Below are 54,601 nucleotides of genomic sequence, written 5' to 3'. Positions count from 1 at the left end.
CAAAGGGAATGATAATGTCTATGATAGTGGCAGTCCAGTCTTTTTTATAAAAAATTACAAAATCTGATCTTAAACCCTCTTCTAGTGCTGAAACTATTTAATTTACCTGAATTTCAATTTTTTCTAGTACTTTGATCATTTTACTGACTCTATTTAAAATAGCAGCATGACAGAGGTAAATAGCTCCATTTAATTGAGGATCACAGTGACAGAGGATGAATAAGAATGTTTCACTCCTATTCCCATTCAATTACATATAGTCCAGTCTGTCTCTGTGAATATATCACCAGTTTACAAATTGGGTGACAAGCTTCTTCTCATTTAAAAATACTTTTTTTGAGGTCATGGTCATCAAGGTGATAGAATATACTTTATTCTGACAGAGTTTGCTGATTAACTGCTATTGAAAATAGTATCTTAGAACATTTTTCAAATTTCTCTTTTCTTCATCTAAACCAACAGATTGACATTCAGCCATAGTAGAAAGACACTTTTTTTTTTAACTCTTTACATATTTGAGCTTTTAGCTGACCATTGTCAAGAGGTTGCTCATAGTTGGGGACATTGGAAACTACTATGCTCTTATATCCAAATTTGTCTTTCACTGAGTCATTTAAATTAATGGCCAGATCTTCTGGTTTAGGGTAACATTAAATTCTGTTCCTTATGACATCACTAAGAGAATAGTGGGGGAATTAATCCAGATCAATTGATGCCAGAAGCCTTACTCCATGAACTACCTGAATGATGTCTCCTGTTACTGCTAGTGGTAGCAGGTTCATTTCCCTTTCCCTTCACCCCCCCCCCATTTCATAGCAAAGATATAGGGGCTTGATACTGATTCTTTGAGGGAAAATATAACCATATCTTGGCATTTTAAAAAATCATTCTGTCCAAGAGTTTAAAGACACTTTGGGGATCATAATATTTTAAAAATAGAATGAGATGCAGAATAAAATGAAAATTTTTACTATATATTTATTTTCTGCCAAAAATACAATTTAGATTTGTTCCCAAGGTCTGTCTGTATTCATATTAGTTACGGCATCTTTCACAAAATTTGTGGTATGGAACTCTATAGGGATTCCAAAATAAGACTAGCTTTTTTCTTCAGACATTTTTGAAATGCCCTGATTTTTGAATCTGGAACTGTATGAGAAGTATTGTATGAAACCATTAATCAATAAACACAACTCATTTAGTTCTATCAAAATGCAGTCCTATTCATCTGGCAGTATAACTTACATTATCCAGGATTTTAATCAGTAGCCAGGGGTGTCAGTGATAATGGTCAAATAATTCACAAGTGATAGGGGATTAATTTTTCTATTGTACAAATTATAACATAGTCCTATTCTTATCAAGGCATTATATTATCAATTCTGGGTTTAAATTAAAAATTATAGGACTAAGAGAATAGCCCTGACTTTCTCATTGTTTTAGTTCAATAGTGTCCAGCTCTTTGTATTCCCATTTGGGATTGTCTTGGCATGAGTACTGTGCTACTTTTTGCTCCAGCTCATCCTCCTCCATCATTTCTCCAGATGAGGAAACTGAGACAAACAGGGTTAAGTCACTAGTCCAGGGTCACTCAACTGATTTCTAAGAACAAATGTGGAGATGAGTATTCCTGATTCCAAGCTCTCATCACTTTATCCACTGTGTCATCTAGCTGTCCAATGCCTTCTCTGTGCTTAAGTATTATTGTCTACTGTAAGGTGGTTTCTGATGGGGTGTGGAACACCAATCACTTCTCTGTGTAAATTGACCTATTTTAGTACTTGCCTTGCTTAGATTGAGTCAGGCTGCTTTACATTTTTTTCCTTTTATGTTTGGCTTCATTCAATATGGATCATAATAAGTTATGCTTGCTGCAGCCATGTTAAGCATGAAATCCCTTTGATTCCTAATAATGAATTAGTATTTCATATTCTAAATGATAGGTCTTTTTGCATGAAGATAGCATAGATCTTAACTATGGTATTATTTAGGGAACTAGCTCTCCAGTTAGAGGGTAGATTCCTATTATCTTTTTTTTTCTTTTCTAAATTTTCTGTAGATGATTGCTACTCATCTCTGGAATACAACTCAACTTATATGATACATTAAAAACAATAGTTAAAACATTTCCCTCTGGATCTATCTTCTTAGAGATTAAATATTTAATGCCCTCTAGTCAACTGGCTGTATTTATACAGTATTTTAATTGGTTTCATGCTTTGACTAGAGTAATGGATCACAAAACGTGTTCCTTCAGTCAGCAAGAGGGTCATGATTTGGTATTAATGTGTGCATGGCAGTACGGACCAGATCCATCTTTTTCCAGGTATATATTTCAGCTCCCCCCCCCCACCTTCCTGGAACCTAGTCATCTTCCTTGGGATAAAGTGACAGTATTACAGAGGAAGATGACTGATGCTTAGACCAAAACTATCCCAATTGATATAGAAGAAGAGGCCAGATAACAGCAATAACTAACATTTATATAGCAATTACTGTGTGTTAGGTACTCAATCAATCGATATTTAGCAAGCATAAACTAGGTAAAAAGTAGTATGCTAAACACTTTACAACTACTGTCTCAGTTGGTCTTTATAACTACCCTAGAAGGTAGGTGCTATTATTATCCCCTTTTGCAGATGAAGAAACTGAGGCAATCAGAAATTAAATGATTTATTTAGGTTCACAGCTAGAAAATGCTCAAGGACCCTATAAGGTAGGTGCTGTTATTATCCCCTTTTGCAGATGAAGAAACTGAGGCAATCAGAAATTAAATGATTTATTTAGGCTCACAGCTAGAAAGTGCCTAATGCTAGATCTGAAATTCAGATCTTCCTGACTTACATCTTAGCACTTTGATTATCTACTGTACCACCAAATTGCCTCAACTCTAGAAATCCTGTGAAGATGTTTTGATAAATTGGGTGATAAAAGAAAGTTAAAAAAACTTAAAAAAACAAAACCAAAACCAAAAAAATGTTTCCCAAACTCAGAGTTTCTTGTTATCTGTTTATTTCTTAATTCATCATTTCTTAGTTTTGATGAGAATTTCCAGTTGACAAAGTTATCAACATTTTCACTTTTCATTTGCTTCCTTAATAATGAGGTAATCTGAGATTTCACTCTCAGATTTAATTTCTCAACTCATTACTCCTGTGAAGCAGCATGTTTTTCTTTTACCTCTGGGTCTTGAAACAATGCTGCACAGAAAGGGCTGTTGTTAATCGTGCATGCTGTTACCTGACACACCCTTGTATCCATACAAAGAATGAAGTTTTTGTTCCATAGAAACAATTTTTTAAAAAAATTTTCATTGGTTTATAAATACTTAACAATTTAAACCTTATTATTATTTGTTTTACATCTTTAAAAGGCCCAGTGTCGGTTTGTAAGAAATTTGAGATTTTTTGTGTTCCTCTTCTCTGATTTGTTTGTCCTCAAAGGAGATGGAAGAAAGAAGGAGGGAACCTTGGGAGGAGCTCAGAAGTATGCTGCCTCTCAACTCTAATGTCTACTTTGGGGCCCAATTACATTGCTGGAGAGACAACCTCCTCCTGTGTGGAGGAAGATTGAGAGAGACCAGAATAAACGGTAGGTAGACAGCTTTACTGTTCTGGTTCCCCCATAGGGCCTCTTGCTCTCGTTAGATCTCAACTCTTGTTTTTCCCCCCATCTACTATTCCAACCATGGTATTATAGAGATAGGAGAGAAAAGGTAGTAGAAGTTTCTTCCCCTGCTGCTTCAGGTTGTCAGAAGGGAACTACATAGGTGGCCGTTCCCTTCTCTAAATAATTTGTTATCTTTCATAAATTAATTTTATCAGTGTGGAATAAAGAGCTGAAATTAGTCAAGAAGATATGGATCCAGGTGCTGCCTCTGAGATGGTCTAGCTTGTGTTCATAGGAAGACATTTAATTGATCTGGACCTTAGTTTTCTCGTCATTAAAATGCGGTTATTTTCCATAATAATTCCTTTACAAGATTATTAAACAACTCAAATTAAAAAAAAAAAAAGTGTGCAAAGTTGCTTTGTAAACTTTAGAGCACTATATGAGGACCAATTAACAAAAAAGTAACTGGCATCAGAATGTACAAAGTATTCACTTAACATAGAACAGAATTTCCCAACTATACTATTGAGTTCTTTTAGGGTTTTTGGTATTAAATCACATTGAGTTGTACATTTCTCACAGGAGGGTGGGAACATTTGCGGTCTTTTAGCATAGCATTTTAAATATGCTAGGGAAATGGACTTGCCTGAACAGATAATAGCCTTTCTCAGAATGTTAAGGTGGATTAATTAGCTCATGAGGTCATGTGTTTAGGAGAATTTGCCTTTCAGCTTGGTATGAAAGTGTTTAGTCTAAAGGTATTATACACGTTTAAGAATATGAGCTTGTTCAAGAAAAATGTTATGTCCTTCTAATGTGGCACTGTGGTTACTAGACTGATCAAAATAATAGTTAACATTTAAGTAGTGCCTACTCTGTTCTGGACATTGTACTAGATGCTTTATAAAATTTCTGATTAAATCCTTGTATCTTGGAGGCAGGTGCTATTTTTATTATTATTTCCATTTTTATATTTGAGGAAACTGAGGCAGAAAGATGTTAAATGACTTATCCAAGATCACTATAAGTATCTGAGGTCTGATTCAGGTCTTCCTGATTCCAGGCACAGGGCTTTATACATTGTGGTCACATAGTTGTAATAACTTCTATTTTGACAGAGTAGAGGTCCAGAGTAGACTTTACATATTTAATATTTACATATTTACTTCTTGAGTGATGATTGACACACTCTTTATTGATAAATGATGTTTCCATTCTATTTCATTCCATTATTAAATCTTTGTTAAGTACCTTTGTTAGAAAAGCAGTGTGGTTCAGTGTAAAATATATTGGATTTGGGTTGAAGACTTGAGTTTAAATTATGCCTCTGATACTTATCCCTGAATGATCTTTGGCAAATTCCTATATGTTTTTCTATCTCATTTTTTTGTAGCTCTAATGAAGTGAAGGAGGAAGGAAGCAGATAAATAAGATATGATTCCTACCTATAGATATAGATATGTATATATATAGATAGATGAACACATACATATATATATGTACATATGTATAAAATATAAAATAAACTATCAATATGTATACATATATAAAATGAGAGCTTATAATTCCAGTTGGGTATTGATTGTTAGACCTTCATTGAACCAACATTGATGAGGCTTCATCTGGGTTCAGATGGTTATTTGATAAACTTCTGCTTGCCTGAAACTCATGCACCCCTTCTTTGGTTCCATGTGTATATTAACCCTATTAATATATTTGATATAATATATAATCAATAATTAGTAGTCAATATTTGAACAGAGGTAGCCAGGTTTCTGTTTCCTTCAAACTATTAACTGAATATATCTTGTGCTCACCAGCAGTTGCCTCCTAATTGAGCATCTGGCATTAATTTCAAGGACCTTGTCTATTTAAATATTTTTCATGGTATTTAGCAAAATTAGGTACCCATTTAAAATTTTTTTTTTCTAGATGTGAGGTTTTAGTTTATAGTGGTGTCAAACTCAAATAGAAACAAATCACTGCCAGGTATATATTGACTTGAAAACCTAATTAGTCTTATATAGGTTGTATTATATTTTCATTTCTTTTGTTAAACATTTTCCAATACCACTTCGATTTGGTTCAGTTGTGCTTTGGAATCTCATGGCTAGTTTAACAGCTCTGGGAGAAATTCACATTGAGGACAACTCACTCTACCATTGCAACATTTTCTACACAACTTAATGTCTTAGAGAGTTACCTACAAATAATAATAAGTTAAGTGACTTGCTTAAAGTCACACATCCAACATATGTCTAAGGCAGAACTTAAAAGCATGTCTTCCTGAGTTCCAAGCCAGGCACCTATCCAATATGTTTTTCCTAGTAAGTATTCTTTCTCTCCCAATTACACTCATTTTAAAAAAGTCAAGCCATAGGTTATACATGGGCAGTCATGCAAAATATATTTCCATATTAATCATGTTATGAAAGGAACCAAACCAAAAACATCCCCCCAAAAAATTTTAAAAATTAAAAGATATGGTTTGATTGCATTGAGACTCCATTAATTCTCTGTTTGAAGATGCATAGCATTTTTAAAAATCATATATCCTTTGGAATTGTCTTGGATGATTGTATTGCTGAGAATAGCTAAATCATTCATGGTTGTAAAAGTGCTTAGTCTAAAGTTATTATTATACATATTTAAGGTTACAAGCTTGTTCAAAGAATGATACATTTGATATAATTGATCAATTTTGGAATTTTCCATTTTGTCATTTTCTAATTTGTGTTTTGATTTTTTCGTCACCATTAGAACTTTCTATGGTTTATTTCTTTTTTCTTTTCTTTTTGGTTATTGTTTGCTCATTTTCCCTGCCTATTTCTAATTTTTAACTTTATGGTAAAGTTCCGGAGTGGAGAGGGCACAGCTCTAGCTTCAGGTTTTTTTGTACTTCAGAGATAGTTTGGGGGGTGGGTTGTAAGTTTTCAGTTCTTCTAAGGTGGTATGATCTAAGAAGAAGTGTGGTAATTGTTCTTCTGGTTTGTGCTATGTCTGTGAGCAACCACAAACATTCTTTTCTGTCTTGGAATGTAACCAGTGTCCCTGCTCCCCTGGGGCTGAACTCTCTAATGTGCTAATGTGCTTCCTCACCCTGGGACTGTGACAATTCAACAAAGACCTGCATCAAGAATCAATAAAGGGTTCCTTCTAATCTCCTTCTCACCCCCTTATCATCTATTTCTGATTCAATCATCCCCAAGGCCTGCTGCCACCTTGCTGGACAGAATCTGTGCTGGCTCAAACTGAACTGGACTCAGCTCTGCTCCATCCTAGTGACACATTTCTTTCCTGCTGACTTTTTAAGTTGTCTTGGGCTCAAAAATGGTTTCTTCCTGTCCTTTTATTGGTTCTGTCACTCTAGAATTCAATTTGAGGAATTATTTTAAAGTTATTTGGAGGAGAATTTGTGAGAGATCAGGAGAATTCCTGTCTTTACTCAAACATCTTGGCTTTGCTTAATATGGTGCCTATTCCATGAGTATATATTGGCTAAGAGGAGATCTAAATTTAGGTGGGATCTCTAATAACATAGTTGTGAAAGATGTTGTATAATCTACTTTAGTTGTCATGTATTTCTAAAAAAAATTTACATTCTTATTACTATCCCTCTGGATATATGATATTCTTTTTTTCTCTTTTTAAAAATTAAAGCTTTTTAATTTTCAAATGATATGCATGGATAATTTTTCAACATTAATGCTTGCAAAACTTTGTGTTCTAATTTTTCTCCCCTTTCCCCCCACCCCCTGTCCTAGGTAGCAAGTAATCCAATATATATTAAACATGGTGAAATTATATGTTAAATCCAATATATGCATACATATTTATACAATTATCTTGCTGCACAAGAAAAATCAGATCAAAAAGAAAAAAAAAAGAAAGAAAATAAAATGCAAACAAACAACAACAAAAAGAATGAAAATGCTATGTTGTGATCCATATTCAGTTTCCATAGTCCTCTCTCTGGGTGTAGATGGCTTTCTTCATCATAAGATCATTGGAACTGGTCTGAATTATCTCACTGTTGAAAAGTGAAATTTCTGAAATCTGTGAGACCCCCTGATCAGTTCTTGTTATATCTGCAGTCTTTTGGATACAGCTGGCACAATAGACCATTCAGACTTGCCATTTATATGAAATAATCAAAATCTGATGCTACAATATAGTATGATGCTTTATTTTCCTATAATTGTAATACATACATAGAAAGAGAAACCTGGGTCATTAAGTGTCCTGTTTAGCAATGGAAAATCAGTAGGGTGAGGAGTTCTTGTTTCTAATATATGCTTTGCTATTAACTTCCTATTCTAGATTTCTTTCTGTAGAAATGTTTAATATCATTTCTTTTATAGAAATTATCATGGAACTTTAAATAGGAAGGTAATATAGTGTTCATTCAAGAAAGCCATAATAGTTTTAAGTATTCAAAAGGACTTTTGAGTAGTTATGGTCTTAGATTTTGATTAAGCCAAGAGTTAAAAACAGAGATCCTATTAAAAGGAATACTTTTTAGATGATCTAGGAACATCATGGGCATAAGTGTTTTTGTTAAAACAAGTATTCTTTTATAACTAATGAAATAAAACAGTAAAATTTTTTAAATATAAAAATGGTTTCTAGTTAATTAAAAAAAGAAGAATGACATTAACAAATACATAATGAAGTTCCAGAATTCAGCTTCTCTAATTTTCAACAGCTATATGCATTTGAGATGATGAAATCCTCCTACTGTGGTGATCAAATTACACTTTAAAGTTGTTCAATTTTTAATGTCTGACTTTAGCCACTCATGTCAATGAAAAGATACCTATTACAGATGCAGGAGCAAGGTGATTCAGTGGATAGAATCCCAAATCTGGTGTCAGGAAGACTTATCTTTGTCAGTGCAAATACATCCTCAGACATTTGCAAGCTGTAGAATCCTGGGCAAGTCACTTTATTCTATTTGCCTCAGTTTCCTCATCTGTAAAATGAACTGGAGAAGGAAATGGGAAATCACTTCAATATCTTTGCCAAGAAAACCCCAAATGGGGTCATGAAGAGTTGGACATGACTAAAATGTGTAGTCAACAACAAAATTACAAATGATTGTGCTAAAGAAGGTTAAGATTCTGCATGTCACTGTTATTCCCCTGACTTCCTTACATCTGTTACATCACATTAACCTTTCTGAGCCTTAGTTTTTTGTATGAAATGGGTCTTATTGGATCATAGATCTTGGAGCCTGCTAGACCACATCAACCTGTCTTGGCTACTGGTTTTCCCATAAGTGTTACCTCCCCTTGTCAAAATATAAAGCTCTTGAGGACAAGTTTTATCTCACTTATATATCTATGTCATCAGTGCTTAGAACAATACCTGGAACAAATACTTTTTAAATTCATTCTAGAATGGGCCACCTAGGCTAATCATAGCATTTTATACATGGGATAATGATTCCAGTTTTGCCTCCTTCATAGTTTATTAAAAAGATCAAGTGAAATTATAGTGTAAAAGTGCTAACAGTATTAAACAAGTTAAAGGTCTTTTATTCTGAAGCAAAGTAGGGAATTCAGAGTTTACCTATATCTATTGTATTTAACAAGTTGAATTTCTAATATATAAACTGCCCTTTCTTAAATGTTTATTTTCTATATCTAGTGGTTTGTGACTCATTGATTCAAAAGTCCCTATATCATTCCCTAAACATGTTTAATATTTCCTTGTTAAAGGTACACTTGGTTCCTCTCACACTTAAAGAACAAAATCACACTAACCACAAAAGTATTTTTGGATTTCCAACCTATACCAACATCTTTCTCAAGATACATTTATTTCCTCTTTGTTAAGTGAACATAAATGAACATTTAGTACACCTAGTGCTGGCAACTACATGTAGGCTCAATTACACATTTGTTATTTCAATTTCCATGAGTAATTCGGTTAGAGTAGTTCCAAAGTCCTTAGGCAATTTTCACATCCATAGCACATAGTGTGGAAAGCTTTCATATCAGTTCCCACTTAGAGTGGGAAGCAGTTCTGCCCTCTGCTGGAAGGTAAAATGATTTTGTATTCTTGGTCCTTTTGGTTTATAGTCCTTTGACTATAAACATCACTGTTTTCAAAGACCAAGGAGATTTTTGTTTGTTTATTTATTTATTTACTTACTTATTCATTCATTCATTTATTTATTTATTTATTTATTTATTTATTTATTTATCTATCTATTTATTTATTTATTTATTTATTTATTTATTTATTTATTTTGTATTTTAATAGTTTTTATTTACCAGATATATGCATGGGTAATTTTACAACATTGATAATTGCCAAACCTTTTATTCTAATTTTTCCTCTCCTTCCCCCCACCCCTTCCCCCAGATGGCAGGTTGACCAATACATGTTAAATATGTTAAAATGTAAATTAAACACAATATATGTATACATGTCCAAACAATTGTCTTGCTGTACAAAAAGAATCGGACTTTGAAATAGTGTACAATTAGTCTGTGAAGGAAATGGTGGACAAAAATAGAGGGATTGGGAATTCTATGTAGTGGTTCATAGTCATCTCCCAGAGTTCTTTTGCTGGGTGTAGCTGGTTCAGTTCATTACTGCTCTACTGGAACTGATTTGGTTCATCTCATTGTTGAAGATGGCCACATCCATCAGAATTGATCATCATATAGTATTGTTGTTGAAGTGTTTGTTTATTTTAAAGGATTGTCCAGCTATAGGAAGGCAGCTAGGTGATCCAGTAGTCCTGTGCTTGGAGTTTTTAAGATTCATCTTCCTAAAAGATATTGATCAACTATCCTTTACCTCAACTATCACTTTTGTAACTTTCCTGATCAAATTACCCTGCGCTAAATTCTGGCTAACCCTATTAAAATGTATGCTCCTTGAACCAGGAGATCATTATACACTTCACCAACCATACTACATGATGATCAATTTTGATGGACATGATAATCATCTGATAGATGATTCTCTCTTCAACAATGAAAGTATCCAAATCAGTTCCAATTGATCTGTAATGAACAGAACCAGCCACACCCAGAGAAAGAACACTGGGAGATGAATATGGATCATAACATAATATTTCCACTCTTTCTGTTAATGTTTGCTTGCATTTTTGTTTTTTTCTTCTCAGGTTATTTTTACCTTCTTTCTAAATCTGATCTTTCCTGTGCAACAAGATAACCATATACATATATTGTATTTAACATATATGTTAACAAATTTAACATGTATGGGACTACTTGCCATCTAGGGGAGGGGGTGGGGGAAAGAGTGAAACAGAAGGTTTTGCAAGAGTCAATGTTGAAAAATTACCCATGCATATGTTTTGTATATAAAACGCTATAATAAAATACAACAATAATAAAAAAATATGCTCCTTGAGAGTAAGTATTGTCTCCCTTATATACTTAGATTACCAATGCTTATGAAGTTGCCTACACAAAATGATTTGTTCATTCATTTTAGGATTGTTTTTAGACATCTTCTGTCATCATTTTAATTCGAACAAATTTGTTTTTGTATGTTCCATTTTTATTAGTGTCTATTATCTAAGTATTCTGTCTTCTCAACTTTGATCGTTTTCAGTGTTTTTATTCCTTCACTTATTCAAGATATTAATAAAATTATTGTTTTTTAATATTGCCAATTTTTTCTTTTAAAAGATAGAATCATAAGGTTTAGAGTTAGAAAGGAACTTAGAAATCATTTAGTTCAATCTTCTAATAAATTAATGACATATCTTTTGCTTTCTTTACTCTTCAAATTTTTTTCAATGTAAAGTTTTAATTTTAATAAAGAACAACAGTCTCTTATGATGAGAGAAATTGTTATTAATCTCTTGTATTTAATAACTAATTATTGTTTGGGAACCACGGTTTTCCCCCTTTTTTACTTCCTTATCTGGAAATGAACTAATGTGAGAAATGTTGGGCCAAAACTAATCCAACTTCCTTATCTGGAGATGAACTAGTGTGGGAAATCTTGGGCTAAAACTCACCCAACTATCTGAATTCCTGTGTGTTTGATCAGATAGGTCTGGAGTGGAAGTGGATTCCTTCTTTGATATGTATGTTGATAAGTCTTTTTCACCAAAATTTGAGGCATTCAACAGCTACCTCACTGAAATATAGTCCAGTCCTTCATTGAATATTCATTCTCTCATTAACTGCTAAATAATCAGAGTTGATTTTCCATCCTCAAGAACATCTGCTCTTCCAATAGCATATAAAATGAATCTAACAACCATGAAGGGTCTTTGGTCTAAGAGAGACAGCTAGATTACCATCCTTTTATTAATAAACATATCGGCATCACTAATAAAATGAAATAATTAAATTACCTGGAAATTATGTCTCTTGAACTTTTTAAATGCCACTAATATCAGGACTCATCTTTCACTCAGTTTATACCCGTCTAGAATAGAGCAGAAATTAGAGATCCTCAATATGGAGCATAAAGGATCTCAGAAGTCATTTGGTCTTCTCCATTTTGGATGAGGAAACTGGCTGACTTGTCAAAGGTCACAAAGGCCACAAAGTTAGTAAATAAAAGAAGTGGGATTTAAATGCTGGTTTTCTGATTTCAGAGCAAGGAGGCTCTTTCACTGTACCATATTGGCCTAGATGATTTCTAAGACCCTTTCTGGTAATTTTTGTCATCCAATGGTTTATCACAAATTCAAAGCAGGAACTTGTAAATTACCAGTGATGAAAAGTCAGGATCAAAGAAGAAAACCAAGGTTAGAAGCTTTACTGGAGCTTCTGAAAGAAGTATTTTTGAATTGTTAGAACTAATGAACTTTCATTAAATTGGTAGAACTAATATGATTTCATTAAATTGAAGAATATAAATTAGGAAAGTACATTGATAGATGAAGTGCCAAATACACATAGAGAAGGCGAATTTTTCTTTCTTCTTATAAGTGATTTTTTCCTCTTTGTTAATAATTGAGCTGCATATTGTATATGGAGAATAAAAAGAAAACTTGTATAAAAAGCATCATTCAAGAATTTCTTAGAAACTCGTTTAACTATCTGATAAAGTTTTGTGTATAATGGTAACTGTCTCTAGGGTCAGTGGGAGAATAGAAAAAAAAGAAATTTACATGATAATTTTGTTGTATATTTGAAGTTTCATGTACAATAATTTTTTAAGTTGTACTATCTTATGGAAATGATTATTTTATTCCATAAATATGTATTAATGTAATAAAAATAAAAGAAAAACTCATTCAACTTTTCATATTTAAGCAGAAGATGGTCAACTTTGTAGTTTTCTTTGTTTGTTTTTTTTTTCCTTTGGAAAAATCAGTGATCAGAAAGCTGAAGGAAGAGAAAGAAAGGTGCTAGAAATCATCACCATTATCATCATAATTGATATATATATACACACATATAAAAACATAAGTTTAACAATACTTTCTCTCATTTCAATCTCAAACAGCACTATGAAGATAGTGCTAGAGATAATATTATCCCTATTTTTTTCCAGTCATTTCAATTGTGTCTGGCTCTGTGACACTATTTGAGGTTTTCTTGGGAAAGATTCTTGAATAATTTGTCATTTCCTTCTTCAGTTCATTTCATAGATGAGAAAGCTGAGGCAAACAGAGTTTAATGTTGTCCAGGGTAACATGGCTAGTAAGTGTCTAAGGCCAAATCTGAACTCAGAAAGATGAATCTTCCTGATCCCAACCCCAGTGCTCTATCCACTGTGCCACCTAGCTGCCTTTTTATAAGATTATGATACCTATGATACCTTCCTGGAATCAGGAAGACCTGAATTCAGTCTTGCCTCATATACTTCTATCTGTGTAATGCTGGGCAAGTCACTTAACCAGTGTCTCTTTCAGTTTCCACATCAGTAAATAATAACACCTAATTCCTAGCATTATATCAGAATAATTTGTAAAGTACTTTGCAAATCTTAAGGCACTATATAAATGCTAAATGTTATTGTTGCTATTATAATAATTACATTGTTATTATTATTATTACATTTTCTGAGGCTTAGATATAAAATATATAGTAGAATGACAACTATCTTTAGAAACAGTAGACCAAGTTTGAATTTTAGCTCTGATATTTACTAGCTGTATCCTTTGAAAAATCATTTTCCCCTCCCTGTGCCTCAGTTTCCTTATCTGTAATAATTTTGTATTCTCTATATCACAAACTTGTTACAAAGTCCTTTGTTAACCTTAAAGCACTATAGAAATGTAAGTCATTATTATTAATATAGTGAGTGTAGTTTTTGATATGTGCCCCCCCATCTTAACATTTAAAGGTTCAGTTCTCTAGAAGATGTCTACCCTAGATTCTGTAGTTGTTGTGATGATTAAATGGTAATAAGATGATAAAATAAAATGAAATAAAATGATTTGTAAAGCACTTTTCATGCCTTAAATTATTGTGTATATGTTAATTATAACAACAATAATAATAACGTGTCTAAAAACACATGTGGCCAAAACATGTCAAACTTCCTACACTGGAGGGCGTAGATGTCTTTCTCTTATTGTGGTGTCTTTGCTCTCTTGAGATAAATCATCTCTGCCAGCTAGGCTATTTAGTTGGTCTCCATGGATTTGATCTTTTGTGAATCTGGTCTCTTGATAACTGAGGCTTACTCTCCTCCAACTCACAAAACTCCTTATAAAATTCCAATGACTCTTTAGACAGCATATTTTGCTCTTTAAAGGACTATCAGGGATATTGGCTTTTCACCACTTAATGATTATTTAGCCATATCAAGGTAACATCTATGTAAACCATGGATACTTCTTTGTATTTTATTTTAAAATCTTAGTATATTATTTTCTCTTTACATTTCTTTTAAAATAACATATTAGTCTTTTTTTACATAAACTTTATCTTCTATAATATAATCAAATGGACTGGGGAGAGGGCTTGAAATAAATTAGTTACACCCAGATCATTCTTTCCAAAATATGTTTCTTGGTCCCATAATGGAAAAAAAAATGAAATGATAAAAGTATCAGCAGAGTTAGGTTTTTGACATTATTCATTTTAGTAAATGGAAAATTAGGAAATGAAAATGCTATTTTATAGGTCCTAAAGGTCAACTATGTAATACTGGGCAAAATGTTAAATCAAATTAAGTTGAAAATTTACCACATATAGCACATCTTCTGAGAAAGCCCAAGAAAAGATGGAAAAGATTATAATATATATCAAACCCTTGTCAGGAGCCTTTTTGTCTAAGCCCCAGAGGCTAAAAGAGGAATGAGTTGTCAAGCTTATACAGCTACTAAATCTTTCTGGGAAAGCCCCTTAATTTCCCAATGCTCCAGTCAACTCCCCAAGACTTTAAGTTACAGATAAGATACTGATCTACCTTTTGGGGAGGGTGTAGAAAAAGAGGATTCTTTCCCTGGGAGTTCTTTATACAAATGAAATCATAGGCCCGGTTCATTCCTCTTCCTATCCTTTTATCTATGTCTTGGACTCTGTATCTGTTAAGGCTTTTAGCAAATTTTAAATTCTGTGACTGTAATTCTCTGAAAATAAATTCTACAACTATAGGATGGAAAAGGCAAAGCTAGACAACAGCTCCATGAAACAATGTGGGGATTTTAGTGGATTGTAGCTCATTGGATGTCAACTGTTGTATTTTGTTCTGGAAAACACAGAAGAATTTTGACAAAGTAGAATGTTTCCAATGGAGGGTAAGTAAGAGAATATGAAGCTATACTATAAAGTTGAAGGAATGGGATATTTAACAGGGAAGAGATTTGTGGGAAAGAGTAATAAGACATCTTATAGGTTTAATATTTTAATGACTTTTAGGGAGAAGAGATTTTTTTTTCTTTGTTCTTGAAGAACAAAAGGAAGTTATATAGAGGTAAATATGTGTAGTTTTGACAAAAGCTATCCTAAAAAGGATTTGGGCAATGGTGGCACAATGGATAGAATGCTGGACTTCACTTCTTCAAGTTCAAATCTGGTTTCAGATACTTGCTAGTTGTGTAACCTTAGGGAAATCCATTTGCCTCAGTTTCCTCATCAGTAAAATAAATTGGCGATAGAAACAGCAAACCATTTCAGCATCTTTTCTAAGATAACACCAGATGGGGTCAAGAAGATTTACACATGACTAAAATGACTCTATAACAAAGGAATTGAGAAGCAAAAGTTTCTACTCAGTAGAAAACCTCTGGTACAGAATAGAGGGGATTTCTATTTAGATTTAGGTTAAACTAGATTTTTCTAAGGTTACTTTTCGTGGCTGTGTTCTTTGATTCTAACATTCTTGAATTTGCACTGGTTTCCAAATTGTATTTATTTATTGCTGAAAAAGATTGCAAGTGAAGTGGGTATGACAGAAACATTTAGAAGAAAATACTGGGAGAGAATATGTGACTATACTATTATTGACTACATAACTATGATCTATTGGCATGCAGGCTATATGAAAAACAATGATAGTTAAAATCAATGCAAGTGACAACAAACATCATATAAATGATCAGAAAATATTTGAGAGTCCATAAAACAACCTAACATAGATGTTACCAGTTCACTGGTGACCTCTGAAATAGCAAGGTCACACAATACTAGTTTATATTAAGACTATTAATGAAGGCAAATCCAGGCTCTATATTTGCTTCAGTTATATATTTGTTTTAGTCATCTTATCCTCGTCATTGTGATAACTTTGAGACTTAGAGATCAACTCTGATGCCAAATGTTCATCAAAATGATTCTTGATAGGCTACTCTTTTCATCTTTAATAGGTGCCCTACTTTTTGTCATTAAATTAATAATACATTCTATTTAGAGTTTAAATCTGATGGGCAGGAATTGTGCCTAATGTGATGCTTAGAATCTTTAGGGAAAGTCAGTAAGATATATTTCTTATTATCTATAACAGGGATAACAATGCATATAACTAAATTGATGGAAGTTAAGATTGATTGTATTGCATACAGAAAGCTGCCCTTGTAGTCAGGAGGTCTTAGAATCATGAAAGCTTCTAACACATACTGGGTCTGTACCCCTCCAAAATTCTCTAAGATTATAAAAATAGCTAAAATTTATAGAGTACTTTAAGCTTTACAAAATGCTTTATGAATATCAGCTAATTTTGATCTCAAAATAAACTTGGGAGCCAAGTGCTATTATTATCTTTATTTTACATATGAGGACATTTAGACAGAGATGAGGTAGCTTGCCTAGGATCATACAGCATTATTTGAGACTTGCTTTCAGCTCAGATTTTCCTAACTTCTGGTCTAGTGCTCTATCTGATGTATCTCCTTGCAGAATGAGGGAAAGATGCTATACATTGCAGAAAAGTTGGAGCTTTAGAGGGATTTTTTTCAACTAAGAATTTCTTACATCCATGAAATCAGAGGTACAGTCCATGCCTGTCTCTAAACTAGAAATGTCACCTCCCTCATAACGGGCATAAAAGGTCCTTAATAATTATTTATTGGCTGATTATTAAACTAATGAACACATAAATACACACACATGTATGAATATACTGACCAGAACTAGACCTGATCTACTTTTCCTCTTTCCCTCCCTCTTTCCCTCCTTCTATCCCTACTTTTTCTTTTTTAAAAATTTACTCCATGAAATTATGAAACGAATGATCTATTCCTGTTGCCCAACTACAAACACATTATTAGAATCAAGCAATCAGCACTCAATTGTACTCATATAGTTCAACAATTGGTTTAGTCTTTCTTCCCTTTCTTTTTCCTCCTTTCCTCTTTTCTGTCCTCCCTTTTCTCTTCTTCCTTTATTCTTTCTTCCTTCCCTCCCTTCTTCTCTTTCTTCATTCCTTCCTCTCTCACCTTCTCTTCCTCCCTTTTCACTTCTCTCTTCCTTTCTCCCTCCTTCCTTTTTTCCCTCCTTCCTTCCTTCTTTCTTTGTTGATTTCTTATTTTTTTCTTTTTTATCTTTAAAAAAACCTCTACTCCATGAAATGAAGAGAAAAACAAATTTCCCATTCCTGTTGCCCAACTATATACCTATTATTGGAACCATGCAATCAGCACTCAGTTCTATTCATATAGTTCAACAACTAGGTTAGTCAAATCTCCTCAATTATATTATAATAAACTCCTTGAGGACAGAGTCTCTCCTTTATACATTTGTATTCCTCAATAGCATGCCAGCACAGTGTTCTGGCATGTGCAAGATAGTAAACATATAATCATTAGTTGATTACTAAAATAAGTTGAGAAAATGAGGGATTCAGAGTAATATGAGAAGATATATGGCCATAGCATGGAGTGAAAAAAAAGCAGAATGAAAACAGTATTCATAGTGACTACCATAATCTAAATAATAATACCACCAAAAAAAAAAAAAAAAAAAGGAGTCATAGATTGCAGTATCATGAACTTAGAGCTGGAAGGGGCCTTAGAGGCAATATATTCTGATGTGTTCATTTTACAGATGAAAAAAATGAACCCAGAAAGGTCAAGTGACTTTATCAGATTTGAATTGGATGAATAATGATGGACCTGGTGAACTGATAAGGAAATATACCTTTCTATTTTTACAGAGAGGTAAAGATATGGAATATAATATACTCTGAGAAATCATTTCTGTGTAAATTGGCTTTACTTAAAGTTTTCTGAGGGTAATACAAGGAAGATTTCAATAAGGAAGAGAAGAATTAAGAAGAAATATCTATAGTGTAAAAACAAAAGGAAGCAAACATTTTTTAAAAAGAAAAATGTTGTTGTGAATACATCCAGCCATTCTGGAGAGCAATTTGGAACTATGCTCAAAGAATTATCAAACTATGCATATCCTTTGACCCAGCAGTGTTACTACTGGGCTTATATCCCAAAGAGATCTTAAAGAAGGGAAAGGGATCTATATGTGCAAGAATGTTTGTGGCAACCCTCTTTGTAGTGTCCAGAAACTGGAAATTACGTGGATGCCCGTCAATTGGAGAATGGCTGAATAAAGGTATTGGGTTAAGTGATCTCTCTAAGATCCATTAGTATTACAGAAGGAGTAAAAATGTGAAAATCTCTTGATTACTGAAATTTAAAAAAAAAAAAGAAGCAAGGCCTTGGAAATAATTTTATTATATTTACAACTTAGACGTGCTGTGTACACTAATTACTATTGTATAGTTTACATATTTTACAGAATTAAAATAAAACTACCTGTTTAATCCCTTCCTCTTCTCCCCACATTTGTCTTTACACAGACAGAAATTGACTGCTGTGCAGTGCAGATTCTTCATTTTGTTCATTCAACATGAATGACAAGGTTAGGAATGGAAGCTTTGGTTAATAATAGGACAAAAGGGATTTTTCCCCCTGCTTATTCTGAGTGTGTCTATATTGCCTCAGTTTTGGAATCTGAAGGAGGTATTTCAGAAAAGATTTTATGCAAGCTAATGTTCAGGGTCAGTAGCATGGTCCTAACTTTATCCCATTTAAGTTTTGAACTAATATAATTTGTTAAACATGGGGAAAAAAGTTCTTGTGAAGAAGAAAGAAAAAAATTTCCAGGAATTTATTCTATTCCACACTTATACATTAATTGTTTTTTCTCCTTCACTCCTTTAGCTGCTTTTGTTATTTTCAGTTTAATTTATAGGTAATGATATGAAATTATAAGGGGCAATTTAAATTCATCCATGTTGAATGGTTTCCCTGTATTATTCCATGCAATGAACCTTTACCTTTGATACATTCTGCAATAAAACTCCTTTTTCCCAGATTATATTAAGCTTATCCTAACTACTTCAGCTGTTGAGAAAATCCTTGAAGAGGAAGTCTAGTCTCAAATGATCTCTTAAGGAGGAGATTCACTATTCGATCTCCCTCTTTTGAAATGTAGTTTTCATGAACCAAATAAGACTGTTCAATATTCAAATTCGTTCTAAAGAACTCCTTTAGTGCAATTTCCTTTCTAGAGGTACAGTAATATAGCAGGTGAATATAGAATAGGGTAATTATTTGCAGCAAAATTCAAGCATCAGGACAGAGCATTTTCATAAATTGTTTGGAAGTCTTGAAGGTTTTAGGAATTCTCTGTTTTAGGAGTAAGTTTCTAGGCCTTGTGCTAAAGAATACTGTACCTTTAACACACTTTTGGTGCTTGATTAAAAATCATGAAGAAATCTTCACTCAAAGTGTTTGGCCAAACTTTCTATAACAGATGGGGCATGAACTTAGAGTGTTTAGCACTAAGCGAAAAGAGTATGATAATAGGTTTTAGGACAGTTAACTTTGATGATTATGGATATGTCATTAATATTACTGAGAATATCATTAGTAAAGACCTTATGGTTGGAAGTACTGTACAGTACTGTGCTGTGTTACCCTACGTCGAGATGTCATTGGGGATCCCATGGTTTGGCAGACGTGAACATCTGGACTTACTATTTGGGTCACTTGAATATCAGGGCCTACCATCCCACTGCCACTCATCCCAGTGCCCATGCAACCACCGGTCATACTGCTGTTACTCATGGCAGTCATACCTGGACTTGGTATTATTCTTTCAGTGTAGATCACATTATGTGTATTGGCTAACTCAGCTGGCACACAAATGTTTCCTTGCACAGCATAGGCGGGTGCCATCACTGTTTCTGTAACCAGAACATTGGGAACTAACTGAGGTTCAAAAATAATGGTAGTTGGTTGTACACACTGGTCAGAAGTGCTATATGACTCTGTCATTATAATATCACCATGAATCATGGGATCAGGCATTGCCATTTCTGCCTGGAATCCTGCCTCTGTAAGAGACATTGCTGAAGACTCATTGACAATGTAATTTGTTCCAAGGAGGGGAAGATCAGTAGTAATTGGGATCCAGGCTTGGTGAGGAGATGGAAATGGTTCAATTTCTGTGTCTAAGCAGATTTCGGCTAGAGTCCTAAACTTTGGACCCAAAGTTTCCAAGTAGCTATCATCCAGGTCATCTACGATCCAGCTGCAGCAGCCAATGGAGCCCACGGGAGACCCCATTCCTTCATGATCATAAATAAGGAGGCAGTCATTTGCAGGTCGACATTCATCTTCATCTGCATAAGCATATGCTTTCTAAAGATAAAGTAAAGACAAAGAATTAAAACTATCCTTTCTTACCAAGCAATAGAAACATTGGTGTTTATGTGTTTTTTTTTTTTTTTTTTTTTTTTTGTCCAGCAGAATGATGGACTGAAAATCAGCTAAGATCTTTTTGTAAGGGGAAGTGGCTATAATGGGTGCATTATATTTGCAGGAACACTTAAGGAGTATTAATGTTTGGAAATGATTTTAATGATAATTCCCATGTTCTACTTAGAGGCTAAATTCTGACTTTGGGGATTTATCCCCTTGTATATCTGAAATAATATGTTCAATATGTTTTCTGAGAAGCTAGAAATATTTGGTCTTTTCTCCCATGAAGACATGGAATAGAGTCAATGCAATCTTGGCAAGAAAATTTAACTGCAAAATTCCAAGACTTTAATGATTATGTATAGGAATAAAATTACTAGTAGGAGAGTTGATGGTTATTTCCATGACATTATTTAGGTGAATCAGAAAGGGTTTGCCTAAATTCTATATTAAAGAATAATTCCTTAGGTTTCTTGGAGCTTATCTGCCCCAAGAGTATCCCTGGACTGGTGTGTTAATGAGTTTTCTCATAGTGACTGGTAGCTCTAAGAGGAAATGTCTCTTTGGCTTAGAGTACAAAGGAAATACCTGGGATTATGGATTTCTAGGAAGAAAAAGGGGGACTACCTGGGAAGGTGAGAGGCTGCCTAAGACAAAACTTGCTTTTTTCTAGAGTTAATTGAATGTTTGGGGATAAGGTTTTCAGAGAAGACAATGGGTATCATGATTTATTTATTTATTTTTTTTTTTTGCTGAGGCAATTGGGGTTTAGTGACTTGCCCAGAGACACACAGCCAGGAATTGTTAAGTGTCTGAGGTCAAATTTGAGCTCAGGTCCTCCTGACTTCAGGGCTGGTGCTCTATCCACTGCACCACCTAGCTGCCTCTGTGTCATGAATTTTCTAAGCCATTATTATCTCTTCTAGATTCAACAATAATATTCAGGATCATATAAAAAGGGAATCCTTGATTTTTTTTTTTTTTATTTTGGAAACACTCATAAAAAAAAAAAAAAAAAAGATAAATCTCAGGGATAACCCTTTCTTTTTACACACCCCTGGGGATTTTGTGCTAAATATAATTTCAAATACACTGTCAAACTACTGCTCAGTGATGGCATTCTCTGATGAATACTCAATAGTGCTGGCAGCTAGATCCATCTCTAATTGCTGGGTTTAGTGGCTGTTATCAGCCAGAGTCCACAAGAGTATTCATGGTTGTAAATTGCATAGGCCATATTAATTCCTCCATTCCTTCCCATGAATAATAAAACACTGAAGCAAATTGGAATGTGAACTGAAATGAGCTGCTAATTAAGTAGGTCAGACTAATTAAAAGAAACAGTATGAATTATTTGCTGTTTAATGATATGATATTAGGCTAATGTAATGATTGGCTGGGGTGAGAATGGGGTTTCTCTTTACTAAGATCACAGAAATTTAATCTTTTCTTTTGGAAACAGCGATATGACATAGAAAAAAATTTAGACTAGGATTTTGGGAACTATATTCTAATCTTTGCTCTGCTAATATCTAAGCATTTGAATTATACTAAAATACTTTAAAATCTTTGGGCTGGATTTTCCTTACCTATAAAATGAAAAAGTTGAATTCCCCACTCTCTAAGAATGTATCTAGTTTTGTGATTCTGTGTATTTTCTCTAAATTTATATTTCTCAATACTTAGCAAACTATGAATTATCCAACTTTGCCTCAGAAAATCTCTACTTACAAAGACAAACTGAGCAAGTGCTTTATTTAAAAAAAGATTTTTTTTTTTCCTTCCAGGAGATGATTTACCAGCAGTGATGGAAAATCTGAATTTGGAATTAGTCAAATTTTAATCTGGTTTGTTTTCCTCTGGATTTCTGGTAAGAAGCTTCCAAAGTTAAAGCTATCACTTTTTACTACCAAGTATGCTCAACCAAATCCCAGTTTTAACCAAAACAATAGGTTTTATAAAAGAAGGCAGCAATGAATTGTGTAGCTGGATTAAAGTTGCAGCTTCCTGTTGACAAGGCAGGGCCATCTTGATAAAAGCAAAGGAGCCCCAGACAACAAACAGTTAAATTTATTGAAGATTTTAGAATGCAGTTTTGATTTTATCTTCCACCCTTAGGGGAATTAGGAAGCATGCTACAAAGATTAAAAAAAGAGAGTAAGTGACCTGATTAGATTTGAGGGAGTTTAAGAACTCAGGAATGAAATGCCCATAGAACTTTGTCTTAAAGATTCCCCGCCTCCCCCCTCCCCCTCAGGTTCAACAAAGGCTTGGCTACATACTGTTTTCTTTTAGTCCTCTCTATAACTTGTTATCTCTGTATTTCTTTTTGCTATCTCTTGCTCTTTCGGTCTTTATCTCTCTGGATATATCTCTCTTTCTATCTCTGTCTCAGTTTCTTTATCTTCCACTTCTCTCTCACTATATAACAACATATCAATTATTATAAATTAGTTATGCGATTTTGGCAGAAATCCTTCTTGTGTATTTGTATCTTTTGGGATATTATTGTTAGTTATTGTCTCAATGAAGTCATATTCTTATGAATTTGCATGATTATATTGAACTAAAAATTTAAACTCTTTACTTCTTCCCCCAAATTCTGAGGGTTACTAAGTTTCCATTAAATATGCTTTGAGTTTATTTTATTGATTGAGATTGAGCTCATCTCCCTATTCTATTGAATATTTGCTCAAGGCCAAGAGGGGCTAGTCCAAAAGAGAAATAGTTCCATACGACATATTAAGTGTGCATTTGTTGAATTGATCCTTTGTAAATCTCTGTATTTCCCAGAAGTTAGATTTTGCCAAACCATGGTCAAAGAAATAATTTTCAGATTCAATAAGTGAAAGGTTAAAACTAATATTAAAAAAAACAACAACAAAAAAACAAAAAACCTTCACAGGTTCTATCCAGACATAAGTATCTAGTTAAACTACTTGCTCTGGGGAAATAATGAGCATGACGATACTCTGAATTTATATGGAGTTCTTGTCTCCAGAGCTCCAAGCAGTATACATGCTTATTATCTTGTTTATACTCACAAAATAGATGAGGTGGGTCTGGGACTGCTATTTATCCCTTTTTTATGGACTGAGAAGATGAAGCTTAGGCATATTACCCCAAGGCAAACAGCTAGTTTTTTGGGGAATCTCTTGAGTCTGATTTCATCATTCTCTTTCTTTCTCCTTCACTCTCCTTCCTGGAATATATGGCTTTATTGTGTTCCAACATAAAATAAAACTGCATTTTGTATGCCCAAGTTCACAGTGAGATTTCTACATGCCCCTATATAATTTTCTTCTTTCTAAAATATGACATTGTGTCCCTCTGTTTTTTTTTGTTTTTGTTTTTTTCTGTTTTCCACCCCTTTCTTATTCTTAGTTTTCTTCCTTTTCTCCCTCCTAGTCCTGTTTTAATTGAAGGTTCAAGCCTGTCCTTGCTTATGAAACCCCCTTCTTAAGTTCGACTACAAGCTACCACTTTCCATCTTGTGAAATTTTCTCCTTCTTTGGATTGATATATCATACTTGTTCAGGGTATTTCAGGTCTTGCTCTACCAAGTGAGATGGGGAATTCCAAAAGTAAAAAATTCCAAATTAAGATGGATAGGGAAAAGACTCTTGTAGCTATTGGAGTTAAAAGGAAGAAAAACTAGAAAGAGTTGTTTGTTTGTTTGTTTGTTTTTTTAACTATTCCTGGCATCAAGATTTATTATAATACTTGAAAAGAAGTTAAAAACACAATCTTATAAATAAAAGTTTGGATTTATAGAGGGATTTAGGTACCAGTGGTTAGAGTACTGGGCCTGACATCAGGAAGTCCAACCTCAAATTCAATCTCAGACACTTACTGACCATATGAAAGTAACTTAACATCAGTTAAACCTCACCTATAAAATAGGAATAATTATAACATCTACCTCCCAGGACTGTTGTGAGGATTAAATGAGATAATATTTATAAAGTATTTTGCAAACCTTATAGTGTTCATAAATGCAAGCTATTATGATATATTTACACATACATATATATACACATGTGTATACATGTATACCATATATGTATGCTCAGTATGCATATATACATATATATCATGCATACACCCACACATATCCACAATACATATGTGCATGTATATATACACATATATACATATATATCTATATATACACATGTGTGTGTGTGTGTGTGTGTATGTGTGTGATTGTGATCTCCTTGAGAATAGGAATTTTTTTTGCTTTCTTTGTATTCTTAGCATTAAGCATAGTGTTGATGCACAGTGGGTACAAATGCTAGGCTTACCAACTCTCTTGTTTGATTATAGTAATATTGGTATTAACAGGGTTGGAGCACACTTCTAAATACTTTTTCCTGATTATAGTGAGAATTTCATTAAATTCCTACCATAGAGCGTATGATTTAAAACCTCACTGTAATTCAAGCTGTAATGTTCTATTTAGTGAGGTGCTTTGTGATAGTTTTTTTAAACCATATTATGCAACATGATTATCAGACTCACACCAAAAAAGACCCCAGACCAAACAGAGCATATCGTCATTTATGAACCTTGATTCTGTTGTCTATGAAGGGATTACCTCAGAGAAGTAGCTGTCCAAGAAAGCCATATTCACGCCTGTTTCTGCATATTCCCTCAGTGTTCCTATGGCCGAGCCCCATCTTCTCACTGCTCCTGCAAGTCCCCCAGCCCCAAGACTCAGTGCTGCTCCAACTCCTGTATTCAGCTCAACACCAGATACTCCAGAAGCGCCTCCTTCAACAGTACCTCCGCCTGCATATGTGTTGGTATAGATTTCTGGAAAGAGTGCATTTTCATGTCATATGAATGGAGATAGTTGTAGTGCTTCGTCCTCTTAAATACATGGTCCTTTTCTTATTTACTGAAAAAGTTCTATCATGAAAAAATTGACAGGCAGGTAAAAACTAGGGGAAATGGTACATAAGCTGTGTGACCTCTTTTTGCCTCAGTTTCTACATCTCTAAAAATGGGAATAATCATAGCAATTATCTTAACATTTTTATGATGAAGATCAAATGAGATAATATCTGTAAAGTACATACTTAGCATAATGCCTGACACATAAAAGGCAATATATAATAAATGCTAGCTATGATGATGATGATGATGACTTTGAAGTCCCGTCTTATTATTGATTCAATGACCATGATGTCTCTTTTAGCTCCCAAATTATGATCTTATGTTTCTAACATCCCAAGTTTTCTCTGAGATCTCTGGACATAGAAACCAAATATGTTGCTAATTCATATGAGGGTATCCAGAGGATAGCCAGATAATTTAGACTTCTATCTGAAAACTAAAGTGATAGTTTGCAGTAGAACTTAATGGAATAGTGGTCCATCTAGGATATAGCTGCCACTTCTTTTTGTGGGCTGATTAAGCTATATTGTCTACTTGAGAGTTTTTTTTTTTTTTTAATGTATAGGGATGTTGACAAAAACAAGTAAAGACTGTGAGTATTTGAATGCTTTCTAAAAACTTCCACAGATTGTCTTTGCCCAGTACTGGGATGAGAGGTCTGCTTTCCACTAGCAATCTCAGTTACAACCTTTTCCCTGAGAGACTGTTCTTGAAATTTGAAAGAGAGCAATTTTGGATTAGTTCCCCAATGATCATGCAAGACAAATATGCTTGTTTTAGAGCTATGGAATTATTTTCATCTTTCCTAAAAAGCCTATCCACTAGCCTGAGTGGATTTCTAAGGGGGTCTTGGGCATGCAAGTGACTGGCATGAAAGGTCCATATGTACGAGAAGAACCTGTAAATTCTTTATTAGAAGATGCTCCCATTTCTTTTTCTTTTTGCTATTGCAAAAATAATTTCCTAACACTTTACTGAGTAGTACCTTTTTCTTAGATATTTTCTTTTACTTCCACTCTAATATTCACACCTTATATGTACATTTCTGGAAGTTATTAATTAGAATGTGAGCTCCTTGAAGACGGAGAACTTTCTTTGCCTTTCTTTATATTTCTAGTGGTTAGCACAGTTCCTGGCACATAGGAAGACCTCAATAAATGCTTATTGATTGACAGAAAAAACAGAGTACCCTAAGCCTAGGATAGTTCTCATGATTGTAGCCTATGGAAACTTAATTTTTCAGGCTGCTTCTGTAATAGGTATGATTGTAGGGATTTCCTGATATGATAGAAGCACATGTCCCAGTAAATGGAGTCAAAGCACATGTATATTCCAACTCCATCTCTTAGTTTTAATCAAACAATTAATGCAAAGTTATTAAGTGCTTATTATGCACCTGGCACTGTGCTTAAAATTGAGTGTACAAAAAGAGGCAAAAGATCATCCCTGTCCTTAAGGACTTCATGGAAAAATCCTCCTTCTTCCACTTGTTCTCTGGGTGGGATTTCAGAAAATTCATTTAAACTTCCTAGTTCTCAGTTTCCTCATTTATAAAATAATGAGTTTGGACTAATTGGCTCTGAGCTACTTGTACAACCCCCTGAAACAGAAACAGAGTAACATTTACTAACCAGAGGATTCTAGACGATCCTGTGTGTTGGAGGCTGTTATTGGTACACATATATTGGAGACATCCTGAAAGAAACAAAATATTAGTTAATAAAATAAATATCGTGATACAATTTCTTTTTTCTCCAAGGTTGCTTATTATTTTTTCGTCTTCATTTGTTTTTTGGGAGTTGAAAAACTGCCAAGATGTCCCACATATTTCAGTCTCCATTTCTACTTACATATATTTGATGGTTTATATATGAAGGAAAGCAGATTGAAACTCACTCTGTCCTCCGGATGGGCTCCTTCTATCCCCCATGATTGCATCACTCCTTCTCCCCCCTCAGGCACAGGAGCAAATCGAGTTCCCAGGCCTGCTGGTGCCTTTCGTTTGCAGCAACACAGAAGCAGCAAGAGGGGCATCACTGACAGAAAAATGGACACTTAATAAAACGTCTGTAAATTCCAGAGTCAAGCATTACTTTAAAAAAAATTAAGAAGGGAGGTAAAGTTGCAAAATGGTAACTCTTCTTCCCCCACATATGTATGCATATAGAGTCATGGATAGAACTTTAAAATTTTAAACACTCAATCACACAGTCAGCAAATTTCCTTAAATATCTACCATGTTTCAGGCACCAAATATTGGGGACAAACAAATAATGAAACAATCTCTGCTCTCAAGGATCTTAAATGCTACTGGGACTTTAACTTTGTTTGCCTCAGTTTTCTGATCTGTAAAATGAGCTGGAGAAAGAAATGGCAAAACACACTGGTATCTTTGCCCAAAAAACTGCAAATGGTGTTACAAAAAAATCAGACATAAGTGAAAAAATGACCAACAGTCCATAAAAATATGCAACATCCTCAAGATCTTTCATATTTTCTTTTTAGGTCCTCTTTAGGTCAAGTTTCTGGGGACAGAACTAAAAATTTCTAGGGGCCTGATTCTTGCTGTGAGAAATCATTTTATTGCTCGCAATTAAAATGGTGTCAGAACTCTATAATAGTAATAGAGTTGTTTTCCAGGAAAAACAAGAATATCAACAACATAAAAAACTCATATTTAGAGCCTTTATAAGTTATACTTGGCTATTCTAGTAGATCAGAAGATGCTTACAATACTTTCTACTAAGAAAGGGAGCTGGTCAAAAAAAGAGTTGTTTCCTATGCTTAACAATAGAATATCAGTATTGTTTAAAGTAATCATTTAATTTATATTTTTTTGCCTTAGATATAGTCAAATATATGTGATTATGCCACCCTCTGGTGGCAGGCTCAGAGAAAAAATTCAAGATCATCCAGTGCCAGAGCTAAATACTGGAGATTGTTCAACCTTTATTTTAGAGACCAAGTGCTGGACTGGATGTTAAGTCCAACATCCCTCATTGAAAAAGTAGAAAGGCCAGGACTAGAATTCACCACTTCTAACTTCTAATTCAATGTAATTTACTTCAAATAATTCTCTCACAGAATCTCAACCCTTCATGACTTTTTTTTTTTTTTTTTTTTAAACAAGGCAATTGGGAGGAAATGATTTGAATAGGGTCACACAGGTAGTATCAAGCATCTGAAGCCAGATTTAAACTTAGGTCCTCCCGAGTTTACTCTATCCATTGTCCCATGCTATGATTTTGGATCTCCTTGTCTAGATCCCAGCTAAGTGCTTCCAGACCTTCCTCATATAACCATCTGCTATCCAACTACCACAACTCTCTTTTATTATTCAGGACAGCCCTTATGCTGGTTAGTCTTAGACCTCCCTAACATTGCCACCTACCTGTCCAGATTTCCATCTATTAACGTGCTTTAATACTCCTCCAATTCACAAACCATTTAGTTTCAAATGTCTAAACTGACCTGTCTATTGATTATCAAGTTCCAGTGTTGATAACTATTTGCCAAGATATTTTTTGTTATCATAATATTATTATACATATATAGTTGTATATAATGGACACATTGACATATGTACAAATGCATATATATATAGTTGTACATATACTTATACATATATATATATACAGTATACATAAGTAAATGAATAAACAAATGTTATTTTTTAAATCATCAAATAAACATGAGAAGGTAATCCAGTGGCTGTATTTTGATTTTAGAAAATCCACTGAAAATAAGAGCTTAACCGAATACTTACATAGAAGTAATAAGAGACCTAGGACAATCAGACCAATCCCAGCTGGTCCAAGTCCCACATTGCCATCTCTGTCACCAGCCATAGTCCCATAATTGTCATCAGTAATGATAGTGATGCTGGGGCTCCCAGGGTAGATCCCGGTTGTGCTGTAGTAAGAGCACATGGGGTTGCTATCACAATCACAAGCTTCTAATTTTATATTTTGTGGCAATTCACAAGTTCTGTCAAAGATGTCTTTCACTAAGATGGGAATTTGATAAAGTCCAAGTGATAACTCTTGCACAGCAGTGAGTATTGCCGAGGTAGCTTTTACAAAGGAAGAAAAGAAATGGAAGGTTAGTTTTATTTAAAAGAATCATCTAATCTTCAGTTAGAAAGGATGTCTGCAAGATACCTGTCTGCTCATGCTTTTATTTCTCATAGAAGTGTACAGCAACATTGTCTAGAAGTAAAAGGGTTTTTTTAATCCTTTATTCAAACATATTTCCTTTAATTTAGAATCATTCCAATTACTATTTGTTTTCTTAGGCTACATGATGCTTCTTTACTTTCTCAGCAACATTTGTTTAAGATATTGAGTTACAAGATTATAGATTTTGAGTGGAAAGGAACCTTTGAGGTCACCTAGTCATTATAGATAATGAAATTGAGATCCAGAGAGAGTTTGATTGATTTGCTCAGGGCCACATAGTAGGTGGTAGAGAAAGGATTTAGAATTTCTGGATTGGGGTTAAATATCAATCCAAGGGGAATTTAAAAAAAAAAAAAAAAAAGCAAGTGCAACACCAAACTAGTAAAAACAGCCATTAATCCAAAATGTCAGATATGCATATTATAAAAGAATTTTATGTTCCTGGCTTTGCTATATAATGGGTTAAACCATGACTTTTAAAAGAATAAAAGATTTTGAGATGAGGTGTTATGGGAAGCAGTGGGGCATGGTAAAAAAGAGAACTGGTTTTAGAATTCAGGGCACAAAGTCCTAGATTTGTCTCTAAATGTTTGACTTTGAGGAAATAATTTCATTTCACAGTTTCTTTATCTGCCAATCCCATGAGGGATTCAATGAAGATTATTGTTTGAAAAAAATCTTCCAGGTTCATCATGCTGTGATATAATCTCTGCTCATATCACTTGCATTCATTTAAAACTAGCTAATGTCTAACTTGAGAATTAATTTTATCTCTTCCAAAAGGGTTCTAATCCTTATTAATAAATTATTTGTATTTTTATTTAAAATAAAAGAATATCCTTAAGCTTCCCTATAAGTATTCTAAATGTGTGCAATATACTTTAATTTAATTCTTTAGAATGAACCAAATACTTTGAGAAAGGGATGACTACTTCTTAGATTTTAAAGTGATATTAAGCTCGCATTCTGCTTACCATTAATTGATCTGATATCCCATAAATCAGCAGTCCCTGGTGGCTGATCCATGACACAATATGTAAAGGGTGAACCAAAGGAATCATCTCTTGTTGAAATAATAACTGATGGAGAAGCTACACAGATATGTGCACTGTCAGAAAAAATTCTGGGGCAGAAATCGTTGTCATCAGGAACTTCAACACATATTGTTCCTGTTGCAGTTTTCCCAATGCCATCTGAAACAACAGTGTTACAAATAGTTCAAATTGGTAATACTCAATGCCATGTCTTATGCCTTACTGGTTGTTGTAAAAGAAGTGGGCTGAGCAGATTCACCTTGGTGATGGATAATCCATTGAATTTTTTGGTTGGGAATGATTGAGGCTAAAGTTGTAATACTGAGGTAGAGATATTGGCAGCCACATAACTGACAGCTAATTGTTTTCAAAGGCAAGCAGAAGGTTATTTGGACTTTAGATAAAATTTTTTTCTCACTGCTATTTTCTCAATCTGTAATAGGGTACCTTTGTACATTTTACAAATTTATGATAATATTTGCAAACCAATTGCTCTATTAAAAACAAACAAACAAACACAATTATTTAGAGAAATCACATTTCCTGTGATAAGTAGGTAGAAGTGTTCTGATACTGAGCGGCCTAGAAGTGAAACAATGACAAGCTATTGGGAAAAAAAACTTCTGAATTTAAGCAAAATGAATTAACAAGATAATGTTTTGTTGGGGTCTGAGTATAAAATCACAGAATTTTAGAAAGGATTAAGGAGACATAAATTATATTTTAGACTTTTTTAAAAAAAGGTCTTAAAGGATAAATTTAACTATCGTTTGATGCATTGTTCATTTTTTTCATTTCAACTCAACAAGTATTTATTGAGCATCTTCCATGAGCAAGATGATGAATCTTACTTCTTTCCTGCGGGAATTACAAATATATAGGAGAATAAGTGGCTCGTCTGAGCCAAAATATAAATATTTTTTAAAAATGGAAGGTGACCATCTATTGAGATAGGAAATAATTGCTACTTCTAATTTAAAGGAGTTAAATTAATTATTCAAGCATTTGTTAAGTACCTACTGTGTACCTTGCACTGTGCTACACACTAGGGGCCATTTTTGTCTGGAAAAGGGAGGACTATTTTTCACAGAAAAGGTAGAATCTAAACTGAAATGTCAATTAATCTAAACTGAATCTAAACTGAAATGTCAATTAATGTCAATTATTAATGGAGTTATTGATATGACATATGTACTATCATACATGAAAGTCATTCTTAAGTTAAAGATTACATAGAGGAGACCCCACACTTCTATCTAGCTACTATATAACTAATAGTTTATCATTTTAATTATACTCCGTATACTTTAAGCTCATCATGGGTCTTGATATCACATTGACAGACCTTTCTGCTTGATCCTCATAATTTAGAGCCACTTCATGTTTTCTAAAAGAAGCTTTAAAATTTTAATATCATTTAATTTTATAGTTTGAAAAAATAGGCATTAGTTCCAATGCAAGCATTTGTATTTAGAATTTTGAAGGAAATTACTATGAAGACAAATTGGAAATAATGTTCTTACCTTCAACAGCTAGAATCTCAGCTGTGTATATCCCATTGATAACATATTTTGATTTTGGATCAAATTCTCTGGAAAACTGTATCTCTCCTGTCCTTGAGTCAACTTTTAACCAGCTGGCTGCATCGTGTCCCATGATATATCTGTTTTTGATTTTAAACAAAGCTTAGTATTGTGCTTTGATGAATCATTGTAAATTTCAAAAAGCTCTAATGTGATAAAATATACTATAGATTTAGCAGACAGATTGACTCTTAGAGAGTCAATATGACAAAACCTACTCATGCTTTGGTAAAACACCAGTGATAACCTATAGTGTTTGAGGGTTTGCAAAAACCTTCACATATAAGGACTCTTCTCCTTTGATCCTTATAAGAATCTTGTGAAAGAAGTAACATTGATATATCAACTCGTTCTTACTGTATGAGCAAAAAAACTGAGGTTCAGGGAATTTAAGTGATTTTTCTATGGTCACCTAACTAGTAAATATTGGAAATAGTGTTTAAAAATTTTACTTTTGCCATTTTGCTTCCCTGGTTTCTTTCAAGACTCAGTTCAAGACTCAAGCCCTACCTTTTTCAGAAGATCTTCTCAGATCCCCCAAAGTGCTGATATCTGTCCTTTCTATTCTGGATATATTTTGTATGTAACTAGACAACAGAATGCTTTTTAGCCTTTCTGTATATCTCCAGTATTTAGTAGTGTCTGGCTATGTACTTAACAATTTTTAGTTGGTTGCAAAGAAGGACTTTCCCAAGCAGGAAGGGGAGTGAAGGAAATTACAAAGGATAAAAGGGAGCTATTTAAAGACAAAATACCTGTTTAGAATTCACCAAAGAATTGCCAAGGTACATCTAATCTATGCTAATATTTTTTCACCCAGTTACTTCTTCCTCACTCTTTCTTAGAGGTTTCTTCAAATTAGTTGTATTTTTGAAATATCTCTAAGTCCTTCTCTTAAGAATTTATTGACATGAGCTGAGTGTTTAAATCAAAACCTTTGCCAAGTATTTGTTTTAAATAATATGCTAAGGTACTTCTGCTCTTAGGGTTTCAATGCTTACGGTGCACATTCGATTGGAAGATTAAAGACTGTAATGGAATAACGGGTTGGTTTCTTCAATTTCTAATAGCACATGATACCAGTTAAGATCCTCTCTCCTTCATCTTCTTTCACCTCTAGGTCATAGGCTTAGATAACTTCCAGATTGGTGCTATTTAGAAGTGATCCTCTGACAATTTCATGAAAGATTTCAAACGCTACAATAATCTCTCTTTTAAAAATCTATCTATCTCTATCTCTATCTATCTATCTATCATCATCATCTATATATCTATCTATCTATCCATCTGTCTGAGTGTCTGTCTGTCTATTCTATCTATGTTTTGCATAAGTGAATAACTAATCTAACAATGGTCTACCACACTAAAATGATGGGCAAAAATTGGTTGTACCTGATATTTGTGGCTGCAATTCCAGTATCCAGATCAGTGGCTGTATATCTTCCAAGGACATAATTTAATAAGGCATCTCCTCTCAAGCCTTCTTGTACTCTGAAAGTCATAGAGTTTGGATTAAATATTGGTCCTTCTCTGACATTAATAACTTGTATCCTGACAGGAGTGGCCTGGATCCGGTAGTGAGAGGCAACAGAAGGGTGAAATTCAGCTTTATTTTTAACACCAATACTAAGTTGCATATTGGGCATCTGTTCATAATCCAACATCTGAAATGATAAAATGTGAGAAGTTTATTAGATATTGTCACAGATTTACCACTAATTGTAAAATGATGTCAACAGGCCTTTTCCTTAACCCCTCTGCTTTAGTATTACTCCTTTGCTAATAAGATTATTAAGTTTCCTTTGAACACATAAATTTTGTGATTCTTTGATTCTGTCCTGGAGCAGAAATAATATTGTTTGAGGATAATGAGAATGTTTGATTTACAATCCATACATACAATCCATACAGACATTATCAAGCGAGTAACAAGTATTCTTGGAAATCCTGCTGTGCTAGGTGGTGGGCTGGTATGGGAGGTATTAAAAAAAAAATGACTTTTCTTGCTTTTTATGGGTTTACCTTTCATCAGCTAGAGAAAAATCACCTGGAACCTATGTAGATCATGCACATATTCAACTCATTTGATTGGATAATAATGACAATAGAAATTGCTCATTGGAAATTTCCTAAACTAATGAAATCAAAGGTCTCAGTTAAAAACAAAACAAAGCAAAACAAAAGGCAGAGAAAAAAACAGAAGAAAGAGAAGTTGTATCAGCTAATTTGTATATATTTCTAAGAGTATATTTTGTGAGGTGTTTTTGGATTTCATTAAAACTCTAAATACCTTTGTTTAGTCCTTTCAGGAGTATCTGGGTCTTTATGACCAATGGATCTCTGTCCATAGGGCTTTCTTGGGAAAGTTATTGGAGGGTTTGCATTTCCTTCTAGTGGCAAATGGATTAAATGACTTGCTCAAGCTCACACAGCTACAAAATTTCTGAGCCTGGATTTGAATGGAGGTCTTCTTCACTCTAACCCTACTGTTTTATTCACCATACCACCTAGCTACACTATTTCAGATAAAACATCCTAAAGACAAAACATCTTAATCTGTACCATCTACTAAGGAAATAATTTCTTTGGTTTATTTTTGTGAGTATTTCATTTTCCAAATTGCATTTTTAAAATAGGACTAGGACATTCTAGACAATCTCCTTAGCAACTGCTTCTCTATTGTTAAGGGAAAAGAAATTTTATGAAAGAATCTAAAATGTGTCCTAATTTTTCCTGAAGAGAGAAACATCTGATACACACAAACATAAACACAAATGTACACACATAAATTTCAGAATAAAGGAGAATAAAGTTTAACATCAATCAGTATGGCATCCAAGTAAAAAAAAATGAAGGAAGAACTCAAGGTCCCAGGAAGACCTCCTGAAGACCTGTTGTCATTTCTTCCTGTACAAAGTAAGCTCCTTGAAGGAAGGTACTTCTTGATTTTGTCTTGGTAACCCTCATCCCTAGCAAAATAGGTACTTAATAAATGCTTATGGATTGGTTGGTTTCATGAGTTTTCATCAAAGTCACACTCAGAAAGGAATGGGTCACCTTCCAGGAGAAGTGGCCATTAATACAGATTCCCAGGACATAAGGAAGGTGATACCATTTGACTAGATTTCATGAACTATGAGGTCCTATGTAGCTGAAAAATGAATTTCCGAAGTCATCTGGTTCAATCTCCTCATCTTACAAATAGATCAACTGAGTCCAGAAATGGAGAAGCAACTTGACCAATGGTTACAGTTACAGTAGATAGCCAAGTCAGGGTTTGAATATAGTTCTTTTAATTGCAAGCCCAAAATTCTTAACCCTCAAGAGTAATTGTGATCAGGATAGAAACTTGAAATAAAGAATAAACAGGAAGCTGAGACAATTAGGAAATGTATAGTTTCAGAGAACTGGGGTAATTAATTTAAGGGGTTTCACACTGTTATTCTATAACTACCAGGTGAGAAAATAGGAGTGGAAGAGAGGTTAAAGAAGACTGAGCTGTTTGGTCAACAGTTTTATTTCAGAGAACTAAAGATGCCAATTTGAATATTGCTTTTAATGAATTTCCTAAGCAAAGATAATGAATTTCCTAAACAAAGATAAATAAAAAGGAAACAGCTTGTTTTTTCAGCAGTACTAAGTAAGATACAAGTTCCCTCAAATTTGTGACAACATGAAATATTTTGGCTAAGTGCTTATTCTTATCAAGGTAAATTCTTCACAGGCTTTCATCAAGACATAATTGATCCCTCAGGAATTAGGTTCAACCCTTGTTTCATACTGTTTGGCAAACCAGTGCTTTCTCCTTAGACTTTAATTAAGTTTCCTTGAAGATTTTATAATTTTAATGCCATTCTTTTTGTTTGCCCCAGGAATGCCTAGTCTAGTGAGAAGAAACCACTGTTATTATTACTTCACCTTTCTTCTTTCTCCTCCCCAAAGAAATGAGATTTTATTATACAAGGTCAGATTTATATCATTTGTCAGTAAAAAATAAAAAAAAATTTTAAAAAAGTTTTTTATTTCCATGTATTAAGCTAATAAAGCAGTCAGGCTCATATTCTGAGTCAGGGTGGGAAAGAACCCCTCAATCATACATTTCTGAAAATGAGCTCACTAAGCTGTTATATGGATTAATATTAAGCAAAGCATATTGACTATGTTTAAATAACTATTTTTTCATTATCCAGGGTCCCCCAAATCCTTAGACAATAGAACTGTAAGGGACCTTAGAATCCATCTAGACCAATCTTCTAATTTCAACAAATATTTATAAGGCATAGATTATATTCAAAATATTGTATTTATATGTAGGGAATTTTAAAAAAGTTCTGAGAAACTATACTATTGAGTATTTTATTCTTTGTTTAATGGGGACCTGAATAATAATGGCCCTTTAACAGCATTTTGGAGGGATCTTGCTTTGTGATTTTATTGGTTTAGGGAACTTCCAGTGAGTAAATCCCCTCTTCAAATGAAGAAAGACATATGATCTATACATTATAAGCATATAAAGTATCTTGAGAAATTAAATGATTTGTCCAGAGTCACAAATCAGTAGACATAGGTTGTCTTGATTCTTGAGATTTGTACATTCTTCTGATTTCCACAGTATATAATATATCTACTACTAAGAAAGATTATTTTAATAGAAAGGAGAATTTTCTCAAAGATCCATACATCAAAGGACCATAGATTGCTAAATGAGAAGTCTAAGAAAGACTGACCACAGCAGATCATAGGATCATATTTAAGCCTTTTCTTTTAACAGGATTAAGAGCAAACAGTGAAGAAAAAGTCCTATTTCTTTCCTCTTAAACTGTGCAAATGCTTTTTAATGAGGCCGGTTTTCTCAGGTCCACCTTCTTTTGGAAACTGAAATATTAAATCAGCAAAAATAGAAATAAATGCATGTCATACATCTATATCTACATTCATAGAAATGGTAAGATCACATGAGAAGTAATGCAATGTAACTGTGCTACATGAACTAAAAAGACTGTTTATGCTTTTTTCATTATTTTATAGTTTTAAACATCAATGCTTTGTATTTTTATCTAAGTTTTCATATCATTTACTTTTCTCTCTAAATAGACTTTAAGTTCTTTGAGGGTAGGGATCATGTATTAGACTTCTTTGTACCCCTCATAAGAATCCAAAAAGGACTTTGCACATATTAGACTCAATAAATTGTTGATTTATTGAATAGCTACTTTGCGTAGGAGAAGCTCATTTGATATTGAACCAGGAGCATATGACTTCCCCCCCCCCCCAAGGAATTTGTGCCAAGTGAATATTTTCTGAAAATGCAATCTGAAATAAAGAAGAGGCAAAAAGAGAGGTAATCCTTTCTTTTTTGTGTTAAGGGAACAAAGGAGATCATTCAGCGAAATGTAATAAAAATAAAAACAACTTTCAAACCCATACAATACCTTAACGACTTTCAAAATTCCTTCATTGGTTCTTGGGTCAGTATGTACTTCAAACCAATTTCCATCATTTCCAGAGACAAAGAAAAAGTCTGCCAACCAGTTGTCAGTATTTTCTTCATCATGATCAATTGCTTGAAATCGTATCAGTTCTGAACTTAAACAGTTTTCTTCAATACTTGCTGAATACTAAAATGACAGAACTAACAGCATTACCATAAATTGAAATGTTTTCAAAAAACAAAACCTGTTATAAGACATAATTTTCATTATCCTCATTCACATTTATACACTTGAAGATTTGTGAAATACTTTCTTCAAAACAAGCTCGTGAAGTAGATACAACTTACAAATGGCTTTAAGTTTTACAAAGTTTATTTTTCGCAATAACTCTGTCAGGGAAATTATTATTATATTATTATGATCATTTTTAGGACTATGAAATTCATAAATATTCATTGACTTTGCCTCAGACCTTTAGGAATTTTGGCAACCACAGCAAAAAGACTGAAACATATCCTTAAAATGAGTGCTGAACTGTTTTAATATCATGGTATTTTTGGCAGTCTGGATCTCTTCTCAGAAAAATACTTTTAAGAGTATAATATAAAGCACATTGAATTACAAAGGAAACCAATTAGGTAGAAAAAAAGATTTTTTTTTCCTATCAAAAGTCATAGGCCTCCTGAAATCTATCCACAGAGGTTTTTGGAGGTATTTGAACCCCAGGTTAAGGACAATAGTCTTTTTTTTTTTTCTTACAACATGAGTAATGTGGAACTGTTTTTTATGACTACATGCCATAAAACCTATATTAAATTTCTTGTCTTTTCAATGATGGAAGTGAGGAGAGAGAGAAAATTTAGAACTCAAAATTTAAAAATCTAATGCTAATTATTGTTTTTACATGTAATTGGGGAAAATAAAAAAAATAATTTTAAAAAATCTTGCTTTAAAGTTATTCTGTGGTTCATGGAATGAGACAAATTCAGTTGAGTGGAAGGGAGAATTTCATGACTACATTCTCAGATGGGTATTTTTAACATGACATCTGGTAGTTTCTATTATTCTTCCTTATTAATTGTTTCTATTCTGTTGGAGTGCATGTAGTAAAAACATGAATGTAATGTTTAAAATTGTGCAATATTTAAAAACTGTTCTTGGAAACTATTATTTGTATTTTCTAATTTTTAGTGGTAAATGGAGCAGAGTAATATTCTACAACCAAGTTTTTATAGGAAGTATTAATATAAGTAATTTTGGTTTTATTCAATATGTGACAGTAAAATAGGAAATTAACCTTTTTTTTTTAACAGTCCAATCTCACAGCATTATTTAAGTGAATCTCTATTCCTGTGTCTTGAATGATGTTTTGAATATATTTGAAATTTAATAGTTTAATAATTGGTTGCATGAATTAATGAAAATGAAATTATAAAGTGTTATTCACCAGAAAATTCCTTTTTTCCTTTTTTTTCTAAATTAATTTTTATAATTATAACTTTTTTTGACAGTACATATGCATAGGTAATTTTTTTTTTTACAACATTATCCCTTGTACTCCCTTCTGTTCCGAATTTTTCCCCTCCTTCCCTCCACCCCCTCCCCTAGATGGCAGGCATTCCCATACATATTAAATATCTTATAGTATATCCTAGGTACAATATATATGTGCAGAACCGAAATTTGTTGTTGTTGTTGTTGTTGCAAAGGAAGAATTGTATTCGGAAGGTAAATCACCAGAAAATTCCAAGAAATATTCAGAAAAAGTTCACGTGACTATCGTCAGAATCAGGCTCAGAGATGATTAGAAACAGATATATAATTTCTACTTGTGGATAACACTATAGAGTCAAGAGCAAAACTTACTGAAGTTTGTTCTAATGTTGGGAAATTATCATTGACATCTATAATTTTGATTCTACAATCACACTCTGAAGATAGCCCATCTGCAGCTCCATCCCGATCAGAGCCTCTGATAATAAGATTGTAAGTACTGTGTTCCTAAAAGAAGATGAATAAGAAGATTGGGTTACATGTTATGTAATAATTAAAGAATTAAGATCTCTTATCCTTCTTCTTATAGATCTAGTAGATTTCAAAAAAGGAAAAGGAATATAAACTTTATTCAAAGGATTTCCCTCCTCCCCCAAACTCCTTTCTATCACGGGGTAAGAAAATTGATGTACACTCTACATCATCTTTTTGTCTTTTCAAAATGAAGGTGGGGGGTGGAGGGAGAGGAAGAGAGAGACAGAGGGGGGGAGAGAGAGAGACAGAAAGAGACAGAGACAGAGACAGACCAGGAAAGGGAGAGGGACAGGGGGAGGGGGGAGGGGGAGAGAGGGAAAGGGGGAGGGGGAGAGAGGGAGAGGGGGAGGGAGAGGGAGAGGGAGAGGGGGAGGGAGAGGGAGAGGGAGAGGGGGAGGGGAGAGACTTAATTATTTGTAAAAAGTTTTACCTCTCTATCAAGATAATTTGTCATGGTGCGGATTTCTCCATTATATCTGTTCAGAATAAATAGTGGTGAACCTGCAGGCTCCTGAGATATTATCTTGTAAGCAATTTTAGAATTCAAATGATTTTCTTCATCTGCATCGGTAGCACTTAACTTTATCACCAATGTGTCTAGTAATGAAAAGAAAGTGGTTGAAAGTTTTCAATAGATTAGATTAATGTACAGAATTCACATAATTCACAGAAAATATTGCCTGTTTTATTACCATAATTAAATTACTTTAAAACTTCTGTCCTTTTTTCTCAAAGTGAGTGGAACCTGGCTTCCACAACTTCAGGTAATAGGAGCAAAAGGAGAGGGTACTAATTGAACAATGATTTCATCCTTATCCTTTGTGAGGAAATTAATGAGAATTGTTTTTCTGCATCTGATTTTATCTATTACTTGACAATTCTATAGTTTATCTTTACAACTTCTAGAAAATAGACATTTTTCATCCAGTTGTTTTTTTTTTCCCCATGTGGATAGTTATGCCAAACAATTTGAGTGATTATGGATCTCTTTTAAGAAACTATGCAGTTATTTATTTCTAATTAGCTCCCATGAATATATTAGAATTATACAAAATTCCTAGAAAGACATTAAAAAACCTTGTTTGATGGTCATCTGATTATTAAAATTCAATGAAACATGAAATGCTAAGATATTCATCAAATCTTTTTCATGGAAAAAATTTAGTCTAAGTTAAAGAGTTATCTCTTATAGATTTCCTACAAGATAGTTCCTGAATAGCTTCCATTTCCATGGTTCCTACTAATTTTTGCAAGTATTTGCAAACATTTGATATATTTGGTCGAATGCTTTTCTTCATACAATGCAACCTTATAACTTTGTATCTATGTTTATGTTGATTACTGGCTCTGAACTCATTTATACTGATAAGCCCCAAATATTCTCCATTTCTGGTCCTGGTTCTGCAAAACATCATTGGAGAAAATCACAAAAGTTTATCATTGATAATAATTTAATTGATTATTGCTATTTAATGCTATTATTTATTGCTATTGATGAATGCTATAGCATTGATGATGCTATTTAATTTTAGTTGAATTCTCACTGTTCTTTGCTAATTTTTATTAATATATCAATACCCTATTAAATTTCTCAGTGTGTATTCTGAACATGGCCTATTATTTTCTTTTCTTTTCTCCCTCCCATCATTCCCTTTTTTCCTTCCTCCCTTCTTCCCTTCCTCCCTCCCTCCCTCCCTCCTTTTCTCCCTCCCTCCCTCCCTCCTTCCCTCCTTCCCTCCTTCCTTTCTTCCTTCCCTCCTTCCCTCCTTCCCTCCTTCCTTTCTTTCTTCCTTTCTTTCTTCCTTTCTTTCTTTCTTTCTTTCTTTCTTTCTTTCTTTCTTTCTTTCTTTCTTTCTTTCTTTCTTTCTTTCTTTCTTTCTTTCTTTCTTTCTTTCTTTCTTTCTTTCTTTCTTTCTTTCTTTCTTTCTTTCTTTCTTTCTTTCTTTCTTTCTTTCTTTCTTTCTTTCTTTCTTTTCATTTATTTCAGTTCTTGTGGGAAGCAGGTATCCCCAATTCTGTAGAGTAGGAACACACATTACAGAGGCCAGACTATGCTTTTTTATGTTACTTAGCTTTACTTCTTCCATCAGCATCCTAATTAATCGAGAACCTTCCAGGTTCAGTTCTCCCTTATAAATTAATGTAGTATGATCAATTCTAAACAAAATGTGACCAGAGTAGTTCTTTCTTTTATAATCTACTATTTTCAGATTTACTTCTAATTCTACCCCTTTTGCTCTACACTCTCAGAAAGTATTCCTTTTTCCTTTATTGAAATGATTTGGAGTATCTGATGTGAATTCCTTCAGTTTCTCTTCTTCATACTTTAAAACTTCCCTCATCTTTAACCATTTCCCTTTCAATTTCACCAAACATTTGGTTTCAAATTTACTGTATCGTTGGTTTTTTTTTTTTTGGTACTACAGTAATTCTGTATATGTCATGCCCCCTTACAAGTTGGTAAATTCTGTGAGGGAAGGAAACCTGTTTAATCTAAATTTTGTTTCTCTTCTAGGACCTAACATAGGTACTATATTATCTAATTAAACCGATTTAAATCTCTTCCCTCTTAAAATTCTCTTGGCAATCTTAGGAATCTTATTGTGTACTCCAATGGTTTCAAATATCACTTCTAAATTTGAATCCCTAGAGCCAATCTTTTGTTTTCTACAGCATATGGAACACCTCCTTCTCAAAGTTCCAGACACTTAAACTCACCATCTTTTCTCACAAATCTGCTTTTCTGTCTGATTTCTTCACTATCATTTTCCTAACCATTGGTTATGAAACCCCAATGTCATCTTTCTCCCTCTTATCCTTAAGATTCAACCAGGTTACCAAATGTTTATTGACTTTACTTATTTAATAGCTCACACATTCATCCCTTTCCCTCCCATATCTACTATGGTTATCATAACCTTCTAATTGAATTATCACAGTAACCTATCAAATGATTTCCTAACCTTCATTCTTTCTTTACCCAAACCTATCTTATACATTGTTATTTGTATAATTTGGCTTTGATTATGCCAATCTCTCTTCTGTTAAGAAATTTTCTTCTGTTACAAAATGGTCCTCGAATACATACCAAACAGAGATAAAATTCTATCTACTACAGTAAACCTTTCCCAATCCCTCTTAATTCTAGTAATTCCCTCTGTTGATTATTACCAACTTATCCTTTATATGATTTGTTTGTACAGAGTAGTTTACATGCCATTTCCTCCATTTTACTCAAGATTTTTGAGGGCAAGAATTATCTTTTATCCTACTTTCTATCTGTAGCTCTTACCATAGCATCTGGAACACAATAGGGAGTCCTTGCATTGTCATTCAGAACCTTTCATAACTTTGTCATAAACTACCTTTTATATTCTTCCCTCATATTTCTATTTATTTTATTTATTTATAATATATATGTATAAATATATATGTATGACTTCTATATTTCAATCAAACTTGACCATTTATCTTTTCAACAATACATATCACTTAATCTTTATTCCATGCTTTTCCTCACACTGCTCCATTTATCAGGACTGTCCTTCTTCACCATGCCTGCTTGTACTTCTTTTAAGGTACAACTCAAATGCTACTTTCTCAAGGAAACCCTTGATCCACTCAATCAGAAATGATATCTCACACATTGGCCTCTATCTGTCTGTCTATCATCTATCTATCTATCTATGTATCTATGTATCTATCTATCTATCTATCTATCTATCTATCATCTATCTATCTATATCGTATGTACGTATGTTGCATTTTTTACTATTATAATTTGTGTTCATATCTAGTTTCACCTAACAGAATGTAATAAAAATAGCTCGTCTTTATAAAGCACTTTACAGTTTGTGTAATACTTTTCTCATTACATATCTTATAAGATAGACAGCTCAAGAAGCAATATCCCTACTTTTCAGATAAACTGTCTCAAAGAGGTTACGTAACATGCTCAATCACTGCTAGTAAGTGTAGGGCAATCTTAGGTCTTTTGATTTCAAGTCAGAGCCTTTCTCACTATCTCAAAGTCAGTCATATGCTATTGATTTCTTTATGAACATAGTAATCATTTACTAAACACCTGATGAATTGGATTGCTTTTCAGAATAGTCCTGTGAGATAAACAGAGCAAATATCGTTATCCCCATTTTACAGAGACAGGTAAAATGCCTTCCCAGATTACATAGCAGACTTATGTCAGAGCCAGGTCTATAGCTCAGAAATTTTTGGCTCCTTATAACAAAGTGAAATAGTGAAAAAGGATTTCTGATTTGGAACCAGGTTGTCATGAGTTCAGATTTTTATCTTGACACTTACTCTATCCATTTCAGCACTCTACTTTCATTCTACTATTTGAGCATGGCAGCTGATGGTGTAGTAGATAGAGCACTGAGCTTGGAGACAAATAGACTTCAATTCAAAACCTCCCTTATACACTTACTAGTTGTGTGACTCAGGGCAAATCACTCAACTTAAAATTTGCCTCAGTTATCTTAAGTGTAAATTGAGGATATTAATATTTTTTACTTTATAGGGCTGTTATTGATGATCAAATAAGATAAAATTTGAAATTTTTTGGAAAAAAAGTGCTTAGCCAAGTGTCTGATCCATAATGGTGCAATATAAATGCTTCTTCCCTTCTCTCTTCCTATGAACAAGATTATTTTAAGGATCAAAGGAGATTTACAGTGATATGCTTGTAAATTTTTAACAAGTGGCACACAAAAAATGCAGTACCTTTTAAAATTTAAATTTGCATTTGCACTTTCTTAAGTTAATGATCAATAAAGTAATAAATCAAGCCATTTGTAGCATGTCATTTTCTAAGGTGTAAATGCTTAAACTGAGCTGGTTTCAACATATCCCTGAACAAATGTTTGTAAATTGTTCTATAAACTTTAAAATGCTATATAAATGTTACTATAATCATCTATTAGTTATTATAATCCTTATCAGTAAATGCTTCCCCACATGCCACCAAGAAGAATATCACAAGTGTAGTGAATGAAATCCCCAAATGATGTGATTTTGAGTTTTAGCTCTCTTTCTTTTATTGGAAGAAGTAAAATATTCCTTTATTCTGTCTCCCTCTTCTGTCATTCTTTTGTTCCCTTTCAAGCCTTATTTTTCCCCTCTCAATTTTAATTGTAAAATGGGAGTTAAAATAGCATGTATAGCATTTTTAATCATATAATTTAACAGAGGCATATATGACTTTGTGCCTTCTTTCAATTCCCCTTGCATGTGCCTTTTCACTTTTGTTTTCTTTTGACCCTCTTCTCTCCTGTATTTATTGTTTTCATATTTTCCATGCCTTTCCTATCTTCTTCTCTTTCTGAGAGAAGAGTGATCCATCCCCCAGCTATCTTTCTGCTTCTGAGTCCCCTTATTTTTCTCTTCTTTTTAGTTTCTATTTTAGGGGATACTAAGTCATGTGAAGGAGATTAGAGGGGGCAAAAAAAGAAGACTGGAAGAATGAAAGGGATATAGAAGAGAAGAGTCAGTACAGAGTTTTCAGAACATTTTACATATTTCATTTTGTCCTCCGAGCCACATTGAGGAGGTATAACAAAATTATGACTTCTATTTTACACTTAAGGAAACTGAGATTGAGAGGGGATAACTGACAGTCCCATGGTCACACAGCTAGTAAGAAGAATAGGATTTAAACCCAGGTTATCTTACTTCAAAGTCTAGTATTTTATCTTTTCCCCAATGTTGCTGATTCAATCTTTAAAGTTGGAAAGTAAGATAATAAGAAAGAAGAGATATACATACGAAAATTAACATTTTTAAAGATGTCATGAATCACTACTAAGGATTTATTATAACATTTATGTCATGAAGTTGGTGCTGGGTTCTTGAAAACTGTACCAATGGAACATAAACCCTGGTACAAACAGCCTGGGATTGGATGGTATATGTTCAAAGCCACTCTACTTAAGCTAAGAAAAGGTTCTCACCAATTGGTGAGACAACAGGTTATTAAATTCCTCGACTATCAGAAATTATAAAAAGTTATGTCTAATATATTGAGGAGATTTTTTTCTGCCCTGAAGAATGAAATAGCTACATATTGAAATGATGCATCTTTGTAGAAATGAATGTATATGGAACAACGTGTTCAACTCCAGTGTCTGAGCCATTTCATAAATTAATAAAAATTCTACAAGTGTTCTTTATCTGTTACCATAAGAACTACATGTTTTAAATTTGCCTTCTTAAAAACAAACTTTTATAGAGCTCTTCTTAATGCTTACAATTGTAATTCTGATTATTGATTTTGATTATCTTGAACATATCTCCAGGGACTTCTTTAAAAGTCATGTTAAGAAATACCTCACAAAATCTTATGTAGAAATTCCTTTTAAATTAGAGTCACTGCAGACACTATTTGAAATGATAAGGTTCTCAATAGCTTAGTTTTCCCTCTCAGCTTCATGCTACTTATATTTTGGAAGAAAAGAATAAAATCTTTTAAAATGTCTGGCTAGAATAATATCGTTGAAAGGTACAATGATACCAAAGGCAGGATGGGGGAGAGGATGTCAGAAATCATTATTATACTTACTTGTAGGACAGTGTTCTTCAATACTGGCAGTATATACATTTTGTGTGAATACTGGAGGATTATCATTTACATCCATAACTTTAACTCTAAGCTCAAGTGGTCTTTCCAAATCTTCACCTCGGGAATTCAGAGCACGACAATAGATCTAGGTTAAAATAAATAAAATGTAATTTTTCATAAGAGAAAATGAAGTGAAAGAAATACAGCTTGGTATTTTGCATATTGAATGTTGAATGAATTAATGTCTGAATAAATGACTAGGTAAGCTAAGATATAGTACTACTAATACTACTACTAGAGAGGTTAAGGCTGGTGGATCACTTGAGTTTGGGAGTTCTGAGTTGAAGAAGGGCTAGAATATACTGGGTGTTTATATTGAGTCTGGCACAAATATGGTAAGCCTCTGGGACTAAAGGTACATTAGACTCTCTAAAGAGTAAGGAACCAGAACAGATAAGAAACAGAGCAGGTCAAAGCTTCCCTGATGATTAGCAGTGGGGGTGAGCCTGTAAGTTATTATTGTATTTCCAACCAGAGATATGAGGAATCAGTCTTTAAAAAAAAAAAGAGAGAGAGAGAGAGAGAAATGAATGAATGAGTGAGTGAAATAGTAAGGAAAAAATAATGAAGTGACAAAGAAGTTAATCACTGAAAGTTTCCAACTGTAAACTGAATATTAGATAACTCCTGAAAGTGCTTCTAAAACTGAGATTCTGTGACTCTCTGTGTTCAGTAATTTATATTTTGATGAATGACTTGACTTCTTGCATACTAGTAAAATATGAAGTCTTCTTGTATGACTATTTTCACACTTTCTTTTACTACTGATTATTCAGTTTATCCCTTACAATTGGCCTTTAGAAAATATGAAGAATTATAGTGTAAAAATGGTATTTTTTTGGTCCTATTTTGGTAAAAACTTAAGATTTCATTGGTATTGGGGGATCTCCAGTGAGGAAAGTTTAAATAAATAAACCAAAGCACAGTGATTTGACTTACCAAGAACATTGGTGTTATTTCTCGATCAACCACTGATGTTATATTAATTTCGCCAGTTCTGGGATTAATAGTAAAGACTCCAAAAGGTGGTCTGTCAATCCCCACCCCAGAGATACGATATGTAATCTTCTGGTTAGCTTCACAATCTGATCTTATCTGTAGGAAAAGAGCTATGTTATGATTTCTGATGGAATACATATATCAACCATAACTTGTGACATGCTTACTTTCAAATATTCCATCCTTTTAAAAGGAATTTTACAAATCTTTGTGACTTTAATGTTTTAGAATAGATAAGACAAGCTGTGGTTGCACAAATTTAACTAGTTAGTCTTTGGAACAGAACTGATTCAAACAAAGTACTTTGACTAAGATTCTCTTTCATGTTGAATTTATTGTTTTGAATTGATCATCTTCTCTAGAGATTAAAAGAAACTCATAGCAATGGAAAGCTGAGATTCTTCTGGTATATTAAAAGAAAAGAGACAAAGGTTTTTATTTCTTTCTTCATTGAGTTAACTAAATGTCTTGGTTTTAAAATTTATTCTACATGTACACACATAGTGCACACACACATGGTATGACAAAACAAATAATTTATTACTTCCTCGTAAAATTAAAATCGATCATGTTGTTCATATGCCTGAACAGCCTTTAATTTAAGGTGCAAATGAAAAGAGAACTATGACCCAATGAATTCAGCATTCCTTGTTTTGTTTTGAAGTCAAAACATAAGAATGCAGGTTATTTACTACTTTTATGAACGTGAACAACTTACTTCACCCCCACCCTCAAATTCTTCATCTGGAAAATGAAGTGATCAGAATAAATAATCTCTAATGTCTTTTCTAGCTCTGTATATTATTTAATGTTCCTCCCCTCCCCAAAGAAAACCAATGATTATAGATCTATATTCAAGAAGTATCAATCTTATAATTGTTTATACATTTATTGTATCTTATATCTTCTACCTAAAAGTTTTTAGATTTTAGTAATGACTTCTGAGACTTTGAAGCAGAAATCATCACTAATAAACTATGAGGAAGGAGATTTCATAAAATATTACTAATACTAGCCCCAAATTACATAATTCATTACTATATTCTTATAGCTAGCATTTATATATGCTTACTATGAGTCAGGCACTGTGGTAAGGGCATTACAAATATTATCTCATTTGATCCTTATTACTACTTTTGGGGGTAGATGCTATTAACCTCATTTTACATATGAGGAAGCTGAAATAGAGAGAGGTAAAGTGACTTGTCCAGTGTCACACAGCTAATATATGCTTGAGATAGGAGTTGAACTTAGGTTTTCCTGACTTTATTCACCGTGCAGACTCTATTCACAATGCTTAATATAGTGTTTGGCAGATAGGATATTGATTGACCCATTACTCCTAACTTGTTGCATTTAGGTTAGAAACGTAAAATGTAGTTTAAGTCCAAAGAAGACAGATGAAGTGAGGAGACACAACCAGAGGCAAAGCTGAGAAGCTGCATCTGGTAAGATCTTATCAGTTCTGATAGTGGGTATCAACTCAAGTTTATCTGGGGCTATAAATTTGAATGAGGTAATGGAAAAAAATATTGGATTTGGAACCAATTGATCTAGGTTTGGACTTTATTTATTCTCTCTCTCTCTCTCTCTCTCTCTCTCTCTCTATATATATATATATATATATATATATATATATTTATATACACATATATACACACATACACACACACACACACACACACACACACACACACACACACACATATATATATATATATTCTTGGTGGAGTCATTTAAACTTTCATACCCTTAATTTTCTCATCTGTAAAATAAGGAAATTGAGCTAGTTGATGTTTAGAGATTCTTCCACTTCTAAAATGTATGCTCCTAAGTCCATTTCCTACAATTAAATCTAGACAAAGTTGACACAAAAGCATTGGGGTTACTTTGTAAACTGCACTATTCAAACTAATCTAAAACTATAGTGATATTTGAATAGAACGTCTTCTGTAAAAATTGTGCTATTTTTAAGATTTTATATTTATTGTTCCCCCTCTCCTTTAGCCTTTTAAAATTTTTTCTATACTCTATACTTTGTCAATATCACCCAATATCAAAGCTTTAACTCTCATCTCTAAACAAATGTCTTTCAAGCTGTATCTTCAGGGATTCAGACCTGCATCTTCAATTGGACATACTCTTAAAAAAACAACATATTGTAATTAAAACCTATTATTTTTATACATAAACCATACTTTGTTAATTAATTGATTCTATCCAAGCCACTGCCATTAACCCAGCCTTCCATGCTTGATATTTTGGCTTTATCTCTATCACCTCCTTTACCATCACCTCTCAAAACCAGTTATCAAGCCCTGTTTATTCTGACTTTATCTCTTTCATCCATCCTCTCTTCCCGATTCATACTGCCTAGTAATTATGTCTAGTAAATGGGTTTCGTTGCTACCTACCCAGACCAGTGTGACTACATCATAACAAGTCTTTCTACCTACACTCAACAATCCAGACTGATCTTCCTTATGCATTGATCTGGTCACATCAACACAAAAATATTTGGGGGTTCTCTTTTGCCTGCTTAGTGTAGCTCAAATTCATTCAAAGTTCTCCATATTATGCTACCCATCTTTTCCACCTTATTTTCTACTATTCATTGTCATATATTCTATATCTCACAAAAAAAATCTCACAACTTTACTCCTATGGTCTCCCATTTCTATGCCTTTGCTCACACTGTTTCTTATTCCCCAAATATTTTCCCTCCTCCATTTCTTGAATTTGTACCCAACGTTTAAATGTGAAAATTTTAAATGTAAAAAAATTTAAAACTTTTATTTAAATTTTTAAAATTTAAATTAAAAAAAACTTATTTTTAATTTAAAAACTTTTTCTTGCTTATAATGATGAAACTATAGTTATATTTTTAGAATGAATCAGTGCTAAAGATGTTTTTTTGATCTCATATAAAATTGTCCCTAAATCCCTCCCCCATCCCAGTTTGTCAAATCAGCAAAGACCATTCCTCCATGACTCCATAAAGCATTTTATTTCTATTTCAATAATGTGCAATTAGGCATCATGGATATCTATTTTTGTGTAACACCACCCTATGAAATCTAAATTTTGTTTCTCTTCTATATAGTATAGTGCTATATTTAATACATAATTCATAAATTCTAGTTGAATTAAATGGAATTCTGAGTTAAAAGTCCATTTGAAAATTTTTTTTGTTTTCCTTTTTCTCAACTAAGGGTAAAAGTCTGAATACATACATTAGTCTGAATGGGTTTGTGATGTGTTGCCATGTGAATATGTATGTATGTGTTAAGTTATAGAATGGGATTTAATTAACTCTTGACTACAAGACATCATGGTATTTGAACTCTAACTCAGGAATCCAGAAAGAGTTTATGAAGTAAAGATGAATATGAAAAATTGAATAGCTAGATGGGTCAGCTGTGGCCCACTTGAGTTTTCTGCCCTCTTTCTTCATTTAATATTCCTCCTCTTCTGCTTCCTCCTCACTTGAATCATTACCATATTTAACTAACATCTTTTTCAGGCCTTAAAAACTATAGATTGAATTATACTAAGGATGGTTAATATCTTACCTTACATTTTGTTTATGGTTTAGAAGGAAGATTCCCACAATCATGTCCTCTAGAAAAAGCTTCTCTAAATCTAGAGAAGTGTTTACAACAGTACATAATCAACTCAATGGCTTCATCACTTACTTTGGCAATTGGGTTCCTTTTTGAATTGTCTTCTCCTTCCCTACAGGCAGCAGCAAATTTAATCCATTCTCTCTTTTGTCGTCTGACTGTTTGCCATTTTGTAGTTCCATTCTCACTGTCTAACTCTTTCACCTTGAGAAAAAAATCCAGTTTAAAAATTTTGAAAAAGTTTTTGAAAAAAGCTCTGGAAAAAAGGAATTTTATTGAATTTGCTGGACAAAGTAAAGCGATGCCCACTTTTTATGTTGATTAATATAACTCAGATATCATCAACCATCAAATTATCTTTGGAAAGGTAGTCTAGAATTAATGATATATTTATAAGGATGCTACTATGTAGGTATCAAAATATGTTGTTTCATACCTAGTATTTTTTTTAAAAAGTTGCCAAGACTCTTCAGTATAGTCCCTTTTCCATCTTACTCTTCTTTGAGTCTTAAACTTTTATCAGTGCCCAAGCCAAACATTTCCTAGTGCTCCATAGTACTGAATTCTGTAGTGAGTAAGTCATATATTCAATCACACATGTAGGTCCATTTAAGAAGATGGACTAGGTAAGTTGGTATACTTGGACACACCTGGCTTATGCTTTGTTCATGCCTATATTCATGATCTTATGAAAAATAACAAGAGAGGTTTTACTGTGGGAAGAGTGTTACATCCAAAAATCTAACTACAAAATGGCAGGGAACAAAGGAATAGTGATATATTGATTATACTAATTCAATCACTTAATATTGAAATAAACTTAATAACTTAATTATTAAATACTAATAATAGTAATCAATAAGTGTGTTAATAATAACCCTAAATATATGGACCTAAAATCCCCCAGATTATCTACCTTGGGACTAATTGTTTACATCTTTGTGCTAAACTATTGGTTGCTTTTAAAGACTGTTGTCCCCATTGTAGGCTAGTAATAGCATCTTTCTGATAGGCATTTAATATCATCCTACTTATACAGAAGTAATAGTAATTTTGATATACATATATATTTTTATGTATAGTACTGACTATATCTAACTATAACTAGCTCTTTGAGATATTTAGGAATGTATTTTCAAAACAAAGCTAATCCAGCCCAAGAGCTAAAATGTTCTTAATTTTTGACAAGAAAAGCCCTAAATACATGATCCCATGACATTTAAAAAGCTCCTGGGATGAGAATCATTGCATATACATTATATGTGTATTTAGCATGTTCTTTTTACTCATTTGAATTATTTGAAATATCAAATGCTGTCCTTAAATTCTTTTGATATTATAGTTTAAAACTCCTATTTAGCTATTCTATTAGTGTTCGTTATCACTCTTTTTCTTTTATTTTTTATAGTTCTGAACTAAGCACCAAATAAAATGCACATATCCATAGTCAAATAGAAAAAAGGATTATAAATGAATTGACATTTCTATTATGTGCATATTGCTTTTGTTCTTAAAGCATATAATAAAATCAATCAACAGCTTTCAAAATTGTTTGCTAGTCTGTGTTTTTTTCTGTCTTTCCTTCTCTTGTCTGCATTGAAAAATATTCCAATGACCTTCTTTTCTTTTTTTTTTAAATCCCTATCCTTCCTTGCCCTCTCTACTTCCACTTCCACTGGGGTATGGGAAAGAAAAAACAAGCCTTTGTTACAAATATATAGATGCAAGTAAAATAAATTCCTATATTGATTTTGTTCCAAAATGTATGTCCATTTTACAGTCTGTTTATATCACTTCTCTGTCAAGAGGCAATGGCACTTTTCAATGTGTGCTTACTTCTAGCAGTCCTTTCCCCTCTACTAAACATTCTAATCATAGTTCAGCTTAGAAACTAGATCGCTAATCTTAAAATTTTGTGATAGTTTCAACTATCAAACTGGTAGATTAACTATAAATTATTCAGAGTGTGGATTTAATGTTAATCTAATAAATACTCAAAGTGTTTATATCTTGATTGGGTTCTGTATTGTTAAGGGTGACAACAGTCTGACCTCATTAGTGTTTATACATTAAAAATTGTCTTTAATAGAATAATTTTATTATACTTTACCTCTACGATGAATTCACTGTAAACCTCCTCCATGACCTGTAATTGGATATATAAGGTTAATACAAATTTGGGCATAGAAAAGGATATAAAATTATAAACACTGGCAATGCAAATCCAATAAATATTTAGTGAATGTATACCATGCTTACACTGTGAGGAATGCAAAAATTAAAAGGGAATGATCCCTATTTTTAAGGAACTTTCAATTGAATAGAGGTAATAGGATACAAGATGTCATGTGATAAGAGCAGTAAGAAAATTATGAACAATTTGATATGCTTGTTTAGGGGAAGGAGAAGACTTAATGGTAGAATCAGGAAAGATTTCGCAGATGAAATAACTTTAGAGAGTTCTTGCAAGATGGGTATGATTTTAACAGGTAAAGATAATGGGAGACATTCTAGGAGAAGGGAATGATAAAGAGAAATAAATGTAAAATATTCTCAAGAGATGGTTAAAAATGTTTAATTTGACATAATGTGGCTTAATTGTAGTAGAGAAGATCATAAAGGCAGATTGGAGTCAAATCATGAGGGGCCTTGAATAGTGTATTTTATTTCTTCATCTACAAAAATGGGGTTAATAAAATAATAATTACTTTACATCAAGGAAAGCCTTCTGCATACCGTAACTATTAAGTATGAATTCTTATGGCTGACAGATTTATGCTATTTATTAAGTACAATCTCAAACAGCATAATTAAATTGAAATGAACAATAATAAAAAAAGTGGTAGACATAGGTAGTGATGAGTAGAATAATTATTGGTAGCTCTACTAATATAAACCAAATACATTTCTTTCTTTTCATGTTTTCCATTGTCATTCTTCCCTCTTCTTACTTCATCTGCCCCCACCTTCCTTTTCATTATCTTCTTTCCTTTTCTTTCCTCACTTCTCCTTTTTGACTGGTACATTCTCCTTTTATTCTTCCTTTTCACTGAACCAATAATGTTAATGGACAATGACTCTTCATTATCCATGAAATAACTGTAGCAAGCACTGTTCTATAAGAAAAATAGCATAGTGGAGTTCCTTCTCTTGGTTAGGCAAAAATGGACAAACTCCTTGGATTTCTACTTAGATTTTCATACTGTAAATAGATCATAATAAATTTGAATTACTTATCAGGTCCTTAGTATTCTCCCTTCTAACATACATTTCAATTAATATAAGGAAAAATTACTACCTCTTAGCATGATAGTTTGTGTTTCTCTTACATCATATAATTGTTTTGTATTTTATATAAGAGAACAGAAAGATCATAGTATCTTTCCCAATTATAAACACATATTCCTTGCTATTTAGGGCTCAGTTTTACTCCTCTTTCTACTCAATGACTAACTGAATT

General features: G+C 33.2%; 1 protein-coding gene across 1 annotated transcript; it reads right to left on the bottom strand.

Moving 5' to 3' along the window:
* Positions 1 to 19,906: 19,906 nt before the first annotated feature.
* DSG4 (desmoglein 4) lies at positions 19,907 to 53,326 on the bottom strand. Its single transcript, XM_074279408.1, has 15 exons — positions 53,252 to 53,326; positions 51,214 to 51,345; positions 47,459 to 47,614; positions 46,460 to 46,604; positions 40,316 to 40,482; positions 39,724 to 39,858; positions 37,858 to 38,043; positions 33,818 to 34,089; positions 32,366 to 32,505; positions 30,783 to 31,001; positions 29,397 to 29,702; positions 27,527 to 27,666; positions 27,262 to 27,325; positions 25,329 to 25,546; positions 19,907 to 20,671 (listed from the first exon to the last, which is right to left on the bottom strand). The coding sequence occupies exons 1-15, from the start codon at positions 53,324 to 53,326 to the stop codon at positions 19,907 to 19,909; spliced, it is 3,120 nt and encodes a 1,039-aa protein (XP_074135509.1).
* Between the last annotated feature and the right edge of the window lie 1,275 nt (positions 53,327 to 54,601).

The sequence above is a fragment of the Sminthopsis crassicaudata genome, chromosome 1 (genome assembly GCF_048593235.1).
Source record: "Sminthopsis crassicaudata isolate SCR6 chromosome 1, ASM4859323v1, whole genome shotgun sequence".
Taxonomy (NCBI): Eukaryota; Metazoa; Chordata; class Mammalia; order Dasyuromorphia; family Dasyuridae; genus Sminthopsis; species Sminthopsis crassicaudata.
Note: the sequence above shows the minus strand (reverse complement) of the source record. Positions and strands in the feature narration are given on the sequence as shown.

What these genes read in the sequence shown, in the direction of transcription:
- DSG4 (XM_074279408.1), bottom strand. Translation starts at nt 53,326, where the DNA reads ATGCCCAAATTTGTATTAACCTTATATATCCAATTACAGGTCATGGAG. An exon ending in ACAGTGAATTCATCGTAGAG is followed by an intron (nt 51,346 to 53,251) that starts GTAAAGTATAAT and finishes TTTTTTCTCAAG; the next exon opens with GTGAAAGAGTTAGACAGTGA. An exon ending in TGGACAGCTACTTCTCTGAG is followed by an intron (nt 20,672 to 25,328) that starts GTAATCCCTTCA and finishes CTTTATCTTTAG; the next exon opens with AAAGCATATGCTTATGCAGA.